The sequence below is a fragment of the Leuciscus leuciscus genome (genome assembly GCF_965113295.1).
Source record: "Leuciscus leuciscus genome assembly, chromosome: 2".
NCBI lineage: Eukaryota > Metazoa > Chordata > Actinopteri > Cypriniformes > Leuciscidae > Leuciscus > Leuciscus leuciscus.
This window is the reverse complement of record NC_138726.1, coordinates 23288782-23360870: the sequence shown is the minus strand read 5'-3', so window position 1 is coordinate 23360870 and position 72089 is coordinate 23288782. Positions and strand designations below refer to the sequence as shown.

Below are 72089 nucleotides of genomic sequence, written 5' to 3'. Positions count from 1 at the left end.
ATGGCACATAAATGAAAAAATAAATAGTAATGATGTGTGTGAATAAATTGTTTATTATAAATACTGCAATATTCCATTAAAGTTCTGTTTTGATTTCATGGCAACTTTAAAAATTATTTAAAAATGAAGAAAAACAAAATGCGTGTATAGCCTATCTGTGGTGACAAATAGTAAACATACAATAAAACAGACATCACAAGATAGCCTGGTTAAAACCAGACCATTCTCAGTAGTAACTGAGTTATGGTCTGGCAAAGCTTCATTAATAACTCATTTCCAAAAGGGCGTCACCAACGGACGTCGCTCAAATGCCTCTGGGCATTATTGGATAGACCTAAAACCAATCAGAGCGATCGTCATCGTGTAAAGCCATATGCTGCGTCCCAATTCGCCTAAGTTACACTACGCCATAAAAGTATGTACTCTTTTTGTGAAGAAAAGGTATTTACTTTTGAATGTGTAGCAAAAAAGTAGGCAAGCTTTGGGACATACTACTTCGTCATCTTTATCGGATGGATCTGTTGCGTGCATCCCGTCACGTAAACTGCCCTGTCAATCATCTTGTCACAGTTAAAATCCTCTATTAAATCTAATTTCATTTCCTACCGTTTCGGAGAGAAATGTAGTAGCACGTACATCTGCCAGTGGGTCTTTCATGGAGACTGTCCTCATGTGTTTGCAATTTTAATATGCATTTAAAAGTTGCTGCGCTTCACCAACGGACGTCGCTCAAATGCCTCTGGGCGCAATTGGATAGACCTAAAACCAATCAGAGCGATCGTCATCATGTAAAGCCTGCACCAACGTTTCTGATTGGTGCCACGATTTTGAGGGATTAGAAATGGGCTTGAATGAGCTCTTTGCCAGACTACTTGCAGAGCAAATCTAAATTTGCCGGAAGTTGTCTGGGTTTTCCCAGGCTAATCACAAGAGCCAAAATGTGTTAACATTCTATAAAGAACGCTATGCAAACAGACTAGTTTTAGCCTATATCATTTGAAACTACCACAGCAGCTACATGCAAAGATGCATGGCCATTTTTATGTTAATTTAACGTTATTTTTAATTAAGTAGCCAACCCCATTCAGACGGTGACATGCAAACACGTCCACATTAAAGCATTTCATACAATGGGCTTTAACAGCTCACAGAAGATTTAGTTCACAAATTACTGAGAGTCAGGACCTAAATATGATTTCCTTTTACAATAATCACTCAAATTCGGCAATGTTAACTTACTTTTCGTGTCATCAATTGCATGCGCACTCAAGCTCCTGGATCTCCAGGATCTTCTTGAACATGAATAATTCAGTGGATTGAACTGGACACTAGATCTAACCTGATCATTGAATCACGTTTGCATGTACACCAGTACGCTGATAACTCACAAAAATCTGCTTATTTAAATAACCAGTTGTGTTTACATGCAAACAAATAAGCCGACAACGCAAGTAAACTGCGTTTACAAGACTTTCTTGATAAATCAGGTTATTTAGCCTACTGGTAGTGAAGTCAAAACCTAATAATTTGCAAATCTGACGTATGAGTATTGAGTATTTAATTTGTTATGGGCGTTGTGATTAAATAAAGCATTAAAAATCGAAGAAGAGTGCAACATGTCGGCAGGCTATATTATCCTCTCATGCAGTTACAGATGCAGCATTTTTGACTGTAGGCCTACCACTTCTTCTGCTGCTGCACGAGATGAGAGCATTTTTATAATTTTTTGGGTCAAGAAAGAGTGAGTTTGCGATATGTTTCCTCTTCCCTTACTGCAAAACTCTTGCTCTGTCTGGATGCACTTAAATCCACAGTAAGGACGCGTTCCTGTCACATATCACACATGCGCACTTAAATAAGCTGACAGAAAGCAGGTTAATGCGTTTATGCTCTGCAAAATCGCCGTATGGGGCAAAAATCTAGCTGTGCTTAAGCCGTTTATGACCTTACTCTGATAAAGGAAAACGGGTTACCAGACACTTGTATACCTTATCTATTTGCACAATTTAAAACACAGTATTGCATTAAACAATCAGTTGTCAAAATAATCTTCAAACCCTGAATTAAACTTTAAAAACACTGTCTTCATTGTATGAATTAAATATACATTGATTCTTATTAAAACTGCTGAAGTTATTCAGTCAAGAGCAGTGAGCGATTTTGCCTTTGTCTTTTGTTTAACATTAATGACACAGACAGGTATTTGCATTAGGCTTTAAGACCAAATGCATGGATTATAATGGAATACAATTAAATGCATCCAATTTCTTTACCAACTGTTTATTCACTTAAAGGATTTGTTCACTTCAGAATTAAAATGTCTTTATTATTTACACACCCCTACGTCATCCAAGATTTTTGTCTTTCTTTCTTCAGTCGAAAAGAAATTGAGGTTTTTGAGGAAAACATTCAAGGATTTTTCTCCATAAAGTGGACTTCAGTGGTTTGGGTACAATGGTTTGAAGGTCCAAATTGCAGTTTCAATTAAGCTTCAAAGGGCTCTACACGATCCCAGCCAAGGGATAAGGGTCTTATCTAGCGTAACGATCTGTCATTTTCAACAACAAAAAAATATTAAATAATAATAATTATATATATATGTATATTTATATTTATATATACACACACACACACACATATTTTAACCACAAATGCTTGTCTTGCACTAGCTCTGCAATGCACGTATTACGTAATCACGTTGAAAGGTCACGTGTGTTCCGGTTCAAACAGATAGGGTATAGGGTGAAAAACTCCATCTACTCCATTTACTCCAACTTCAAAATTGTCCGATATCGTTGTTTTATATATATATATTTGGGGGGAAATGGCGTTTGACTTAGGGTGCTTTCACACTGGCAGTTTAGTTCGGAACAGGTCAGGGTTCGCATGAAAAATCGATAATGTGAACGCTGTCATGCGGACCCGGGTGCGCACTGGGGTACCGAACCCGAGACTGCCTGGAGGAGGTGGTCCCGAACCGTGCCGCAGTTCGCGCGAATGTGAAAGCAACACGGACTCGGGTGCGCACTTGTTCAGGAAGTAAAGTGTCCTGCGCATACGTTTTAGCTGATTATGATGTATTTAGTTAAATAAAACACATGTAAGGGATGATAGTGATGATGATTTACCTTGGATACGAGCGAGAGTGAGCCTGCCATAGATATCATATAATAAAGGCTAGATGTCTTACGGCGGAGTCACTTCCGGCATCACCGGCGGCCATCTTACCACAGGGAAGCTGTGAATTAAGGTGAGTGATCAGCACGCACACAAATCCTCTTATCTCGCTGAAATCTTGACGGATTTACAAACGGTTTGGTTTCTTACAAACGTTATTAACGTGGCTATAATTCTTTCATATGGAAGTCCATTGTTATAATTATTCATATGTATGCAGTGTCATAACTACATCTCTGACGTTTATAACAAACCAAACCGTTTGAAAATCGGTTGAAAATTGAGCAAGTTATGGTTATTTAAAAGTACATGCACCATGTTACGAGTGAGCGAGCACCCTGTGGTAAGATGGCCGCCATGTGCGGACGTCGACCTCCATTGGCCAGCAGCGCGGATGGGGATCTAGCCTTTATTATATGATATTTATGGAGCCTGCAGCGTATTCGCGCATAGCGAGTGGAATCAGGACAAATTAATGGAAATCCTCAAAAGTCTCCTCAAAAGAGTTTGTTTGCGAGCAGCAGAAAACCACCTTATGCGTCACACACACACAGTAAAACTGTGTTGTTCACTCAGCTGTGCATAATAGCACCAAATTAATAAAAAAAAAACACAATATATTGACTCACGTTGTTTTCTAACATGCGTCATGCACGTTTGCGATGACGTAAGATGCATGCAAACGCACCAGGGTTCGATAGAATCAAGTTGAGTGTGAAACCAGACCAACGCTGTGGGAGACACCGGGAGCAAACGCGCTCGGGCTCGGACCGCAGCAAATGAGTCCAGTGTGAAAGCAGCCTTAGTCTTTGCACGTTCACTTTGTAAACACTAGGTCGGTACTTCCGCATATGTCACGTGTTAACTTTCAACATGATTGCGTAATGCGTAGGGCATCGCAGAGCTAGTGCAAGACGGGCATTTGTGGTTAAAAAGTATATAAATGTTTATTTTTTCTAGAAAATGACCGATCATTTCGCTAGATAAGACCCGTATTCCTCAAGCTGCATTGAAACTGCAATCTGCAATTTGGAGTATAAATACCATTGTACCCCAGTGAGTAACTTCCGGTGTTTGAACGCTGTGTGGGAATGCTGTGCACATCTGGCTGCCACTCCATGCTTCGTCGTTTATTGTTTACGTTTGTTGTGTTCGTTACTCGGTCTGCTCTTTCTGCATCCCTCTACAAACTGGACTTAACTTTTTCTGCTTGGCTTGCCGTATTTTTCTGTTGCCGTTGGGAACTCTCTGTTGTCAGCCTGCTGCGAGCCCTCTCACCCTTCTCTCCTCCATCTGTTGGACTGACTGTGAGGTGAGTTAACACTCTTCTTAGCCTACCAGTAGTTTGAATAGCTTACTGTCGGGTCGGGTAGCTTTCCTCTCCATAAGCTTTTTTATAGATGTTGCGATGGTTGTTGTCCTGGCTAACGTGACTTTGCTGACAGCTGACTTTCTCATGGCTATTGCCAACACGTCAAAGGCTTTAGCACTCGTGCTGTCTCTGGTTTCCCTTATTTTTACTGGGTTACCTTCCAACATGGATATTGGATACCTGTCATGCAAACTCAAGGCGCTTAATCGGCACCCACGCCTCGACTCGGGATCATCCGGCACCCGCGCTACGTCGTTCAGTCCGAAAGATTTTTAATTATCAGCAAACAACACAAACTGTTTTCCCATGCATCTGGTCAAATAACAGAGCTCTGGTCAAACCGAAACACCTACTAAGAGACTGCCGTCCACCGCGATCACTTGTCTACATAAAAAAGTCAGACTTCAATGACAATTTAACTGAAAATACAGATGTGCTGCAAAACCAATTTGCTCGGCTGAACTTTCGCTCTATTTCAGACAAGGGCCCCTATCTAAATGAACTTATTACCGACACAAACCTGGATATGACTGTTTTACTGAGACCTGGCAAACACCTAACGATTTCATGCATCTTAATCTCCTAACACCATACGGATACCAGCACCTGTCTAAGCCACATTTATTAAACAGCTTTGAACACAGCTCACTCTTCCTATATCTCTAAAATCATTAATAACACAAACAACAGGCCTAAAACACTATTTAAAATGGTAAACAAGCTAGTCCAGGCACCCGCGCATAATACCTGTAAACAAGAATCGGGTGACTTGTGCTGTTCTTTTTTTGCACCACTTTCAGGGAAAGCTGGATGCTTTACGTGGGACTTTTGGTGATGAACCGACCTGTGAGCAAGATGAACCTGATGAACCTACTTGTGAGCAAGCTCAGTCTATACAAACACTTAATAACTTTACGTTGACCAACCCCATCTTAATTACTGAAATGATACAGAAATCCAATTCTTCTTCATGCCGGTTGGATCCCGCACCAACAATCCTTCTGAAACACTACCTCTGTCATTTCTGCTCCGATCTCACATATTGTAAGTCCCTTCTCTCTGCCTCTGTTCCAGTTTCACTAAAGACGGCTGCGGTTACTCCCATCCTTAAAAAAACGAATCTGGACACAACTGACTTCGCTAATTATCGCCCAATCTCCAATCTACCGTATGTCTCAAAAATCATTGAAAAGGTTGTTGCCACTCAATTGCAGTTGCAGTCATTTCTATCTCTCAATGATAGTTTTGATTTATTTCAGTCTGGTATTCGCCAACATCACAGTCCTGAAACTGCATTAGTAAGGGTTATCAATGACCTCTTACTCTCGGGAAACCTCTCCATACTTTTATTACTCAACCTCAGCTCAGCTTTTGATACTGCCTGTCATAAATTCTTACTCATGCACCTCTCAGATATTGGTATCTCAGGAGCCGCACTCTCCTGGTTTCCCTGGTTTCCTGGTGCATATCACCATGCACAATTATAAATATCCCACTGTCATTCTCAAACAAGGTGTTCCACAGGGATCAGTTCTCGGCCCATTACTATTTATTGTTCACATTTTGCCTCTCGGACAGATTATTTGCCACCATGGTTTTTAACACCACTGTTATGCCGACGATATTCAGATACTGCTTGTCGACCGGACTATATTCACCAGACTACATCACTATCATCATCTATTAATGAATTAAAGACCTGGATAAACTGCAGTTTTCTCAGTTTGGATGTGACTAAAACAGAAATTTGAATTACTGGTCCACCATCTCTAACGAAAAATATAACTAATACTCCCACACTTGACCTTGAAGCTACATCAATTATTCCATCTGCCACTGTCAAAAACTTGGGTATCACTCTTGACCCTTCACGGACCTTCGACACTTATATTAGTCAACTCTGTAAAGCTGAATTTTTTCAACTCCGCCATACTGCCAAACTCCGTCCCTGTGTCAGCCCAAAAGACGCTAAATCGCTGGTACATGCGTTTATCACATCTCGCCTCGACTACTGTAATGTTCTTTTTTCTGGACTACCAGCGTAGTCTATTGCCTATCTCACGTTTGCAATATATTCAAAACTCTGCCGCAAGATTGCTAACTTACACCAAACGATCTGCTCATATCACACCAATTCTGTTCAACCTCCACTGGCTACCCGTGTCTAAGTCACTCAATGGTCTTGCTCCTCCCAATCTCTTTGACTTACTTTCTCCTTATATTCCCCCTCGACCTCTCCGATCTTCTGGCTGTGAACTCCTCTGTGAGCCGAGATTTCGTCTTTCATCTATGGGTGGCAGTTCTTTCTCCGTTTGCTTAAATTTTGCTAAAATAAAGCATGTCCCACAGTAGACTGCATTTTACGACAGTCACATTACATGATTTTACTGATTTGGACGTTAAGTTTAGGCTTTTAAGGAGGGGCGAGAGCATACTGCTTTAAAGGAAAGGAGCAGAATGCAGCACGATGATAATTTTATTTTGATTATCACGTTTTCATAATCGTTGGAAGCCAAAATCTAAACTAAAATTTAATTAATCGATAGCCCTACTGTGCAAGATTGCACTCTAGGAACAGCCAAATTTAAGCAAATTACAAGTCTGCAGTACAGTACATCTTCGTTTAGATAAGAAAAGACAATGCATGTGTCCAGACAGTGTTTCCCCCCTTAGAGACCTGAGCTGCATTAGCTGTGATTTCTCTCCAGCGGAGAGAATATGAGCCACTGTGACACTTGAAAACCACAGCCCTCATCTTTCAGCGGTACTCTCCGCTCACCCAGAAGGAGCGTCAAAAGGTGTGGGTGAAAATCTGCTGTCGGCAAACCACTTATTACATTCCGTAGACATGAAACCATTCAGGAGCTAGTCACCATGACTCTGTCTCTATGATCTAGCACACCCCATGTCCAAAGATGACTACCTCCCAACTATATAGTATGTGAAAATCTATACATCAAATAAATAGTATTTAGTCCATTGTCCGAATACACACCAAGCAAAAAAATACCAGGATGATCTACTACTTCCACAGAGATTGAAGTATGCATATGATGGACTTTTTACTATCCAATGAGGCCCCAGGAAAGAATTTTTCAAATTTGTAAACGTCGAGAAAAAGTTATGCGGCTGACGTTACATAGCATTGTCAACATGATGGGTATGCCTGGATTAAATTCAAACTACACACGCATACTACAGAATGCACTTTATGAACTGTCAAGAATCACATTTTTCAAACGCAGTACTGACAAAACACAATTTACTTCGGTCATTGCAGGTGTGCACAGCTACATTGATGATGATGATGTTCTTGTGGTGACTTCATATGCAATGAACAAACACCATTATTATGCAAAATGTATTTCCCTTTTGAAGCAAAGACAAAAATCAATTAAACCGTAAGCTTGTTTATGTTAGATTTTTTTTTTTTTGTGCGATAGCACCAAGGGTCATTGTGGTTACAAACAACATATGCTGACACACGTACACACAGGAGACGTGTTAAACCTGTGAGCTGGGAGTGGTACTGGGGGCTTTACTTCATTCCACTACATTCCTTCAATGGTACATGACTGCCATCTAGTGCAACATCTGTTTTTGCTGCGAGCAAGATCATTAAGAGGGACTTTGCAGGTTCTCTCTCTCTCTCTCTCTCTCTCTGTGTGTGTGTGTGTGTGTGTGTGTGTGTGTGTGTGTGTGTGTGTGTGTGTGTGTGTGTGTGTGTGTGTGTGTGTGTGTGTGTGTGTGTGTGTGTGTGTGTGTGTGTGTGTGTGTGTGTGTGTGTGTGTGCGTAGACAGAGAATGCCACTGAATGAACAAGAAAGAGAGAAAGATAGCATGTTGGGGGAACATATGAGAGCGAGCAAGGTTGAGTTGTTTTAACATTTCTCCTTCTTGCTCTTGCTCTCTCTCTCTCTCTCTCTGAGCAGACCATTCATCATAAGAATCTTCTCGCCGTATCTCTGTGTGGAATTGATGAACCATCAACACAATTCTCCTCACTTTCTCTTTATATTGATAAAGCAATCATGCATGTTTCTCCTCCAGTCACCAGTGCCCACTTATAAGATAAATGGGGTGTCACACAAACACATTTTTGCTTTTTCTATTGCTCTAATGTATACTTCAACCTCCCTAAAAGACAGAGAGAGAGAAATACTGAGGAAAAAGAGGACAAAAATAGTATTCTCCACCATTTTAATACTGATTCTACTGTCTTAAACATTTTTCCAGAAATGTGAATGCTTAAGGGTGGGGCAGAAATAAGTCCTAACCCCCGGGGGTTAGCATTTTTGAACTTCCGGCCCATCATTCTGAAGTCAATTGGTTTTTAGAAGATGTTTTGGGTTAAATCGCTAAAATAAGGTCTATGGTTAACAAGCTCGAGATATTTTCACGTTTTATTCTACAACATAAAATAAATAATAGATATAATAGGTTATAATAGATAAACGCTATTTACAAGGTTATAGTAAATGCCTTGTGGGCAGACTGAATTACTAAAACATTTAAAAAAATTTGTAGTGAGAGATATTGGCAGAAACTCATACTGCCAATATCTCTCACTACCAAAATTTTAAATGTACTGTAACTCACCCAAAAGTAATTGTTCCATGTACAAAGGTTGTAGTCAGGGCTGTAGGCATGTTTTTTTTTTTTTTATCACAGAGCTTGTAGATGTGAGGGGGGTTCGGGGGCATGCCCCAAAAAACTACACACAGTATGTGCAATTTAAGACTTTTGAAGGCCAAAAAAATGGATAAGAACTAGGTATGAAACCGTGTCTGTGGGCAGTAGATTATTTGTCAATACCTGCTCTCTTCTCATCTCCATCAGTCTTTCTTTTTCTCTCAGTCTCTTTATCTTGCCCTATCTCCTCCCCTAAGCTCTGACTGATATTTTCATTTTTTGTAGATATAATTTTTGTCTGTGGCAGTGTGAAAGCAAACATAGGGTCAAATTATATTGATGTGTTTTATGAATCATTTTCTTAGACAAGTTCGTTTACTGAAGGCTACCAGGAAAGCTAACAAAATGTATTAAATTAATTCACAATATGTACACATTCATAAAAAAAAAAAAGAGTAACTCGTTTGAGTGAGCCCTTCAAGCTCATATCATGGCTCGCGAATGCCCACCCCCTTGTTGCCGGCTCTGCAAGCTGAGCTTCTATGCGAAAATTATCTTGGTGAACAAAATGTGTATGAGAGTCATAGTTTTGTTCATCACAGAGCTTGTTTTCTGCAATAATCCAAAAGCTAATGGAAAAATTGTAGCTTTCCAAGGGAAACAAATGCTAACTTTTGAGTTTCATCTCTTACAAACAGAATAAGTCCATTACAACCCTACTGCACGTTTCAAAGCATATACATTTCAACCAATATAGGTTTCATATACATATGATACAAACTATGAATTCCCTGCTGTACAATCTAGCTGATACACTGATTTTCACATATCTAAAATAGCTGTACATTGGAAATGCAGCATTATACAATATGTAAAAAAATGTCTGACATTAAGTGACTGAAAAAGATAAGGTTCTCCAAATAAAATTGCAAAGAGCTGGATTCAAATCCCACATGATAACTCTTCAGTTTCTAATAAACTCAATTGTGAGGTGCATTTGATTGTCTTTATTTTAGGATTTTACTCACTTGATTAAATTGACCAGTGCTTTTTTTTTTTTTTACATGCACAACGCATGATCGCCTAGTCAGCCCGGATCCGGGCCATATCCAGATCAGATGGTGGACCTGCGCCTAGACACGACCACAACGCAGCCCTGAAGTGTCAGCAGAGGTTGTGTCAGCTAGACTCTCCCCTGTGAAGGACTCAGCGACATGACAGCCATCGGCACTGATCCTCAACAAACCCGTCTCCATACTGGCGTGACTCCGATCTTCAACCAGATGGAACTGGATAATATTCTGATTGTTCCAAACCAATCTGACTTCCGACCTATAATGCTGCCTGAATCATAATCATACACTGTTCGTTCACTGGCTAGAGGAGAACTGGCCCCCGACTGAGCCTGGGTTCCCCCAAGGTTTTTTTCACCATTCTGCCAGCTGATGGAGTTTCGGTTCCTTGCCACTGTCGCATTTTTCCACCTTTGTTGCCATTGGCTTGGCTTGCTTAGTTGGGGACATTAAATGTAACATTTAATTTAATATTCAACAATAATATTGATCAGCCTGCATTGACACTATTATACAAGAACTGAACTGAGCTGACGATGACATCACTGTTTACTCCAGAGCGGCTATATATATATACACACACACACATATATGAAGAGTTCAGATGCAAAAGCCTCTATGTGCCATCTGAAATTTTTATAAAGCTTGTATATTTAGTTAAGTATAAATAGTTAGGTAATTTGCATTTCCATTTAAGTGAAATTATTTAACTTAAATATACAAGCTTGATAAAAATTCTATAAGAAAATTTCAGATGGCACTTAGAGGCTTTTGCATCTGAACTCTTCATATATATATATATATATATATATATGAAGAGTATATATATATATATATATGAAGAGTATATATATATATATATATATATATATATATATATATATATATATATATATGAAGAGTATATATACCTATATATATATATTTATTTATGTATGTATGTATATGTGTGTGTATATATAAATTAACTAAATTAATAACTTTTTTAAAAACTAAAATTAAACATCACTGAACTTACTAGCTTATTAGCTGGACTGTGACGCAATTTTCTTCTGGAAACAAACTTTTTTGCATTATTTTCCTGTTATCAATGTAGAGCTGTGTTGAAACAATCTGTATTGTAAAAAGCGCTATATAAATAAATGTGACTTGACTTGACTTGAAGACATTGACTAGCTTGTTCAGGTGTGTTTGATTAGGATTGGAACTAAACTCTGCAAGTTACTACCCCTCTGGAACCAGATTTGAGGAAGCCTGCATTATGTGAAGACTGTGGCTAAATCCGAAATCACCCCCTATACCCTCAAATAGGGCATTATTTAAGGGGACAGCCATTTGTAGTGGTGTCCGAAACCATAGTGGACGTTATTGAGTGCACTCATTCTATCCCGGTATATCAATACCGAGTGTACAGCTGATGTGCGCTCAACGGCTGTTCGAATTCACTCACTCGTTTTCATTCACTCCTTCAAGTAAACAGTATTAGAGGATTAACGTAGGGAATAGTGATTGAGGGTTTAGGTGGCGATTTCGGAATTAGCCTGTGTCTTAAGTAGCCTAGACTAGAATGAGCAACTAGCGGTTAGTCAAGGGGCAATCAGTCTTACTTTTTTATATCAAACAGATATTAACAGAAAAAAATAATGAAATGTAATGGCCTTTAAGACTATTGGCAGTTATGCAAGTGGCCCCAGTAGGCTACTGCTCTACGGAGTGGGAATTCTCTCATTCCCATATTAGAGAAACCAGAGTGATAATAACTTCCAGATTTGGCCTATAAATATGTCATCATTGCAGCTATGGTCAGGCCATCACCACTTACAAAAATTACAGCTGAAGTAGCATACAGCTTGTTGATTGCGATGCATCACGCCAATCACATTTGGTTAGGACACAGCGACAGAGTTTGGTCTGACTGAAATCGGCTGTGTCAGAGTAATATAATAACTCACAGACAGTTTTTAATTGATTGCACAGATGAGACTTTTGCCTCATTTTTTTTTATTAATTTGTTCTACTGTATACAAATATTCACACACAAAAAAACAGATCAGCTCAATCATCTCAACATTCATGTGTCCATGTCAGTCACTGTATAAATATATATACACACAAACACACGTGTATATGCATAAAACATTTCTTTCCCTTCATCTATGTATCAGCGTATACAATGCTGAGTGAGTGAGTTCTGAGACAAACAAATTTAGGCACCACTGTCACGCTGTCCTCTCTGGCACTTGACAAAGGTCTTGCCATTTAAAAAAACCTAGTTTTTCTTCTTTTTTTTTTTTTTTGCCAAAACATAATCAGTTTAGTGCCCCACTGTGGATGATTTGTATGAGTGAAGAGAGGTAATGATCACAGTGATGGTAACGCCCTTGAAACAGGGCACTCAGTCCAAGAGAGAGGGATTTTGGGTCAAAATCTGCATATACATTTGTCCTCAGAAAAAAAATCTTTCCTCAGCTACCCAAAAGAAATCAAATGTCTACAATTTAATAATTCCTAATAAACATATTTATAATATTTCAGAGAATAAATATGGTAAGAGGCGTCAAATCCATCAAATTGATTTTTTTTTTCTGGCTCTGATATCAATTTGCTGCTTTTTAACGCATCTTTACAAATATTCTCCTTAATCTAACTAACATAACTTACTCTTATGCCGCCAAAAGCGACCCTTTCCCGGTAAGGAAAGCAATAGTGCAACAACCTTTAGCAGGATAATTCAGTAGCGCTTTCCACACAGCAGTTAGTCAAGACGCCTTATAAACGCCACACCTGAAAATGTCTTCAAAACACTTCCAAAGGTCAGCTGTGAATTTTATACTGCTATGAATTTGCTGGCATCAATCTTGTATTGCAAAATTGTGTTTTAAATCAAAACAGAAGTGTGTAATGATCATTAAAATATAGTGCTTAAGTATTTAATACATTTTAAGAACGTAAAGTAATTTTTATTAATTTACTAAACTATTGTGTTCATTATAGGCAGTCTGACATGCTGCTTTATGTTAAGTGTTACCTCTTTTTTTACTTAAGAAAATATTGTCAAGTACAGGAGCTCAGTGGCAGTAAACAGAAATGACAAAGCTGAAAGCCCACCCTGGGCCCTTGAGAGGAGGGGAAAGGATTTTTGACGGTTTTCACATTATAGGAAAACCTCAACCTTACCAATTAACTAAATATTACAAACTTTTTCTTGTGATGTCAAAGGCAGGGATATTTCGAGCAACATCCAGCTGTCGTTAAAAGTATTGTGAATTCAAGGCCTGGTTTCACAGACAGTGTTTAGATTAAGCCATGATTAGGCCTTAGTTCAATTAGGACATTTCAAACATGCATTTTAGTCTGGTACTAGGCTTAAAGGGATAGTTCACCCAAAAATGAAAATGACCCCATGATTTACTCACCCTCAAGCCATCCTAGGTGTATATGACTGTCTTCTTTCAGCCAAACACAATCGGAGTTATATTAAAAAATATCCTGGCTCTTCAAGCTTTATAATGGCAGTGAACGGCGGTCCTGATTTTGAAGTCCAAAAAAGTGCATCCATCCATCATAAAAGTGCTCCACACGGCCACAGGGAGTGCGTGCGCATAAAGGCCTTCTGAAGCGAAGCGATGTGTTTGTGTAAGAAAAATATCAATTTTTAAAACGTTATGTATTCCGACAGACGGCCATACGCATCGATTTACTGCGAAAGAGTAAACCTTGACCTGACACATATGCATTGAAGAACGCGGAAGAGCAGAGGATAGAGCAAAACAGTAGGCACGAATTAGAAGTCTAAAACAAGAAATTTTAAAGAGAAATGTCAGAAGATTTTGATATAAGACAAGAGGAGCTTGAGTTTGTTGCCCAGCTCTATTTGTTTGAGCTTAAAGGGATAGTTCACCCAAAAATGAAAATTCTGTCAGTAATTACCCCCCCTCATGTTGTTCCAACCCCGTAAGACTTTCGTTCATCTTCGGAACACAAATTAAGATATTTTCGATGAAATCTGAGAGCTGTCTCACTCCTCCATAGGCTTCTATGTTTTTGAAACTTGCCGTCCCAGAAAAGTTAGTAAAGACAATGTTTAAAATAGTACAAGTGACTACAGTGGCTCAACCTTAAGTTTATCAAGCGGCGAGAATACTTTTTGTGCGTAAAAAAACACAAAAATAACGACTTTATACAACTATTCATTTTCTTCTATGTGGGCCTCTTGAGTGAGTTCACGTAGTGTAACAGCGCAGCGCTTCTGTGTTGTATGTCACACGTATCACACACATGACCAGCGTCGGCCAATAGTGAGCCTACGTTCTGACGTACAACACAGAGGCGCTGCGCTGTTACACTACTAATTATCAATAACATAGAAGCTTATGGAGCAGTGAGACAGCTCTCAGATTTCATCAAAAATATCTTAATTTGTATTCCAAAGATGAACAAAAGTATTACGGGGTTGGAACAACATGAGGGTGAGTAATTACTGACAGAATTTTCATTTTTGGGTGAACTAACCCTTTAAGCTACTCCTACATCCTACTTATGTAACTGCACATCGCATCAGGGGTTACTCTTTTGCCGTATATATCGACTTGCGTAGGCTGTCTGCCAGAAGCTAGTTATTTTAGTTGATAAAGTTTAAAATATGGATATGTTTCTAACAAAACCCCATCGTTTTGATTCAGAAGGTCTTTATTAACCCCCTGGAGTCGTATGGATAACTTTTATGATGGATGGATGCACCTTTTTTGGACTTCAAAATCAAGACCACCATTTACTACCATTATAAAGCTTGAAAGAGACAGTAATTTTTTTTATATATATAACTCAGATTGAGTTTGTCTGAAAGAAGACAGTCATATACACCTAGAATGGCTTGAGGGTGAGTAAATCATGGGTTAATTTTCCTTTTTGGGTGAACTATTACTTTAAGCCTTGTCTGTGAAACCGGGGGAATATGTTAGATTTTAACATAAAAGAAATAGTTCAACCAAAAGGGAAAATTCTGTCATTGTTTACTCTCCCTCAGTTCGTCCCAAACCTGAAAGCTAATAATTTCTCTGTGGATCACCACATTTAAATTTTTTTTTTTAAAGAATTGTTACATAGGTCTTGCCATACAACCACAGTTCATGATGTCCCACATAAAAATAAAAAATAAAAAAAGCATACAGGTTTGGAAGGGCATGATGGAAAGACAATAAATGACTGAATTTTCACTTGTGGATCACCACACATATAGGACAAATTTCAAGGAGATTTGTACAATGTTGATCGTCCAACATCCCCTCCCCCCCCTTCTTGTTTTTGGTATGCTTCCTGACCCCTTCCTAGTGACATAATTTGGGTGCACTTTATAGAAAACAAAACCTTAACAGAAGACAGTGAAGAGGCCATGTTATGCATAATGCTATGACATTTTCTGGCCTTCAAAGGCATACATGTGAGGCTAAAAAAAGAAATCACCATAAAAAAGGCTTCCAACCCAGGACTGTAACCAGATGGAGCTACATTCCATTTAAATAAAAATAAAAAAGGACAAAGAAACTGAAAAATGTTTTGGCTTCTGGTTGACAGCATCACCCTCATTTATTTTGTTTTAAGGCTTCTTTTTCTCTCCATGTCATCCTCTTCTCTACTGTTCTTCACAGCTTTTTGCTTTTCTTGAACAAGCTCTTGATCTTGGAGCGTTTTTTTTCTCCGTTATCGCAAGAGTCCTGGGAGGAGGTGGTTTGGAGTTGCTTGGGCTCCTTGATAGCTTTGCTTTCTATGTCGAGTGAGCTAATCGAGGGGTAATGTCCCTCTGGAGGCGTCCCACCAGCGGGCAGCTGCCCCATGCTGTATGACTTTTCGAGAATGCCATTATAGGCCACAGCTTTGGTTCTAGGTTGAAAGGTTAAACTTTGAGATTCTGGGAGGACGGAATAGTGGGTAAGGTCAGGAGAGCCCTTGTGACCTGAGGAGGAGTCAAGAGGAGATGAAGGGGAGGATGTGGAAGGAGGTGAGGTCTCCATGGCCGCAGCCTGGGCCTCTTGCGCCAGGAGAAGTTGTTCCTCACGAGAGATTTTACGTGGTGGGGTATCCATGCCCGTAACATATGTACTTTGACCAGAGAACTGCTTCCTACCCAAAGAGGAACTGAGAGAGTCTGAATCTGAGCATGTGTCCTGAGGGTCCCTGTGAAACAAAAACATAAAAAATAATGCATCATAATAATCTAAAAAAAGATACACTATCAGTCAGTAGTTTGGAATAATTAATTTGTTTTATATTTTTTAAAGAAATCTCTTATGCTCACCATTTATTTGATAAAAAATATAGTAAAAATAGTGTTATTTGTGTAGCAAAAACTCAACGTTAATAATAATAAGAACCACTATTAATAATTGAGCACCAACTGAGCATATTAGAATGATTTCTGAAGGATTGTGTGACTGGAAAAATAGCTGCTGAAAATTTAGCTTTCCCATCACAAGAATAAATAACTTTTCTAAAATACTGTAATACTATCTCACAATATTACAGTTTACAGTATTTTTTATTAAATAAATGCTGCGTTGGTGAGCATATGAGACTTTCAAAACATAAAAAGAAATGTGACCGGTAGTGTACATTCAGATATTACTCACATATACAATAAAAGCGATTTTTTTAAAGACATGCAAGTTAACAAATTAACATATAGAATTTTTAAAGCTTTTTATATAAAATATAATTCTAGTAAGATATAAAAAAATAAAAAAAACAGGTGAAAAAAAGAAGCTGTAGATGTCATACCCCTTCCTTTCTACAGTGAAGAAGATGTGATCATCGTCTCCGTCGGGTCTGTAGGCCAGGGGGGCCGAAGCCATGGACAACAGGTCAGGGTCAGCAGAGAGAGACGAAGGCTGAGACAAAAGACTTCTGCGAGAACGACAAACACTGCTGTTGCGGGTCAGAGGAGGTCGAATCAAAGCAGCTGTGAGGACAGATAGATCATTAGCAGTCTTTCATGGTATGCTTATCATAACAAAGAATGTACATTATGAATGAACAAGAACTGTCCAATGAAAAGTCCAATCCAGATATAATAAAAGAACATTTCAAACACACTAGAATCTGACACACTAACACTGTGTCTGTACAAAGCACGCAAATATGTACGCGATTGGTTTTCTGTTGCTAAGCGTCTAGCTTTAACATTCTTACACCACATCGTTTCACACTGTACAAGTTTAGCACTGCAAAAGCTGTACTAACCCCGCTCCAGAGCATAACCCTGGGTAAAAAGCGGTGCTAGCCCCCGCTTCTAAATTACAATTGTGAAACGTTCTTTTAACCAGGGTTAAAAGCAGTGTTTTTTGAACGACCATAACTCGTGGTTAATCGCAGTGTGAAAAGCTCTGTTGATTGTGGATCTTTCAAAACATTGTATTAGGGATGCACCAATACTACAATTCTGGCTGATACGAGATGCTGTTCTTTTTAACTTTCTATTTACCCACAAATCCTGAAAAAAACTGTACCACAGTTTCACAAAATAAATAAATATAAAGTCATGTGAAAAATGAAGAACACCCTTTAGAATTGTATAATTTTATGTATCAGAACATAATAAAAATAATCTGGTCATTAACAGGTCTTAAAAGTAGGTAAATACAACTTCAGATGAACAACAACACATGACATATTACATGGTGTCATTATTTATTTAACAAAAATAAAACCAAAATGGAAAATCCATCAGTGACAAACTAAGTACAGCCTTTAATTCAATTACTTATAGAGCCACTTATAGCAGCAATAAGTTGAAGAAATCGTTTTCTGTATGACAGTGTCAGTCTCTGGCATTAATCTGGAGGAATTTAGGACCGCTCTTCTTTACAACATTGCTTCAGTTCACTGAGGTTTGCGGGCATTTGCTTGTGCACAGCTCTCTAAAGGTCCCGCCACAACATTTCAGTCAGGTTGAGGTCTGGGCTTTGACTGGGCCACCAACACCTTGATTATTTTCTTTTTCAGCCATTTTGTTGTAGATTTGCTAGTTTAGCTCTTCCAGCAGCACAGCCTAGTCCCCAAAGGACAACTGCTTCGGCAGACACTGCCTGTCCCACACAGCTCCTCAGTGATGCAGCCAGTCTGCAACAGACCCAGCTGCCCAGTCCACCATCCGAAGTTCAGCATCCTCCAGCCCAGCGTGGCAATGACTACTGGATTGCAACTCTGCGCCCTTCCCACTGCACGCATCACCAGTGGAAGACGTCTCTACTGCCGGACTGATCACCCGACTGTGTGGAACGTAAATATAAACTTATCAAACCTCTTTCTAGAAACCTTGGCATTAGTTTATACCTGCGGCGTATGTTTTTCTAACTTGCTTAGATAACAATTACCTGGGGTCAGTTTGTTACAAATAATCTGTATATTATTTGTTTAATGATAAATAAGCATTTATCACCATTTTGTTACAGCCATCTAGGTGGTTTCTCATAAGAAGCATTCCCATACAATTCTCTTCCATCGCTACATTCAGTTCAACAACATTGTATTTATCCATTCTGTGTTTACATCATTTGTTTGTTTTATTTAATTCAGTACTTTCCCTTTTGGTTATTAGTTTATTATCCTATAGCTGTGCATATTCATTATTAGCATTATTAATCATTGTGGTATTTACTCTTGCATATACTATTAATACATTTCATTAAATTAATTACAACTGTGTCTTCATTTTGTTGATGATCAAATCCTTCAGATAAATCATCTGACCAGGGAACCGGGAACACTTCCCATAAATCCTGATGTACTCGTTACATCATAAGAAGAATGGCATCTACGCTAATTTTAGTGTCTTTGTTTATCCCGAGGTTTTCCCGCAGCCTGCCGGATCCAGGCCGTATCCAGATCTGATGAAGGACCTTCGCCTGGACCCAATGACAACGCAGTGCTGAAGTGCCAACTTGTCTCTCCCTATGGAGGATCCTTTTCCCACTCTACAGATTAAGCGTTGTCGGGAAATTCAGTTCGCGTACCTACCCCGAAATGATAAAATAAAATAAAATTCTGTAAGTATTTTTCTGTAAGTAAAAGTAAGTAAAAGACCAGTACTTTGTTTAGGCTTGGTTTGTAGGGAATTACAAACCTGCGCACATATATTCAAACGCACATAACTATAGAACCAATTCTTAATGATCATGTGAACGCCATCAGCGTTTATCACAGGTTCGCGTTTAAAGTCTGTGTAGAGAGAACGATGTCGTCTTGGCGGCCCCTAATTTAATAACAAATGATCGTTGCGACGGAAGCGGATCAATCAAAACTAACTTTAGCTGGAAAATAACTTTATTAAAGAACCGCTATAAAGCCAAAACAATCTCTCTAAATGATACGTTTATCTCTGTAAAGCTGCTTTGAAACAATCTACATTGTTGAAACAAAGCGCTATATAAATGAAGATGACTTGACTTGACCAACTCTCTCTAATTTACATTCATTCTAAATTATTGACCAACTCTTTTGGGAATTGGGAGTGTTAACCACACCTTAAGAGACACGTGATAAAAATCATTGGTCATCAAGTCATTGGTAAATTGAGTAGAAATCATTACAGTTGTAACTTTGCAAACCTAAGCCATGCAACCAAGTTCTTTTTAGAGAGAAGAGGCTTTCTCCTGGCAACCCTTCCAAACATGCCATACTTTTTCTTTTTATAATTGTATTGCCATGACCTTTAACATTTAACATGTTAACTTAGGCCTGTAGAGTCTGAGGTGTATTTCTTGGGTGTTTTGCGATTTCTCTGAGCTTTGCACAGTCTGACCTTGGGGTAAATTTGCTGGGACGTCCACTCCTTGGAAGATCTTCCTCACTGTAGAATGATGGACTTTAAAATGGTTTGGAAATGGCCGTATAACCCTCCTCAGATTGATGGCAGCAACAATTGCTTCTCTAAGATCATCGCTGATGTCTTTCCTCCTTGGCATTGTGTTAACACACGCCTAAAGGCTCCAGACCAGCAAACTGCCAAAACTTCAGCTTTTATAGAGGTGATCACACTTGCTGATGATCAGTTAGTCAAAGACATTTGATTAGCAGTGCCTGACTGCTATTTACCCTTTTCATTCCTATGGAAGCTGTAAGGGTGTACATAGTTTGTCACCCATGGCTTTTCCATTTTGGCCTAGTTTTTGTTAAATAAATAATTACATGGTGTAATATGTCATGTGTTGTTGTTCATCTGAGGTTGTATTTACCTAATTTTAAGACCTGCCAAAGACCAGATGTTTTTTTTATATGTCCTGCTATAAAACCATAGAATTCAATAGGGAGTATGTTGGCCATTCTACAGAATTGGTGCAAACTGCTGTCCCACAACCAAAAATGTAAAAAGCATGTAAGTATTCAAATGTTAAATGTTTACTAAGATCCTTCTATTATCTATTGAATACACAATAATATGTAAAATATAAGTAAGGTTTATATTCATAAATGTTCATAAAATTTGTTTGTTTTTTTCATTGTTGTTTTTAAAAATAAAGAAAACATTTATTTTTAAATTTAATTTTTAAATCATGAAACTTCATGTTAAAAAAACGTGTCCCACATTTTTCTGTCCCTACCGAAACAGTGTGTGTTTTAGTCCATTGGCTGAGATTTTAACCACAGCCCTATATTTTTTATCAGGAAATATTCCTGTGTCCCTCTCTCTTATAGCCTCTCTTTCATTGTAGATATTTCGCACATAAATTTGAGGGAAATGTGTTCAAAAGTCAGAAAATCTGTGTAACTTTAAGGAATGTCACTACCAAACACCTTTTTTCTGCAATTAAGCACTTTTTGGGTGTTATTCCATAAAATTGAGTTTGTATGTGCGTACCACTGTTCAGAACTGTGCTAGGTAACCATGTGCTGGTTATCATCTTTGAACTAGGCTCAAAAGTATCTAAAATTGTCACTACTGAAACAGTCACTACCGAAACATGTTATGCAAATCATTAGTATCTTAGTATGTTTTAGTAGTGTTTTAGTATTTGAGTTAAAATTCCGTAATGTGATGTGGTCGCTACCAAAGCATTACTGTCACTACCGAAAATGTGCCGCCACGACCGAAACATGGGATGTTTTGTCTAAAATAAAGTATATTGAATTATCAACTAAGATGTTATTATAGTGTTTGGTTCAATGTATATTCAAACTAATAAATCCTTAACTTTGAAATCACTATGATTAACTTAATGACTTTTACAAAGAAAGATTGTATTGAAAATACAACAAATCTTTTAAATTACACTTGAAATATTGTTAATTGTAATTGTTATTGATTTACCTGTGAAAACCTTTTTTTTTTAAATAGCAAAAAATATATTTACAAGGTAGATGTAAACAAAATATTAATAGGTCAATATAAGCCTTCTTATTAAATTATTTATTATTATTGTGTTTCGGTAGTGACAAATTTGGGGAGAGGAAAAATATTCCAAAACTTTCTGAAAATACAATATGACAATTAACTGCACAATTACTAGAAATGTGTACCATGGATATTATACAATTTGCATAGATACAAAATTTGTGGGAAAAGACCTTTTTTTTTTTTCAAGACGTTTCCAACTCTGACTTTGAACCAATTCTGTTGAATGGCCCATATATGTGTGTGTGTAAAGTCACATTTCCACAACATTTCTCACAGTCTTGATTCTGAAGAGAGAAACTTACAGGTGAACTGTGGAATGATTGGTGGTGTGTCCTCGTCAAGATCATCCACCCCGCCAGCGATTGGGTAGGGTGGCACCGACATCCGCGGCATGACCACCCAGCTGTGGTCAGCGTACAGGGAGGCGGTGAGGCTGGGCAGCCCAGAGTTATTAACTAATGGAAAGCAACATAATTTCTCTATTTGGTGCCAGCGGTGGAGACGTTCCCGCAAACACGCTGTGACCTCTGATAGAGATTTTCTAAAAAGCAAAAAACACTGATAAGCTTTCATGTAATGTGAGAAACCATTAGCTTTTTGTGTGGGTGGTTGGTAAAGTGACTGCATGTCTATTGCTTGTAAGTGTGCTTACTTAGCCTCAAGTATTTTGTGGTCTACTTCATCCAGCGATGAGCTGTGTGCAACATGGAGGGTACCAAACACAGAGTTCCTCTTCTTCTTTATCTTTTCTGCCTGAAATTCACACAACATGAACATAGAAACACAAAAGTGATGAAAATACAAAGATACTGCATGGAAATGCACCAGTCGTTGGTTGTACTGAACTCAAGCTCTTCTCTTCTGCTGCAGTGGCTGCTAATTGCTTTAGTTTAACTGCTGATGACTCATTCCAGAAGCAAATAACAAACGGAAAAACAAACCATGTAGTTAAAAGGTAATTTAACCACATCATTAGAGATCTAAATTAAAGGGGAGAAGTTTCAGCTTCGTTTTTGTTAGTCTCTGAGAGAGAAAGATATTTGTTTAGGTAGTTTAAAACTGAAAAGGAAACTTCACTTGTAATGTATAAGGGTTGAAGTACAACGTAAATCTTTTATAAACTCAAAGAACCTATAATTGTTTGGTTATTTCCTGTCCTAACAGGAAGTGACAACATAAATCACTCACCTCGTCCTTTGCGACCATGAGCTGCTGCTCAGCATTCTGTTTTTTAATGTTGTAGTACTGCACTTCCACCTCATGTGTGAGCTGTAGCCACATCTGCAGGGCTTCAGGCACCGACCAATCTGACTGCATCTCCTTCTCTGCTCTCTTCAGCGCCATTCGCACCTAGAAAAACCCAACAAACACTCAAACATATATTACAAGTGGAATTTGTAATATATTACTTGTATTGTGGAACGATCTAGTGGTGTATTTAAAGAAGAGGGCTGTTGTAAGGCAATAGACAAGGAATGGTAAACTGCAGGAAATTAAATCATTTTGGATGCATAGCAATTCATTACATTTTATTATATTAATCCTCAAGTTCAATTTTATAAGGCAATTTTAATCGCTTGAAAAATATATTTATCATTACTGTATCATGTCCATAGCTCATATGTACTGCATTACTTTTAGACAGACAGTAATTCAGACAGTAAGGGTGGTGGTGGCGCAATGGATAAGACACATGCCTTTGGTGTGAGAGACCCGGGTTCGAATCCACTGTGAGACACCAATGTGTCCCTGAGCAAGACACTTAACCCCTAAGTTGCTCCAGAGGTGTGTGACCTCTGACATATTGTAAGTCGCTTTGTATAAAAGCGTCAGCTAAATGAATAAATGTAAATGTAAATGTAATTCTGACACACATAAAATGGTCTATTATTGGTTAGTTATTGTGTTAGAATTAATTTCAGATTAAGCATTGATTTAATAAAAAATTGCAGTAATGACTTTTAAATTGTTAAAAGATTAGTATTTCTAATAAATGCTTTTCTTTTGAACATTTTATTCATCAAAGAATTCACCTGACACTGAAGACTGGAGTAATGGCGGATGAAAATTTTGCTTTGCCATCACAGGAATAAATTACATTTTAAAATATATTCAAATACAAACTTGTAATAATATTTCACAATTTACTGTATTTTATGGCCGGTTCAGATTACACGTTTTTTTTATCTTATGCGATAGTCACTGTGTCAGATTACACGATTTTGACTCCTAAAATCGTGTCGTGTCGTGGACAAGAACCATGTCAGACTACACGTTTCTTCCAGACCAGTCATCGCGTGTCGTTTTTGAAGACGCGCGTGAAGGCGAAACTAGTAGCGCCTGACTTCCGGAAACGAACGTAAACAAACAATGGATGAAGCGGCGATTTTCCTATTGGCTGTCTTGTGTTCAGAAAAAGATAAAAAAAGAAAGAAAACCCGACAATGGACACGTTCTTGGATTGCACGAAGAGGACAGTATGTACTGTCAATCCTTCAAAGAGAACTTGAGGTAAAATATGTTTCACTCACACTCTCGCTCGCTCGCTCATTCACACACACTCTCTCACTCATTCACACACACTCACGCATTCTCACTCGTAACACACATACATAATCACACTCACACAAACAAGTTTCTCTATAGCGAAGTACAATTTAATGAATGATTAGTTAGCTTAATGCTAATTCCAGTCAGTTACTCACCGGGTTGCTGAAGTACTTCTGCTATTTTTCGCCAGCATTTTTCTTTTTTAATTCTGTCATGGTACTCTCTCGATGAAACATCATACAGGCAGGAGTACTGTTGCCACAGCTCCACGAACCTTTCCTCCATTTCATAATTCCACTTAGCAACACCATCGTCTCTATTTCGTTTCGGCATTTTTGAAAGCTGTGTATGGAAATGCGTCTGTGCTCCTATTGGTCAATGTCACACGTGCTAGAACCCGTCGTGGAGGACCGAAAAAAAATTAAACATGCTAGTCTTTTTGTCGTGGTGTCGTGAAGCATCGCAGACGCAACGTAGGCTGTCGCCCGCTATGACACACTATACGAGATGAAACGATCGAATCTTGCGTCCCGACGCCCGTTGTCGTATACGAATTCCCACGACACTCTAAGTCAAACGGATCGTGGCAAAATCGGGCTAAAAACGTGTAATCTGAACCGGCCATTACATCAACTAAATGTAGTCTCTGTGTTTCAAAAACATTTTAAAAAATGTACCGATCCAAAACATCTGAACGGTAGCATATGTATACTGTATACGGCCATGTATACAAAATCACACCAATCATGCCAATAAAGTCCTTTAAATTAAAATTGTATTGTATATGCATCTTGTAAAAAAATAAAATAACTGTGGTTGTAAAAAAATTTAACTGTGTTTTACATGACAGTCAGTTTTTACTGTGTAGGTGGGAAGTTCTTAGCCAGAATAAACTACAATATGAATAAAGTCTGGCTTATCCCACTAAAGACCAACTCACATATGAAAGACCTTGTGTGATTTATATTGGTTCCTACCTGCACTAGTTCCTCCTCTGCGTACTTGAGTCTGCTGAGTTCACATTCAGCACCCTCTCGCAGCTCTCGCAGTCTGCTAGCTTCTCTCTTTGCTCCGTTGATCTCATCACGCATCTTCTGCTCCAGGTTCTGCTTCTCCACCGCCACTGTCCGGTTCTCCTCCTGAGCCTTTTCCAACCTGATGAAACCACAGAGCAATTTAAGTCACATCTGAAATCTGGTGTGTTAGAATTTAAATATATTATTAATGATAAGTAATGAGTATTATATTCTGTCATCATTTATTCACTCTCATGTTGTTCCAAAACTTTGACTTCTTTCTTCTGTGGGAAATAAAAGAAACCGTATCCTATCCACTCTTTTCCATATAAGTGAATGTGGATATAGGCTGTAAAGATTCATAAAAGTATCATAAATAGAGTTTACATGACTTGTGTACTATATTCCAAGTCATATGATGGCTTTGTGTAAGCTTTGTGTATGTCTTATAACATTATGAATGTAATGCCAACATCATTGACAGTGTGACATCAAACATGACATATTGCGTCTACAGACTCCATAAAGATCGATTACAAAATTACACTGGTATTCAGGGACAGGCATTAAGGTTGTTTAGATCCTACCTGTCTGACCGTTACCATTTTATTTAAACAGGTAATTATCTAAGTTAACACCAGTATATTATGGAGTGCCGCAAGGTCCTGTTTTAGGCCCTCTGCTATTTTAATTATACATGCAGCCCCTTGGTAATATTATTAGAAAACTTGGAGTTTCCATTGCTATATGCTGATGATACTCAGTTATATATTTGATCAAGACCAGATGAAATTTAAAAATGATCTAAGTTGACAGAATGTGTTAAAAATATAAAAAAACTGGATGACCAGATAAGACAGAGATATTACTTATTGGAACAAATATCTGTACACGGAAGCTCTTAGAATACAATTTGAATTACATAAGACAGCAATTTGTCTTTTGAAAACCATATTTCACAAGTTACAAAAACAGTGTTCTTCCCCCTCAGAAACATCGCCAATCTATGGAACGTGTTATCTGTATCTGATGAGGAAAAGCTAGTTCATGCATTCATGACATCTAGACTGGATTACTGTAATGCACTACTAAAGGTGGTTGTCCTGCATCCTCAATAAACAAGATCCAGTTAGTCCAAAATGCAGTTGCTAGAGTTCTCACCAGGTCAAGAAAATATGATCATATAACCCAAATTTCATCATCTCTACACTATTAATTTTCGTATCAATTACAAAATATTGCTACTCACTTATAAGGCACTAAATGGTTCAGCTCCTGTGAATTTAACCAATCTTTTATCATGCTTTTATCAATCATGTTCTTTAAAGAGTCGCAAAACTCTGGACTTTTGGTGATGCCTAGGATAGCAAAGTCCACTAAAGGATGGAGAGAGTTGTCACATTTGGCTCCTAAACTCTTGAATAGCCTTCCTGATAATGTTCGGGGCTCAGACACAATTTCCCAGTTTAAATCTAGATTAAAGACACACCTTTAGCCGAGTACATTGTACATTTCTGCAATATGAACATTACTTTCACACCTCTGATAGTGTATAGTGTGTGTGTGTGCGTGGATACAGACAGCTAAATTCAGTTTGGTCTTCATATACAGCTATAGTATGGCTTCAGAAGATGTATGCGAGTGTTGAATGGACAACTTTTATGGTGCTTTTGCCATATTAAAGCTAGTCTCTCCTTTTGTGTTCTACAGAAGAAACTCATGTGGATCTGGAATGACATGATGGTGAGTAAATTGATGATAGTATTTCCTTTTTAGGACGAACTATTCCCTTGAGGAATAGAGGAATAAAAGAGCTTAATGAGCCTTCTCATAACAAGAAATGAAATATGATGTTATACAGATGAAAGAATAAGGCAGAATATCCCATGGTTTTATTCAGACAGGCACAGTCTCTCTTTCACTGTCTGTTTTTGCTCACCGGCTCTGTAGCTCTGTCAGGCTCAGTTCAGCATTCTGTAGACTCTCCAAATCTTTCATCATCTGGGAGATGTGAACTTTAGACGATTTGTTCTGTATGTATGCAAACCAGCAGCCCCCAACACCAATGATGATTGAAATCATCAAAATAAAGTCCTTCAGCCAGTGATGGTGTGGACCTAGAGGAAGGAGAGAGGAAAAGAAAGTATTTAAACAAATACTTCTATACAATCATTTTGTATAAAACACTAACCAAACTTTATATTACTTGAGTGAGCTGTTAAACCTATAATCCACCCAAAACTGAAAATGATGTCATAATTTACTCTCTCATTTCGTTCCTGTTTAGTTGGTAAGTGGTGTTCAGCAGAAAAAAAGAAATGCATACAGGTTTGGAACGACATGAGAATGACAAAAATGATGACATCATTTTCATTTTTGGGTAGATTATCCCTTTAACTGCTGCAACCGGATGACTGAAACGGCTGTAAAAAGCGATCAGTTGACTTAACTTAAAAAAAGCGAGGAAACCTGTTACCTTAAAATTATTAAGTAATTAAACTACATGCGTAATTAAAAAAATTAAGTTATGTAGAATTGATGAACTGGTCACTTTTTACAGTGAATTTTACATCATTTCCACCTGATTTGAGAACGGGATCAACTGATTCATTAAAAAGATCTGACTCTGAATTGCAATTGTTATTTCTCTCATTAACTCTTGAATGTACCAATTTTGGTCTGTTCATTGCACAAAGCTGTTTGACTACAGAATACTCCAGAAGAATTCAGCACATTCAAAAGTTTGGGGTCGGTTTGATTTTTGTAATGTTTTTGAAAAAAGGCTGCATTTATTTGATAATACATTAAAACAGTGATATAGTGAAATATGATTACAATTCAATATAAATGTTTTAAATTTTAATATATTTTTTAAAGAAATGTATTCTTGTGATGGCAAAAGTGATTTATCAGCAGTCCTTATTCTAGTCTTCAGTGTCATGATCCTTCAGAAATCAATAAAATATGCTGATTTAGTGCTGAAGAAACATTCCTTGTTATCTTTGTGTATTATTGTGCAGCTTCATATTTTTTGGAAACCATGATACATTTTTTAAGGATTTTCTTTCTTTTTTTAATGGATAGAATGTTCAAAAGAACTTTTGAAATAGTATTTAATTGAAATAGTTTTTTACAATATAAAAGTCTGCAACTTTTGATAAATTTAATGCATTCTTGATAAATAAAAGTATTAATTTATCTACTGACCCCAAACCTCACTGTAAAAAAAAAAATATGATCAATAAGTTATAACAACATATATTTTTACATTGTTTCTTACAACTTTCTACGCAAGTTATACAAGATTCAACTACTTTTTAAAAGTCAGTTTAATGTAATTTAAGTTCAAATAACCTAAACATTCAAGTTGATTGTACCTAAAAAAATTATTTTACAGTATAGTGTAGTCATATGAACTACATACATTTTAACTGCATTGAAAAAAAGGACTAGTACATTATTCGTTTTCCAGGGAAGCAATGCTATATAGTTTTGGAACAACATAAATTTTGGGCTGAACTATTATTTTAAATAAACAATTAAACATGTCTCAATGCACTTACGTAGTGGAGGTCCAAAAAGCACTGCGTCCAATGCTTTTAGATTTAATTTCTGTTTATGTCGTTGGTCTAATATCTTTAGCTGCATAGACATAAACGATGGTTCATTGGCCGCTAATCTGTAAGAGAAAGGAAAAACAATGCAGGTCTGGAGTAAGAATGTGAGTCAAGATCACACAAAATCAGCCTGTTTCTACTGACAAGAATCATATTTGTGATCCCTCAAACAACCGTTACTTTGAAATGTTTAGTGCAAATCAACAGAAGTACATCCAATAAATGGTTACACTTTATTTTGATGGTCTCCTTTAGACAACTATAAGTAATGTAGCACCAACATATCAACTAACACTCAGAGTATTAGATGAGTATTAGTAGAATGTTAGGGGAAGGGGTTAGTAGAATAAGGGGTTTGGGTTCCAAAGTTACTTAGTCAGTAGAATGTCTGTTGTGGGACCATCACAATAAAGTGTTACGCAATAAATCTCATAATACAAATAAAGCAAATCCCTGTAAGTGCAAAACTATCCTATAATGTGTGTGTGTGTGTGTGTGTGTGTGTGTGTGTGTGTGTGTGTGTGTGTGTGTGTGTGTGTGTGTGTGTGTGTGTGTGTGTGTGTGTGTGTGTGTGTGTGTGTGTGTGTGTGTGTGTGTGTGTGTGTGTGTGTGTGTGTGTGTGTGTGTGTGTATCACATAGGCATACAGCCTATGTGACTGTATGTGCGTATATGAATGGCAAGTTCAAGCTCAAAGGACAAATTTTAAGTGAGTACTGAATGACTGAAAGATCACATGTGCTGCCACACTAATACTGGGCATAACTGCAGGTGAAAGGTGATCTAATGCTGTGACATCATTTCATGAGTCATGGAGAAGTGGTCGTGAGGGGAAACTCAACACCATAAACCTTTCTTTGCCCCCCACACTTATGCAGGTCTTCACTGTCTGTGCACTGACACGTCATCACCACTAGAGGGAAGCGCTGCTGTTAATCTCACATTTGTTTTTTGTTTTGTTTTATATTATTATTGGTGTATCAGCATTAAATAACTAATAAAAATTCATATAAAAAATACACAAAATAAATTCTTAATAGGCTCTTTTTTTACTTTTAGCAGTAACACTTTACAATAAGGTCTATTTTTTTTTTTTGCATAATGCATTAACTAGCATGAACAATGAGCAATATATTTTGACAACATTTAGTATTACCCTTTAATGTTAGTTAATAAAAATGTTCATGATAGTGCATTATCTAATGTTAACAGGTTAACCTTTGTTTTAGTAAATGTATTTTTAAATGTATTTTTAAAAGTATTTTTCTGTATTAGTTCATGTTAACCAATGTAGTTAACTAATGCGAAGAAAGTTAAGATACTTCTACTAGTTTCAACTCTCTATAAGGTTCTGTCACAATAAGTGTGGCTTAAAAATCATGCTAAATAATGCATGAATAAAAAAAATAAAAAAAATTGTATGAGGCTGTGTCCAGTGAGTCACTGAAGAGTCTATGAATGAAACACAAAAGTGCATGCGTGTTTACCGAGGTAACGTGTTGCCATCTACTTTAAAATCTCTGAAGTTTGTTTCATACTGAGGAAGCTCCACCGACTCCTTCAGCCATTGAACGGCATCCTCCAGTGTCCAGTTGTGCACTGAGAGCAAAGACAGAGGTGAGAAGACACAATTAAAAAATGCATATTTTAACACATTTCAAAAACAAATTTGTAATCCTTTAACATGTTTTGAACAGAAAACTTCAACAAATACAACAAATTCTTCAAGAACAACAACAAATAGGGTGTGTGGGTTAGCTGCTAAGGTGGTAAATGATGTGTAGGCAAATTATGTTATGTGTTATGTATATTGTGTTGCATCTGTTATCTCGAATGCCCAAGATGAATTTCTCCGTCAGGAGACAATAAAGGCTAATCAATCAATCAAATAGGAAAAAAAAAATATTTATGAGCTCAATATTTAGTACTCGTTTCATCTGTGGCCTTTGGTCTAAATACTGTAGTAGCGAAAAGAGATGTCAGGCATTGTATTTGTACGCGTTACAATTATGTTCTGTCTAGTCTGCACCTGTTCGTGTTAGTCCCTGATTAGTTTACCTTTCTCCACCTGTGTCTAGTTAGTTTCCTCATTTCCTCCTGTGTATTTATACTCCCTGTTCTGTTCAGTCCCTTGTTGGTTCTTGTTTATGTTGAATGTGGTTGTGTCTGTCCTGCCAAAGTTAGTTTCAATAAAAACCAACGAATATGCTACAGTATTTGTATGTTTTTTCCCTGTGAGCTATTTGTTTTTCAATGTATTTTAAATAAAACCCGAGCTTGCCTTTTTTGCCAAATAACTTTGTCAAATAAATACCTTAACCAAGTTTAGTGTTTTGTTCTTCCATCATATTTAATACACATATTTGTTTTTGATGGTTTAAATCAAACTTGTAGGGTCATTAAAAACAAATATCTCCGCCAGACATCGCTTTTAGCCACTACTGTATGAACATCAGTGAATAACATCATATAGCTGGGTTCAAATGCGTCCACGGCGACTTTAAACTTAAACTTTAAAAAGTCATGAGGAATAAAGAAAAAATATATTTTTTAGATTCTGTACTATTTCTATAGGTCACAAATAATTAAATTGTGGCTCTTTGTACAGATGGTCAGATGTTCTTCCGTTGAGGCATTGGAATATCACAAATCATGCTGGAGAACAGCAGCCTGAACATCAACTAGTGTGAGTTCATGCAGCTCAAGTGTTGTTGTCATTAAAGGTTGTATCAGCGATTTCAGGCCCAAAAAAGGCCCAAACATAAATGATCACATTCATCTAATCTTTCCTAACGATCCGCTAGCTGCCCGCCCCATAAGCAGGCCGTCAAAAAGCCGCGTCTCTGTAGGCAGCCTAGGCTCTGAGATCTGCACACAAAAACAATTGGTTTCACCAAACGCTCAAAACCAAAATAAATAGTGTTCCAACCAATCACCGACAACCAGTGCAACGCGTGCAGTCAGGAACCAACAACCAACGCGTGCAGCCGTGCACGAGCGCAAAACCTCACAACACCCACCCCCCGTCGGTGATTGGTTGGAACACTATTTATTTTGGTTTTGAGTGGTTGGTGAAACCAATTGTTTTTGTGTGCAGATCTCAGAGCCTAGGCTGCCTACAGAGACGCGTTTTTTTGACGGCCTGCTTATGGGGCGGGCAGCTAGCGGATCGTTAGGAAAGATTAGATGAATGTGATCATTTATGTTTGGGCCTTTTTTGAGCCTGAATTCGCTGATACAACCTTTAAAGGTGTGATGAACAGTAACAGAGGTGCCAATTGTGGTGATGGACAAGTGTTAACTCCAACAGGTGCTTTTACTGTGGTAAGTGCGAGGGCAGGGGGTGTTATATAAATTGGTCAGCAAACTGTGCAAAAGACATAGGGCAATATATATATTTACGAAACACCATGTAGTTCAGTTCTTTTGGTTCTTTTGGTCAGAACCAGAAAAGAAAATTAAACATTTATTGTCATGGTTCACTTAACATAAACGCTATCATTTTTAACAAAAAAAAAAACCAAAAAAAATAAGCTTTTATGAGGTTAGGGTGAAATCAGAGTGAGTGGGGCACTTTTTGCATTGAGATGACTTGGAAAAAGTGCCCCAATCAACCTGAATTCAACCTATATTTTACGACGGACCTTTCCGAACATCCAAAGCAATGCTGTGTGCTGGGTGTAAATGTGCCTATTGTACATGTTGGTATTTTTACCAGCAGAGAACTCGCAAAGAGCTTATGAAATGTGCAGACGAGTCAAAAGTTCATTTGGAAGTTGACCGAGAAACGTCACCTGAAAACGTGGCTCTCTGTCTGCTTGTTTGGTGCGCAACAGGGGCCGGATTCACAAACATTCTTTTTGCCAATTTCTTCTTACTTTCTTAAGAATAAAGATGAGAATATTTTGTATTCTCAAACTTTTCTTTAGAATGTTCTTATCTTTTGTTCTTAAGACAAAGATTCTTTTAAGTTCAAATTTAAGAAGTATTCATATTCCCAAAAATAATGTTTTTTTTTATTAAATCATCATAAATAACTTCATAAATTTAGGATAACCTCCAACCTGTTTTAAATCCCAAAAGGTCAGATGTTCAATGAATTTATTGGGTTGTTTCAAATATTAAGCATTATAACATAACACTAGCTACACATAATACAAATTATGGATGAGTGACACTGATTGCTCATGAAAATCACTACTCTAGCTAGAACTAGTGAGGCAGCGCGCACAGATACAGGACGAATTCACTCTAAAGAGAGAACACAAAAAAGATGAATGGGAAAGACTGCTGAATCTTGAGACATGGGCTCTTTAAAAATAACAGTTTAAACTTGACAGCGCATTAAAAACGGCGTGATTAACTCCCATCAAGCTAGTTGTGACGACTACACGCTTATTATATCTAAGCAATCTACAGGCAGCGCAAAAAGACACACTTTGAGGTTTTAATTCACAGACTCTCCAGCAAATACCTTTCAATCAAGCAACACAAAAGACTGTGGTTTTCTTCTTAAGAAAAACATTAAAATGCTCTTCAGAAAATATTTGAACTTCTTAGGAATTTGCATTCTTCAGAACTGCTAAGAGGTTATCTTAAGAATTTTCTTAAGGGGATTTTCGTGAATTCGGCCCCAGGGTTCAGTTGGCAACCGCACCAGAGTTGATTATTTCAATCAAACCAAACATGCAAAGTTTGAACACAATCTACATGCGCTCCGCTCCCTGTCCCCACATGAGAACCTGAGTCAAATACTTATCATTGTTTCAATTTCCATCTGACTAGACATACTCACTCAAATTATGTTGACAGTATAATAGGCTATGTAATGAAAACAATTGTCTTAAATGCAAAAGATTTTAGGACCCAACTGTACAGTATGATTTCTCAACTTGTAATTGACATCAAGAGAACAGGGTGAACCTGCACAGGTGTTGTACAGGGAGATGGACACTCATGACAGTTAATTACTTAGTTGTGAACAAAATCCATTGCCAATTAATATAATGTCTCAACTATCATATTTCATACTCAAACTGAAAACCAGACTACACAACAGGGCAATGTCTCAAATTACATCTCCGAGCCTCAACAGAGCCTGATGCTGTAAGATGCCATCACTCTATTAGAGGCTCAATGGGTAAACACACAATCTTTGTTTAGAGCTGCATGTGCAAGATTAGTCAATTCAGTGACATCACTCCATTCAGACTCTCATGACATCACCACTAGGAAACCCTGAGACCAAAAACGTAACTGTCCAATTAAATTCATGTTATACTAGTTGCTACATATGAGCGTGTGACCAAATTTGTATAATTTTATATCACAATAACAGTACACACTACCGTTCAAAAGTTGAAAAGAAAATTGTATTTCTGTTCAAAAGAAATGAATACTTTTATTTAGCAAGGACACACTCAAAAGTGACAGTAAAGACATGTATAATGTTACAAAAGATGTCTATTTCAAATAAATGCTGTTATTTCTAATAGTCAAAGAATCTCTATGAATTCTGAATACAAATTCAACTTTGCCATCACAGGAATTAATATATTGTTCAAATTAAGATACAATAAAATATAAAACATTTATAATAATATTTCACACTAATACTGTATTATCAAATAAATGCAGCCCTGATGAGCATAAGGGACTTCTTTTAAAAACAAAAGTTTGAACAGTAGTGTATTTAGTTATTTTGGTAACACTTTACAATAAGGTTTCATTTGTTAACATTACTTAACTACATTAGTTAACCTGAACTAACAATGACAACTATATTCTTACAGCATTTATTAACCTTTGTTAATGTTCGTTAATAAAAATGCTCATGTTCTTGTTAGTTCACAGTGCATTAACTACTGTTAACTAATTGTCACACATTGTGTGATAGAAGAAGTCTTTGTTAAACTTTACAAACTCAGCACAAACACTAGAAAAAAATTCAGGGAACAATGACATCATACATTAACGAGAACCGACCAAGGCTGCGTTTAAGTCCATTCTTTTATGCCCTTCCCTCGGTAACTTCCCACCAACTCGTTCACTTGGATGTACGTCATTGCTTACGTTGTATGAGTGCACACTACTGGCGGAACCCTTGCAATGTGTTTAAATGGTAAAACACAGGGTTTAAATACACAGGGCAAGCAAAGAGAGCTAAATGAAACGCAGGTGAAACTGGGAAAAATAATACTATGGAAACAAACTAGTGCATGATCAGTAACTAAGTTCACACTGTCAGTCCAAATCTGATTATTTGTGTATGGGTCAATGACGTATGGATTTTTGACAGGATTATTTTTTTAAATAAATTACATTTAAAAATGTAATTTAAGTGATTTTAGAGTTTCTTCATCTAGATGAATTGTCCGTAGCCTTAAAAAATGTCATGTGGTGCGACCGTGATTTATCTTAAAATTAATTAATTTCCTTAACATGCTTAAACATTTTTTTGTACAAGTTCTTAGTAATTAAAGTGTTTAGAAACCAAGTATTTGCATTTCTTTTGAGTTTTTGTAAATAATGTTTTCCAAAAAAAACAACCATTTTTTGTTCTATAATTTCTGAGTTGCCTTCTTAAATCTAGTTAACAGACTTATTTTTCCTGTAAATCACATAAAACTGATAAAAAATGTTTTAAAAATATAATTTACTAAAGCATATCAGATTCTGATCTAAAATTATTGACTGTCCACATTGTGTATCGCAACTGTTCAGATCTGATTTGTGTGTCCATGCCGCTCTTGCGTTTTATATCTGCATTGGTTTATACGATCGAAATACGATCAGAGCGTTTCAGACTGAAACAGATTTCCAGAAATGCGATTTGAATAGGATTTCAAACCACATAGGAATATACTGTAGCTCGAAACGGATTTATGTGACAGGATTTTTTGTGTTGAATGTGATATTTGGCCAATCACACTTGCTAAATCTGATCAGATTTCAATTGGATATGCACAAAAATCTAATTTGGACTGACCGTCTGAACGTAGCCTAAAGGTCCCTGCACACAGAGTCTGAAATTCTCCTCCGAAATGTTTGCACATTAACATTGTGTCAATCACATTTACACACTGCCACCGAAATTTACATCCATCATAAAAAAAAAATTGGATCGGGTTAGATTTTCTGCGTTTTTCGTATAAGTAGCAAGCATTTTGAGAGGTGTTTTGACAATTCAGAGCCACCGAATGACAAATATGAAGAAAACGCATACGAAGGACCTTAAGAATGGAAACAGGCAAACAAGAACAGAACAAAACCAAACTAAAACACAAACAGAACATAAACCTGACACTAATACAACTTTTGATCCTAAAAATGTATTAGTAAATGTTGAGATTAACATTCAAGGTGCAGTAGGACATCTGGGAAGATGCTAACTTTAGCCTGATAGCACTAAAAGTGTACGTCCCACCCTCCCTGCAAATCGCCGTCCAAAGCCACGCCTCATGAAAGTATGAACACGCACAGCCCAGAAGAACCGAGACAAAGTTACTGCAATACATCATGTGTCATTCACCGGTGAGAAAACTTTAAAGTACAGTTAGTAACACTACAATACCAAACGCAAACAAATTCTTAAAAACAGAATTAGATGCAGCAAGTTTTCGGTTTGTTTAGCTAGCTTGTCAGTGTTCCATGCCAGGGGTTCCACGATGAGAGTCTGGTTGTTGTTACTGCTTGCCTGCCATTCTCACTCTATCTGCACAGCGTATGTGAACGCGCTGATGACTTATTGTGCTTATTGTGTCTGCGTGAGCAGCCTGCGCAGTGGTGGGCAAGCACACATTGACCGACAGGGAGCACATGCTATAGGACCGTTCGGACCGAACGCAACGATTGAACGAACATTATATGGTCCTACGCCTTCCACAGATGACATAAAAAAATCATTTAGTACAAAATACATTTAGACCACTTAACAGAGTGATTGCTATGAGGATATGAGGAGACTTTTAACCAGCATAACAAAAAAATGTTTCAGCAGAAAATCACCTACTGGTGATCTCACCTACTTTAACTAAGATTAAATGCCGTAAAAGTATTTTTCACTTTTCAATATATTTCAAACCTTTCTGTAAAGTGTTACCGTTGTTTTTGCTATAAATTCAATATGAAAAAAATATTTTATTACATGAATTTGACATGAAACTGATTTCTGGATAATCCATTTCGTTATTATAAATGTTAAAGTTTTATCAACTTTAACATCAACTGAATTCTATTTTGATGTGGCAAAGTTGGGACATTATTACATTAAAACAAGTCCTTTCTCATCTTCATTAGTTTGGGACACAACTTGCTCTGTATTTTCCAATTATTCCATGTTTTTGTTATCACACGCCCTGCCCAATGATATTATGGAATAAACAGTAAATTAAAATCTCTACCAGTGGACACTCAAAGCTGTATCCGCCACCCAGCCCATGTTTTCTCTGTCCATCTCTTTTTACCTTCTGATAGTTTCCAGCTCTTCCACAGCTCCTCCACTGTGATGTGCTGGTCCTCTCGGTGAAGATTACTGTGTTTATTGGTCTGGTGCTGCTTCATGTCCTCTATTATAAACTGCAGAAGAACAAGAAGATAACGTGCTCAGACCATAGGAAAATGACTTCTTATGAATTAGTGCATGCCATATCATGTTTTATTTGGCTTCAGGGTGCAAGCGACTCTATCGGAGGCTTTAAAGGTTCCAAAAAATATCTTTTAATAACATGCAAATATTTTCAATGCAAAAAAAAGACAGAAGAGAAACATCACATGAATCTCATATCCATTGAGTTACATGACAATAATTCACTTTTCAGATGCTTTTAACCAAAGCTACTTACAAATAAGGAAAAACCCAAGTGATTAATCATAATGAGCCAATAACATTGGCAGTGCTAACATAACTGGAGCAGAGTTTTATTGCACAATAAAGCTATTAGAATAAAGCAAACTAGATAAGTGTGAAGCTCTCTGTGGTCAGATCTGTGTAAACTGTGTATCTCTCTGTGGTTCTGCTTATTTGTGTGCTGCACATACATGATGGAAAATGTCCTTATCCCTTACACTGTAACATCTTTGGTGTACCAGGTCAAAAATTACCAGCCTACAAAAAAATAGCTTATGAATATAAGTTATGCTGTTGTTATGCTGTATTATCACCCAATATTGGATTCAATCTTTACATCAACTTGTTTTCTTTTAATTGGGACAGGTTTTGTATTTATTTTTTAAACTTATTGATCTGAGCCTCATTGATATGAGAATAAAGTTAATCTCTGTGTGAAATAAAACATGTTGACAAAAAGATTGAATCCAATATTTGGTGATATTATAGCATAACAAGAGACTTATACCCCTGGTTTCACAGACAAGGCTTAAACCTAGTCCCAGACTAAAATGTATGTTTGAGCTGTCGAAACTGAAAGCAACTTGCACTGACATATATTAAAATATGTCAGTCCCATTGTTTTGTCTCAAAATGCACACCAGTAATGTCTTTTTCTAAGGCATGTTTATAAAAGCTACTTAAATGTTCTAATTGAACTAAGGCCTAATCCTGGCTTAAGCTAGGAAGCTCCTGTTTGTGAAACCAGGCCTTTTTTTTTTTTTTTTTTTTTTGTATTAAGTGTAACAAGGTGGACATTTTGGGAAGTAGTCCTACCCTGTGTGAGCAAAGTCAGAAAGTTTTAGTATCATGCAATAACATTAACTAACATTTTGGGGAAAAAGAAAATCTTCTCCGGGTCAAAATGACCTGAACACAACATAAGGGTTATGCAAATCAGCGGTTTGATTGTCCTTTCTGTTTATGAATTATGTTGCTATCTTCAAATACTCATAACCAACAAACGAGAGGCAAGACATCTTTAAAGTCGTGTAGGCTTATTTAGCTCTCTCTCTCTCTCTCTCTCTCTCTCTCTCTCTCTCTCTCTCTCACACTCTCACTCTCTCTCTCTCTCTCTCTCTCACACTCTCACTCTCTCACACACACACAGACACACAGGAATCTGCTGTGTCCTGAAAGAGGACACCAACTTTCAGTCGCTGTAAGGATAAATTCTTGGGCCTCTTCTTGAAACAGTTCTTGAGCCCAGAAGCACCTGCCATGACCAGAAACAATACTCAAAAACACATGTCACGTCCTCACTTACCTCACGCATATATACAAAAATTATCACTTAAAATCAAAGACAGCTGAACAGACAAAAAAAAAAACAGTAAAGTAAATAAAGAAAAAAAAATATATATTTTCACTTTTAATGTTGTGGTTGTGAGCAAACCTGAAGGCAATGGTGAGGGTCACTGGTTAAGTCTGTACATTTTAGTGTGGAAAAACTAGAAGACACTAGTTTACTACCTCTTGTGAAGCATTAGGATGTTACTATTATTTTAAAAGACAAATAGCAATTTATAACCTGTCATGTTTACTTCCAGTTGCAATAAAATGTAACAAAAAAAAATATATGAAAAAAAAAGAACTGAAGATCCATGTAGTGCAAGGGCAAGGGCAATGAGACAAATCAAACTGAGAGGTGCATTGTGGGATTTACACTTTTGAGTAGAGTCTGTTATTCCTGTTATTATGATTTTTATACTGTACAAACTGTACATTCTATCCCCTAAACCTTCCCATCACAGAAAACTTTCTGCATTTTTACATTTTAAACAAATATCACTTTATAAGCTGTTCTCGTGGGGACCAAAAATGTCCCCATAAGGACAAGGATTTCAGATATTGCCATCTTTATGGGGTAACGTAAGGTATGCCTGAAGCACACACACACACACACACACACACACACACCTCATAACTTCTAACAATGGCTGGGGATATTTGAACTATTCAAAAAGGTGTAATATGCAATTAAATAACATTAGTTAATATAATAGCTAACATTAATAACCAGTACTTAATCAGCATTTATTATTCTATGTTGAAGTAAAATTTTAAACTTACTAATACATTATTAACATTTACAGTTCATTTATTTAACGTATTATGAACAAACATGCATTAACAATGAGTAATAGTATACATAAATTAACATTACCTTAGATTAATAAATGCTGTGAAATGTTCATTGTTAGCTCATGATAACATGGTAAATTAAAACGTCCATGAAGTCTTATAATTCCACATAAATATTCGTGATTGTGGATTCCTTTTATTGGAAAAGATTTGTATCCATCTAAACAAACTGTTTCTGTGAAACAAAATGGCAATTAGCATGTATGGTCACATAAATCATGTCAAAGTCAAGATTATATTTAACTGGTACAGAATGTGTTGCATGTTTCGATCACGTTTAGGAAGACATGCATATGTATGTGACACATGCATGTGACAAAGCTTTAACATCTCATGAAGCAAATTATGCAAGGATTTTTCATCATGAAAACCAACACACACACACACACAGTAATATAGTAGCCCTATGGGAGAAGTACTCATATGTCAATGGTCTCTTCTTGCAGGCAAGAATCAATGTCAACTTTGCCCTTTGAGGTCCCTGGTAGGTTTAAGCTTTAGTAACCTCTTTTTAAGCCCACTCGACCCCCTCACAAAATGCATGCACACATATAGAAACATGCCCCCTCCCCACTCCAACAAATGAATTATTGTATTAAATGACAGGCACAACACAATTGCCCAGGTCTAAATGACATATGCTCACCTCCACACTCTCATTCACTTCAATTCCTCCATCGTTGTCGTCGTCTAGCTGCTTGTGAATGTGCCGAAGCGCCTCTAAACTGAAGCGGTCGGCTTCGTTCATACACGGAGGGATGACTGTCAAACACGGGTCTGCAGGAAAAGATACACAATTAACCTTTGTACATAATTAAACTCAGCATTAAACTTCTGCTTTTCTACACAGTTCAAAGATTATTGCACACCCAGACAGACGTGGCAATTTCCATACCTATGTAAACAAGATTTTCTACTATTGATAGCTAAATAATAATATTACTCATCAAGTTTTTATCGAACTGTCTGTACGTGTGAGCATGTGCATGTCTGGGCATCTGTAGGGTTCTGTTTACAGTGGTGTGCTTTCACCGGTCTTGACACGCTTATTAGGTTGCAGACTGTTGATATGGCAAATGGTGCTGGTATTCGGTTGGATCACATCATGGCTCTTATTTAAGAGAAGATGTGTGAAGGAAGACGAATCAATCCTGTTTTAACAAACTATTACTGGGAAAGAGCCCTGATTGGATGAAACAGCACACATCACTGAGAAGCCCAAGTATATTTCCCAGAGACAGACAGATTAAACAGAATTTTGTTTTTTAAATATATGATAATCTTCCTAAAATATAAAGGCAGCTATATATTTGCTTGTATAAAGACCCATGTATACAATATGAGAAAAGTATCATATTATGAAAAAAATTAATGTTTTATATTGTTACTATAATTAAAATATCACCTGAAAAACTGACTTATTATTAAAAATCTTTATTCTACAAACTATTCCATCAAGGTTATGTGTACTGTATGGGCCTATATTCAATTTAAATGTATTAGAAAATTTGTTGTAAAAATTTGACTTTATTCTATTCACTATTACAGCAAAGTTATATTTAATGGCCTAAATTCTATTTAAATTCATTTGTAAATTTGTTGAAATTTTGTAGTTTGTAAATTGTTAATTATTTGTTTACAGTTTTCACAATAACATTAAAAAAAATATTGAAAACAAACATTTTGTCCTCAAATTTGTTTTTCTCGAACACTAGGGAGCCATTCATTCCCTTCTGAAAAAGTAGTACACTTTTATTTTTTTTAAAAGAGAACTTACTACTGAAATAATATTCTTAAAGGAAATTACTAAAGTGCAAACTGAATTTAATGTTTTCTTAAAGGGGTAGTTCACCCAAAAATGAAGAGTTTATTTCTTCTGCTGAGCACAAAGAAGATATAGAAAACATTAGACAAAAATATATTTTTGAAGAATGTCAGTAACCAAACATCTGATAGAACCCATTGACTACCATAGTATTGGGAAAAAAAATACTATGGAAGTCAATGGGGTTCATCAGCTTTTTGGTTCTTCAAAATATTTTATTTTGTGTTCAACAGAAAGAAATTCATACAGGTGTGGAACAACTTGAGGGTGAGTAAATGATGACAGAATTTTCATTTTTGGGTGAACTATCCCTTTAATTGCATGTTATTTACAAATACATGAAATGTATTATAGTCAACATTAAATGCAATTTTAAGACTTAAGTGTTAAGTGTTTTTAACCCACTTAAGTAGGACTTGACTACATCTTTATATGTAAGGTGACGAAGCAAATTTAACCATCCTCAATAAAATACAAAATGCAAAATGCTTCTAAACAAAATTAAACAAAAGGTCTTCTCTTAGTATTTGCATTATGCCTTGCATGTGTTCCCCCATCGGATTGCATAATCATATTTGTGTGCCAGATGTCCCTGTCCACCCTCATTTCCATGTGTGGTTTTTTTGCATAGAACTCACTTGTGCTGATGGGTGACATCACAGGAACACTGTGACAACAAGTAATGTCTAACAATTACAAATACTGTTTGTCAAACAGTAGGGTCCAAACTTTGAAAATGTGGGGTTTTGTTTGATTAAAACATGAAAAAGATTGTGGAAAAATGAAAACTGTTATGTTATACTGACATAGATCAGGTGAGTATTTGTACAGACATATTCTTTCTTCCATTCCAAGCACAATATGCTCTTTGGAGGAGTTGTTTTATAATGCTAGAGAACATGGTCATCAGGTTTGGCACAAAAGTTCATGCAGTTCGAGTGCCGCTGTCATTGGTCATGTGTAATGACAAATTGTATTAAATTAAAAAAGGATTCAAAATAGGAGCATTTCAAATAGTAGTGTCCTACTTTTGGAGTCCACCGTACGTATCATTAAAAGTTTTTAACAACATGTTTAGATTAGCAAAGAAAACAAAAAAAGACTGCTGATGATGTGCAGGTCACTTTTCATTCAAGTGACATCGCTGAACTTACTAACAAACCTCACTTAATACGTACAGGATGTGGCAGGAAGTGACACGGTGAGGGGGAGAATAAATAAAACCATGTAGCAAAAATAGTTCTGAAGAACAAAATGAGTGGAATTAGGACACGCAAAGCTATAAATAGATTTTTGTTTCCAGTTGTCAGGAAGTGGTTTATCTAAATGACAAAGAACAGTACGGGCCTCCATGAGAAATACACACACACATACACAAACCTTTGAAATGACAGAGGCAGGAGGCACAAGTTACAGATAAAAGATAAACCGCCACTTGCTAAAACTTTCTTTCCATGATATAAAGGCAAGAGAAACTAGAGTCCTCAAAAAATCTTCAAAAGCCAATTTTTGCTTAAGCTACGAATGACATGCCACAGATCCCCGTCTGATCAATTATTCTTCAGTCTATTTTTAATGGTGAAGGAAATCATTTTTCAACTGAAAAATTACACAAAAAGTTAGTATATAAATACCCAATCAAGAGCGACAAATGTCTATACATAAATATATCATAATATATATACATATATATATACATACATACATATACACATATACATATACACACATTTCTAATGCAGTGTACAGATTTCAAATTCTGGGTCCCTTGGGTAGGTTGCAAGACTTTAAAAATAGGTCACTAGAATGAAAATAATTAATAAGTACATTTCATTTCACTTTATTTTAAAATATTTTAAAATAATACATTCTAAAATATTGTATTAAATAAATAAATAAATAAATAATATTCATGCTGCTTATACACTAAAATTGACAGAAATTGTACCTTTAGGGGTACAACTAAAACTGGCTATAGTTTAAAAAAATCGATACGATATCTTGACTTCGATACAGTTTCTGTTCTGTTTTCTGAGTCAGTGTTGGCAGTCTCAGTCGAATTGGTTCATTTAAAAATAAGACATTTCAAGCTCTCTATATGCCTATTTCTCATGTCTGTGAGGCAAGTAGCCTATGCGCTGAGTTTTGGTTTGTTTGTGACAAGCTCCAGTTCTCCTTGCAGTTGAAGATGGAGCAACTTTTTCGAGGCAATTCGGTCGGTGCCTCAACAGTATCGAACTCGAAACCCAACCCTAGGTACAACAGCTTGTCACTACTGCAGTACTCTTAAAGAATACTGTTGTAAAGTTTATCCGGGCCTTCATAGTAGTACCTTTAACATAGTAGTACACATTATTACTACTCTAAGGTACTAATATGCACCCTTAGAGGAAGATAAGGGACAAATGTGTCCCTCTAAGTGTACTGGCGCCGTGACAATCTGTACCCTAAAGCAGGGCAGGACCACTCTGGCCCTCAATATCCATTTTCCTGCAGAGTTTTGCTGCGACCCTAATCAAACACACCTGAACAAGCTAATCAAGTTCTTCAGGATTACTAAAAACCGACAGGTAGATGAGTTTGATCAGGGTTGGAACTAAATGGTTCTCGAGGGCCAGAGTTGCCCAGCCCTGCCCTAAAGGTAAAATGTTTGCATATTTTTTTCAGACAGTGTATGCATCTCTCTAGATAATGATAGGGCTAAATGTAAAATAAATTTGCGTTCAGTTCAGAACGTAATCACACAACATTTTCCAAAAACCAAGTTATGCTGCCCTTTTAATCTAACTGGTAATTACAGAATTGCAAGAGAGAAAGCAACGTGTAAAGTAAATGCATACTGTGAGAGATCTGATATGTGCTTGGGACACTCGGATTACTGTTGGATGTCTCGCTTGAACAGAAGCAGGCACACTGCTGAAACACATAGCTTCTCACTTCCATCGGCTTTCAGAGGAAGTATGTCTGGGATAGAAACAATGTGAGTAGAATTAAATGTGGTATGAGCACTCAAAGAGTTTCTGAATGTGGAACCCAAAAGGAAGCTGACAGGCTGACAGAAAGTGAGACAATCTCTTTCTGTCCAACACACACACTGGGCCTCTCTAGAGACCGTAAGCTGAGAGGGTGAGAAGTCCAGTCAAACAAGAAATGCAATGAAATGCGTCTTTCAGTATATCACCTTGCTGCTAACATTACCTCAAAGAAAGAGAGAAAAACTCTGAGAGAAACAGGAATGTCTCATGTGTCTTTCCCAGCAAACTCTGCTCCGAGATGCTGTCATGGAACGGGAATAGTAGCCTAACCAGTTCTGGATCAGGGATATCTGTTAGTTTTGGATCTCCATTGTTTTCTCATGCTTCTAATATCACAACATGTCGACATACTAGGTCAAACAATCGTGTTGCTTTTGCAGTTTCATTACTTTATATTTACTGTAAAAGTTACATAACCAAATTCAGCAATCCACATTGACTGCACAAGATAACATATTCAAAAAAATTATAATTAAACTTATATATCAAAAATGAAAATGAATACAGTGCAATGTATTATTGCAATATAAATATACATTGCAATATTAAAGTTCTGATTACAGAAAAAAGATACTGATATTTTTTTCCATATTGTAATGTGATATTGTAAAAAAAAATGTAGGGCATGGAATTGGTTCTATCCATCGTTGATGATTAGATGGAGGCAGATCTGAATGTGAGCTTGAGGTTGACTGTAAGAAAGGGGTGGACTTTAGGCACACTAAATGATTCAGAAAATTGAGTAAAAAAAAAAAAAGTTGAGGTTAAAAAAAATTATGAAAATGAGGTTTCCCTTTTGGGAGCTTTATTTTTAAGAGTTTGGTGTAGTTCATGCATACATCAAACGCACATTATGCATGTTACTCAATCCAAATCTTAAACTGCACAACAAAAAAAGACAAAATTCCCTGTTATACACACAGATCTTGACCTCATTTTATTTTTCTGCATTTCCAAGCTTCCGTTTTAAAATAGCAAGATCACCAAATCGCAATACCAGTATAAAAACAGAAAGACACTTTCCTATACATGGGTGTGAAAATCACATTCACCAAATCTATTAAATCCCCTTTGCTCCTGTCTTTCTGAACCTCCATAAAAAGGCATATTATTCCTCCACGGACGGGGCATCTATAATCCTCTGCTTATGACATTGCATAAGTGTGTTAAAGTATGTTTTTCCCCCTCAAAATCTGACAAGGCTCACAATCCAGGAGTTCAGACTTCCAGAAAAGGAGACAGAGCTTGTGCGCCATTACAGTGGGAATGTGCGGATTGACCTGAGTGACTAACCACCAAAGCAGAGAGACTGTTTTAATTAGAGCAGATACTTATCTGTGATTGTATAAGCAACACTGAAGAGTGAAGATCAGTGTTTGCACTAAGAGGAAAGAGAGAAGTGCACATTCATGAGAGGAAGAAGAACCACACATCATCTGTTTGTGTTTGCAGATGATGTGTAGAGATATTAGTCACATAGGACTTAAACATAAAGACAGGACATCCAGTGATGAACTGCCTGAGGGAACTTCTCTTTTAAGATCAGTCAGTCAGAGGGGAGGAGGTCCACCCACGTACCTTCATGACCAAATGGCAAATGCAGAAGTCTGAACTGACAGTCAAAAAGTCAAAGGGGTCATAGCAAGTCGACTTAGACCTGGTAGATCATTGCTAGATTTTTAAAGGTTTTTGTTTGCCCTGCCATCAGTTTCACTGGCCCCACCATTAAATATTATAGGCTACATTTTACCTTTAATTTTAAGTAATTAATTTTGTATGCACCAGAAATGCTTTCTTTACATGAATAAAGTAATAAGTATTTAATGTACAGTAACAACTGGAAATTAATGAACAATTATGCAAAACATTGCTGGTTGTTTATAAATTTTCAACCCACTCTAACTGATGATTTCAAGATTATCTCAAGTTTTTCATCTACAGTATGTTGGCTAGCAACATAATACTGATGTAGTGACATTTAAATACAATCTGCAACAATAATATTCAGTCTCTAAAAAAAGACATAAAAACGTATTGTAAGATTTACCCCATTCTTACTGTTGAGTTCTGTATGAGTTTAAAATACTGCATTGAGATGGACAAAATGAAGTCACATGACCTGATGAGTGTTTGGTATGTTACAGATGTGTGAACCGCTGGTTTAGGTGTAAGAGGTAACCTGTAAAGTCAGGACAGTAATGTCCGGTTTTACAGACAAGGCTTAAACCTAGTCCCAGACTAAAATGCTTGTTTGAGCTGTCGAAACTGAAAGCAACTTGCACAGACATATATTGTCAGCCCCATTGTTTTGTCTCAAAATGCACATGTTTTTTTTTTTTTTTTTTTTTTTTTAAGGCACGTTTGTAAAAGCTACTTAAATGTCCTAATTAAACTAAGGCCTACTCCAGGCTTAATCTAAGCCCTGTCTGTGAAACCAGGCCTAAATATACTGTCCGGTGGTCTAATACTAAAAAAGGGGGGCAAAAAAGCAATACTGTAGACACAAAACGTACTTTGAATAGTTGTCTAAATATAAAAACACATGCCTGGTTAGCATTTGTATACACTAAAAGCATTTGGTTATGGTGATATTTGCATTTGTGTTGACATAAGAAACAGCTCTAGTCAAACAGTTCTTTATTAGTCTGACTTTTCTCGAAATAGCATAATCATTGTTGATTTCAGTAAACATCATGAAAATTGTGAGTAGGCTACCCTCTCGAGTTCCTGTTAGAGAACTGTGACTTCCTGTTTGTTTGGAACCACTTCCTGCAAACTCTCCTACAGATTCTCTAAAATGCCACCAACACAAATATGACTTCAGCAGTTATACAGGGAAATACGTCACCTATGATACAATATGAGCTATAAACACAATCAGACCTTACAAAATCTGCCTACAGTTTCACTCCTTTTTGATTTCCATTTTAGCTTTACAAAAGGCTTAAGTCCAGGAATTTCTTGTCAATTTTCCCACAAGAGCATCTGGGCTTAATTTGTCCAATTGTTGAAGAAATTCTGCCACTTATTCAATGACTTCAATAGCGGTCTGATGGCAAGTCGACATAAAATTTCATGAGATTGAGAAGGTACAGATGGTGCAATAGCATTACAAGTAGCTGAAACATTATATTTCAATGTGAATGTGGCAGACTGCAGATTAAGGGTGTGTTCACACCTGTAGTTCGGTTCGCTTGGTACGTTTGGTCCGGAGAAAAAAAATGCTTTGCGTTCACACTGGCATTTCAACACTGAACCTAAAGGCATAGGGATACGTCCACAACCTGATTGGTCGGCTTTTTATTATGAATATTTTGCGACGGAACATCCAAAACAATGCTGTGTGCTGGGATAAATGCGCTCGTTGTATGTGCGTAGCCTACATATGATGGTATTTTGACCAGCTGAGAACTCATGAAGAGCTTATTAAGGAGTCAAAACAGCAGCAGGAATCCCTCTGTCACACACACATATGAAGATGTGCTGCAAGGAGACGTGGTTCTGATGCCTGTACCAAACTGTGATGGGCAACATCGTGACTATAATGAGAAAAAACAGGTATGCTTCAACATTATGTCCCATTTTTGGTTCGCTTACATGTCTTTGGTCAGTGTTGTGTTCATATTTCATTTGAACCGCACCAGAGTTAATTTGGAAGCGGACCGATACCCATATTTTCAGCGCATGGATGGCAGCATTCCCGCTTATTCAAATGAACTGCACTAACAGAGCAATCGCACCAGAGTTCGTTTTAATCGAACCAAACATGCCACGTGTGAATTTGTGAACTAAATCCCCTTTCACACAGAGCGTTGATCCCAGAAAATTACCATAGATATGCTAGAGCGTCTTCTGTGAGAACGTAAATCCCGGGATGGGGACCTAGTAACATTGCTGGGATCAGTCCCAGAATGTGCCCCGTGTGAACAAAAGGAAGGACCAATGCCGTAAGGGGTGTGCCGTAGTGATGACGCATGTATCGTCACAATGACGTAGTTATCGTGCGACTCTTTTACAGGGGGTTTTAAATGCAGGTCAGCGTTCACGTTGCACATTTAAAACGAAGAAAGTTTGTGTACTTCAAGGAACAAAGGAATTAAGGATGAAAGTTTGCACATCAACATCTAATGCCGGATCAGCTGCCATGTTGTTCAAAGCAATGCAAACTCTTCCGCTGTTTTACCTCAACACTAACGTATGCGACACGTGCATTACAAGTCACATCCTGATGTCACGTGTCTTTACGGGATCTTTGCGGGATGTGTGTGAACGCACGCACAGATTCCAGAAAATCACCGGTAGCGTGAATGAACCAAAATTAAACGATCCCAGGACAAATCCCTGGACATGTTATTAGTGCGTTTTTTGGAATCTCTGTGTGACCTGCAGTATAGTGTCTATATCTTATATGGATGTAATATGCAGCATCCAGCATGATAGTGCATTTGAGCATAATGGTAGTTTAATTTGATGATGAAACTCCACTATAACACAGTATTTCAGCATTATGACAGCACACACCTCGCTCACTGTCCAAAGAGATGACATCAGAGCATGATGGATTTAACCTTTGACCACATCTTAGGCACCAGTGGAATAATTAAGCCTTCAGTCTATCCACAATCAATTAGCCGAACAGAGTTATAGCGGAAGTGCAGCACATGGCAACACAGATACAGAATGTGTAACTCTAGCGGTTTGTGAAGCCGGATAAGCGGCCCTTGAGAACGCACCTGTTTTTTTTGGGGGGGAGCTGGATTACCACTAACCTCAAAGCATACGCTGACTCATCTAGCACTTCAGCCCACTTTACCCACAGTGGAGAGTAAAATCTCAATAAAAGGTGGCTTGATTTAGCGTTTCTCATTGACCACTGCTTTAAAAATATATAGTTGAATATATGCATGTGTGTCTATACACTACCGTTTAAAAGATTGGAGTCTATAAAATGCCTTGAAACATTAAACATTGAAACATTTTAGAGTCTCTTATGTTCACCAACGCTGTACAGTACAGTAAAAACAGTAATATTGTGAAATAATTGTTTTCTATTTGAATATATTATTTTAAAATGTGATGGCAAAGCTGAATTTTCAGCGATCATTACATTACAGTCTTCAGTGTCACATGATCCTTCAGAAATCGTTCTGATAAGATGATTTGGTGCTCAAGAAACATTTATTAATATCAACGTTTACAGTTTTGATGCTTATCATTTTTGTGGAAACGGTGATCCATGTTTTCAAGATGCTCTGATGAATAGAAGGTTCAAAAGAGCAGCATTTATTTAAAATAGAAATCTAAAAAAAAACTGTATGGTGGTGATACTTGCTGTAAAGCTGTGAGAGAAGAAAATATTGTGTATTATCAGCTGATATTATACTAGTGCCACTCCTGAAATACTCACGGTAAAAGCATAAGAAAACATTTTGAGGAATACTGGGGTCTGATAAAAAAGAAAGTGATGTCTCTGTCACATACTGTAGAAGTGTTGAGAGCCAGTCATTGAAGTTAGAGATAAAGGAACTGAGAGCGTGCCAATGTGACATACATTTTTCTCGATGGCTTTCTATGGTTAATGAGCAGGTTGTTTGTTTAGTGACAGGTTTTTTTTTTTTTGTTTTTTTTTTATAGAACACACCCTTTGTAAGCATTCTGTATATTTCTGTGTTGGTCTTGTTTACAGAGACGAGATGTACAGTAAGACCCAGAGAGCAACAGTCTCTCTCTCTCTCTCTGACCCTGAAGAAAAAGGAAAGTCCCTGAAATGAGAGACTGCCCCTCTTTCTTTCATCCGAAACATCCCTTCATCTCAAATGTTAACAGCACCACTTCAAGCTTTCATAATACATAAATGAAAATAGGTTTCTAAAAAAACAAATAAATAAGTAGGCAGTTTTGGACATAAAAGCATAGGCATGCACTGTAAAAAACAAACATTTATTTTTGTTTATTTGTAAATAAGTAAATAAAACAGATTATTGGACTAAGTTTTACAAGAAAATAGTAATTCAGTCTTTCTAATTCAAAATTGTATTTAATTCAATGCTCTATTTGCCATTTTTTTGTATCCGTTTATAAAATCTACTAGCAAAATAGTGAAAATTGTACCAACACCATTTTTTTATTCTTTTTTTTTCCAGTGTGACTGTGTAAAATGTCTCTCATGCACCTTGAAAGTTTAACACCATGGCAATCTGTTGTGATAGACGTGAGCAGTGGCCAGTTTTCCATCCAGTCTTCCGATGAATACACACAACTATACTTTGGCTTTTTGTGATGCCTGACACTTATATTATTAATAAAGCAACCGATGTAAATAAACCTGATATAGATGTTTGTTTGAACAGTTTTATTTCACTCGCAAAATGACAGTGACGGTGGACACTTGAGACATTCTAATGCAGGCAGCTATAAATACAGAAAAGAATGAACAGAGACTAATGTAACATGAGCTTTACAAAAGGAGAAATTACACCAAGCAGCTCACTGAAACTATATAAGAAAATATCTGCTTTTATGGACAGCATGCATTCTGTGTGAATGTGAGTGTGTGTGTGTGTGTGTGTGTGAATATGTGTGTGTGTGTGTGTGTGTGTGTGTGTGTGTGTGTGTGTGTGTGTGTGTGTGTGTGTGTGTGTGTGTGTGTGTGTGTGTGTGTGTGTGTGTGTGTGTGTGTGTGTGTGTGTGTGTGTGTGTGTGTGTGTGTGTGTGTGTGTGTGTGTGTGTGTGTGTGTGTGTGTGTAGAGATCATGGGCATGTAATCTAGGGACCACAGGTGGACTATAAAGTGTCCTCATCATCCTCTGTAGTGGGTCTTAGCACCTTCATGTCATTCCCTTTTTAGCATCATGCCATCGGATGTCACAGCTGAGTGCTTGGCATGTTTTCAGGCTCCACGATGTGATACCTGTGTTATATTGTTCTAAATATATCACAACCCCAAATCATCAGGGTTACAAGCCATTCGGAAATGAACTGAGAATTCTAGTGAAACTGCAAATCCATTCATGAATTTGAATTGAGTTGGCAAATTTGAACTTGAATTTTAAAGTGGAATTAAAATAAAAGGATATTCAAAGAAGTGTAGTTTTTAATAATGCATTTAATTTTTCATTATGAATTGCGATATAGGCTATATAACATTCAGGTATTACTACACACAAGTTAAATGTGCTGTATGTAATTGTTTTGACTGTACTAAAGCACAAAAATACCATAATTATTTTTTAAAATACCATAAGATTTACATCTTGTTCACATCTCTTTCCTCAAGTACTTGTTTCTCCAAAAAAACAATGATTCGTGTGTGGAATCTCAACCGACAAATTCAGAGTTTTGCTCAAACCTGTAAGTCATTCATTTGTTCAGTTTGCATTATACTGTAGAAACTCTGACTGAGACATGGTAGAATCAATGAGAAGTGCAAACAAAATCCATAAAGAGATGGCTAGGCAGTGAGCCAAATAAACATACTTCAGACAGGAGGAAGTATGCATTTGTGTTTATTTTGCTTACCACCTGTACATGTCTTCTTTTTTTTTTTTTACTTTCAGCAATTTTCTTGTGTCTTCCACTACAAAATGGGTCATTTCACTAGAGTGTATTTACACCAGTATCCTGAAATGCACCCTTCACATTGTGAAAGCAGCTAGTCAGACCAGACTAGAAATGACAAGAAAACCTCACAGCCACATGCAGCGTATCACAAAGAACTCCTTCAGTTCCTCTGAGAATGGCACAAAACAAGCTGCACAGTCCAGCTCAATACAGTGACCTACATTCCCATTGGGGACAATTTTCTGCATGATCTGAGATACCAGTTGGACGATGCAAGGCTTCAGAGAATAGTTTCAGTTAAATTAAAACATTACTCTTGCCATTGTATTCGTAAAAGAGGCCACTCTGGCCTTAGATAAGCACAACAGTGTCTGGGGTCCCATCAGAGACACATGAGAATATGTGCAATTACAGTATGTGGATATTAACTGATTTATTCACAAGGATCCTAACAGACTGAAGATCTGGAGATTTTATTATTCAGTTTGCAAAAAGGAAAATATGACCATTGCTCATTTGGTTTAGTGTATTAAACTTAGACAACTTATCATGCAGCTTAAATTACACCTCTAGTGCAGTTTGTTTAGTAGGAATGTTACTATGTTTCTTGATCAGGCTTACGAATCTCGTACGATTACGATATTGCCTGATAGACAATATTACACAACAAATTAAATAGACTTAAATTGTTATACTTATGCACAAGAATATTATAGAGTATCCGCATAAAAAAAAACGTATTTTCAATTGAATCAGTGTTAGCCTGGAGCACATGCTTCATAGAAGTATGTGTTTGTGACTGTGAGTACTAATGTAAACCTTCAGGAATTTAATGAATTACCCCAAGAGAAATAGTGTCTGTCATACTGTTGTGATGATGGTAGATATCAGACCTGCAGGATATTCTCAAACTGTTACTGAGTGACCAAAGGAATTGATGGCATCTAGTGTTCCATCTGAGCAGACGTGTGTGAATGTGTTCCACTAGATTTAATCGGAAAGCATGATCAGACCCTTAAAAAAACTGTCAGGGCAGTCTAGGTTATGACGTCTAGTTCTAGCATCAAAGTTTGGACAGCGATCAGTTGTCATTTGATAATATTAAACTTGAAAAATGTGAATATATAATAGCAGCCTCATGTTGTTTCAAACCTGTATGGATTTCTTTCTTCTATGGAACCCAAAAAAAGAAGGCCGACCGCTAAACCCGTACGCAACTAGAAATCGGAAATCAGAAATCTCCCGAGCGGAGAGTGCCTTTCTGATAGATTCACCTCTGCTTGCTCAGTCCATTCAACGCCGCTCGCTAATCCCAGAATGCTCTTTGTGATTGGCTGGTTCAAGAATTTGTGAAAAAAGCATTAGGTCTAAGGTTAGGGTTTTAAATCAAGTTTGATCAACCTTATACATAGCCTAAATTACGGTGGCCAAGAGTTTAACATGCTGCAACTGAAGAAAACACCAGCAAATTAAGAAAACATCTTCATCAGTTTGACAACATGCTCTGCAAATACTCACAATGCAACCAAATGAAGAGTTCAGATGCAAAAGCCTCTAAGTGCCATCTGAAATTTTCTTCTGAATGATCATTTTTGTAAAGCTTGTATATTTAAGTTAAGTAATTTCACTTAAATGACAATTAAAAGGTCATTTGCATTGCCATTTAAGTGAAATTATTGAACTTAAATATACGAGCTTGATTCTAGAAGACAATTTCAGATGGCACTTAAAGGCTTTTGCATCTGAACTCTTCAAATACAGAAACAAATTTTGCGCAAATCCTCACAATGCTTATTAGAATGGTTTAATTGGATAATAGAGATTGGTTAATAACGTGAGATTAAATGCACAAAGTATATTCGTGTAATTTAACATTTAATTATTGCTGGTTTGTGTTTTCTGAGATAACATTTCACTGTTTTTATTCATGTTGAGGAATACTGCATCTGTTTTTGGGCAAGTGAGATGAGTAAACGCATGCTTACATTTAGTCTAAGACTACAATAACCATCATGTTTACACAGCGCACACGACCTCTGTACCTTACTCCCAATTTCTCTCAACATTGGGAGAGAAGAGGTGTCAGTCAATAAATGGGAAAACCAAGTAACTTGTGTTACTTATTTAAAAGTAACCCAGATATTTTGTTGTAAATTTAAAAGTAATGTTACTTTTACGTGTGATTACGTAACTCACGTTACTTGTAATGTGTTAGTTACCCCACGACACTATAGGTTTAGGTTGTAGGTTAGTGTAAGGGGTTAGGTATTTGTTTCAGCATTGTGTGTAGGCAATCGGGGTTTGGGGGGGCATAAAATGTTGCATAAAAACAGAACTATAACATACCAGCTCTGATCCACCTCAGCCCTGCATATTAAAGGTGCTCTGATGCTGCTTCCAGAGCCTTAATAGCTCTGTTTGTTTTGAGACAATGTCTATGGAAAACAACTGCTCGGGCACAGAGTTCCCTTTAATAAGACCAGATAAAGAGATTAACAGACAAATTAATGGAAATGTAAAGGGTCAACAGTGTTGCAACACAACGGCGGTACTGCTGCTATTACTGAGAGACTGCTACTTTGCGATGGACACAAAGAGGAGTAACAAGTGACAGCTAAACTCAAGCATCTAAAACATTTAAGTCAGCATGAAACAAGGGTGAACCGGCTTATTGAAGGTGAAATTGGAAATATCCATAGGAAATTTATTGGATTGTGCATATTATTTATATTAAACGCTGCAACATTCCATAAAAAAAAATAAAAAAAAAAAATTAAAAAAAACTGTTCTAGTCCGAACAACAAGAACAGAAAATTAGCTACATTTTGTCACATGTAAATCAAGTGTATGATATGTAGCAAACACTGAATAATTAATATTTTCTTATTAATTTCTTCATTTTTTACAGTAAATTTAATTTATATTTTGAACAATTTAAATGTATGATTTTAAAGGCAATTAATTTTATAAACGCTTTTTGTTATACTGGTTGAAACGCTCTTCCCATCCTGATAGCAATCAATAATAAGTGGTCTAAATGTTAAAACATATGCTGTACCTACATCTTCTGTGGAAGAATCAGGATCATTGCATTTGGTCTGAACCAAAACAACAAGCTTATGCTGCGTTCACGCCATGTTGTAACCGTAATTACAAGATGGCAACCTGTGACGTTCTACCCGGAGAAGTTCACGTCCTCAGACTCACATTTATGCGTTTCTATGTCAACACTATCAACACTGAAATGAAACTGCAGCAGTCAGGTGATACCACTAGAGCACTGAGAGTTATTATTGTAATGTTATGTGCTTTGAGACATGAGGTAATTTATCGTTGTCTCTCGTCTCGTGACGCTTTGCAGATACTGCTGTGTGTGTTCATGTGTTTTGAAGGAGGCATGGCTTTGGAGATGCTCTAAAGCAGGGAACGACAACTGGCGGCCCGCGGGCCAAAACTGGCCCGCCAGCAATATTTTCTGGCCCGCCGGATTATTTTGGAAGTCCTAAATGCTGCACAAAACTCTTCCACTACTTGAGAAAAGCCGTAGTCGCGCGGCGATTTCACCGCCGCATACTGTGTGAAACACCCATAGGGAATCATGCGGCGCGGGATTACATTTTAAAGTATAACTGTGCGTTCACACCGGACGCGAATAGCGCGTCAAATTCGCGCCTGCCGCGTCTAGTTATAAGCTTGACCACTTTGTGTCCATTCGCGCGCCAAAAGACGGTAGCGGTCAGAACTGTGGTGTAGGCTACTTTGGACGGAGCGGGCGGTCTGACTGACAATAGCCCACTCCCGACATCTTTTGACAGCGTATCCGCACTTAAAGGGATAGTTCACTTTGAAATAAAATTTTGGTATGTTTTAGCTTACCTCAAGGGCATCCAAGATGTAGGTGTCTTTTTTTCCGCAGTAGTTTCAATTTTGATATTTTTAGGTCAAACCGTTCTTGTCTGTCAGTCATATAATGCAGGTCGATGGTCACTGTCTCAAAGAGCATGCACAGAGTCCAAATTAAAACAATTCCCCATCGTCCAAATTAAACAATTCCCCATCGTAAGTACACATTGATGGCCCAAGACACGAAACGAGCGGTTTGTGTGAGAAAACGAACAGTATTTATATCGTTTTTACCTCTTGAACACAGCCACGTCCAAGTGATCTGAGAGCGAGGGCGGGTATAGATATATACACTAGATGTCGCATTGGCTACGGTTTCGCAGAAAATACTGTTCGTTTTCTCACACAAACCGCTCGTTTCGTGTCTTGGGCCATCAATGTGTACTTACGATGGGGAATTGTTTAATTTGGACGATGGGGAATTGTTTTAATTTGGACTCTGTGCATGCTCTTTGAGACAGTGACCATCGACCTGCATTATATGACTGACAGACAAGAACGGTTTGACCTAAAAATATCAAAATTGAAACTACTGCGGAAAAAAAGACACCTACATCTTGGATGCCCTTGAGGTAAGCTAAAACATACCAAAATTTTATTTCAAAGTGAACTATCCGTTTAATTCTGACCACCTGTACACCTAGCTCTGAGGAGCTGTTTGGTACTGAAACCATTGTCAGTCAACAACATTCTTTTTTTGCAAGGATGTTTGAAATAGTTCGGCAGAAAATAGCCTACTTCATTTGTCAGTAGGGCAATATGATTTTCGTTTATGTTGCTTAGAAATTTGAGTGATAGGCTTTGTCCTATTTAATTTATGTTAGGCTATTTATATTTCATAATTTTTTTCTGTGGCATTTTTTTTCTCTGCTGACAGTACAATGTTAAAATAGCCTAATATTTATATTGACACGAACACAATTTTTGTATAGCATTTATTATAGGCTACTTAATCTCATTCTTGCCGTTAGAGACATTTGAATGTGAGATTATGGAAACGAGATCTAAATTTTGCGGAACCGTCAGGTCGGGAAATAAAGCGAGTGAACACTGAGTGTATTTTAAGCGGTTGCTGAATAGAACCTTGTGGGAGCGGGACAGAAAAAAAAGAGTCCCGCGCAGAACTCCTTAAACCTTAGGTGTGTATGTGTGTGTCCCGAATAAATAATAATACAAAAAAAAGGAATAAAGTTCAAAAGTCGGACTGTAAGCGAATGAGTATGATTGCTATTCACACCTTTATTAAAATGGCTGTAATCTGTTACCACAATAGTACTTGATCTGTTTAAAATGATTTCCTTGATATATGCCTAAGGTGTTAAATAAAAAATAAAAAATAAAATTTGTCTAATCCAGTAATTCATTTTTTCTATTTTTGATCTGAGCACAATCAGAAAATCAGAAAACCCATTGTTATTCGTTTTTTCATTTTAGTTCAGGAAATAAATAATGGAAAAACAAGTCGTTTTTCACCTTTTTATTTTTGGTTTTAATTTGAAAAAACGATTGAGCGAATGATCCACGGACGGTGACGGACCCATCATATTCCGCGATTATAGGCCTATATAAAAGTATTTAATTTGTATCCATAGGCCTACTCTGTGTAGCTGGCCCGCCATCTACTGGCTAAAAAAAATATTGGCCCGCGGCCAAAGTTACTTGCCGACCCCTGCTCTAAAGGGACGGTTGGATATGCTTTCAAAGCTAGCTTGCTATTACTAGACTGTGTTTGAAATTGCCTACCCTACCTTTAATAATAACGGGTGTAAATTGGTTCAGTCCTGGCTCACTTGCTGCCCTAAACAAGATAAGACACGACCAAAGGGGAAAAAAAGGAAACTACTAGATTTAAGCAGTCTTCTGATTATTGTGAAAGATTACCCTTCTTAAATACTGAACAATCACATCTGAATGAGCATGATCCCGTTGTGTCATCACATTATTTCAGCATTTGTGTAAATGCAAATGCTTATGATGCCCTTTAGATGCAGTTTTTGTGCAGATAACACTATTTAGAGAATGATAAACATTATATAACATGTAGTAAACACAGACTGACACCATCTAAGCATTCATTCTGTTACTGTTCTCCAGGCAAGAGACAAGAGTACACTTGTAAGCCTTTAACTTTTGGTATTACATTGATGTCAATCCCACTAAAAGACAAAAGACAAGAATGTTGCATTACAAGTCTGTGTCAACAATTGAATGGCTGACGGGACACAACCAGCATGTGAAAGGCTGCTTTCACATCATTGCTTACTTCCTACTTCAGACTTATGTTATGATAATACCTCTTGTCTAGAGAGAAAAAGACACAAAACAAAGATCATCTGACACATTTTTAAGGCTACATTAAATTACAATTCCCAGACTCATGCTTCCAGGACAGAGTGTCCCTCAGAGAGGCAGTTTGTTTGTTGAGAAGCTAAACAGTCTAAATACACAAAGGCATTTAATGTGAGAATGGCCACGTTCACAGGAATATCACTAAGGGGATTTCATCTGCCAACTCAACAAACATTCAACAGGCGATTTCCAAGGACCTCCTGAGAGATTCATGTTAGTTGTATGATAATGTCAGCCTCAGACGCCATGCTTTTACAGACCGTTGGCCGAACGCCCGATGCATATGGAACACAAAATTGGAAACACTTCAGAAGTTACGAAGTCTTCATCTAATTGGCTAAATTCTACAGGATTTCCGGGAGATGTGCGAGTTGCATTCTTTAATGGGCCGCTTGGAAACAAAGCCGCCATAACGCCAAATCCCCTCATGGAAGAAGAAAGCCGTCGCGTTTACTGTGACAATGAGCACTTACAAGGATCAACTAAACCCTGCAGTTCAAAAGTATGTGAAGTTTGCAACTCCATTTGCAAAACGTTCTTGAATAAATAATTTATTAGATCCACGCAGGTCTGTTATTACATTTTCACCCTCCCAAGCATGACGCAGAACAAAACGAACTAGGATTGGTTGCATCACATGTCAGTCAAATGTCCTCTTGGGTGGTTGTATGAGGAACTGCGTCTGCTAAATGTGGTAAATGTGAGAACTGTTTTCAGTCTCTTAAAGGGGTGATATAATGCCCTTTTCACAAGATGTAAAATAAGTCTCTGATGTCCCCAGAGTGTGCATGTGAAGTTTTAGCTCAAAATACCCCACAGATATGTTTATATAGCATGTTAAAATGGTCACTTTTTGAGGGTGAGCAAAAATGCACCGGTTTTGTGTCTGTCCTTTTAAATGCAAATGAGCTGCTGCTCCCGGCACAGGGGGTGGAGCTAAAACAGCTCGTTCTTAGCAGCTTAGATTACTTGATCATGTAATCATCTCTGATCATGTCTTGATCATCTATGAATTGTGCTCCGGGGGCGGGGTTTATGTAAATTGTAGGATTGGTGATGTCACTAACCCGGGAGGAATGTCCCTACCAGCCGTTTGTTGTAGTCCTTACAGTCCCAAAAATATTTCTTTAAAAGCAAATATATCCTTTGCTTTGAACTTTGAGCGTTGTAACTTTGCAGACTTTGTTTATGCTCAAACAGCAACATTACACACTAACTTTAGAAGAGTTAGAAAAGTGAAATCATAATCAATCACCCCTTTTAAAATAATAAGTTATGAAAAAAAATCCTTATCTGATTTAGCATTTTTATTTATTTATTTTTCTTGTTCGTGGCGAGGGCCAAGTTTAGTTATTCAAAAATAAAAATAAATGAAATGTTAAAGATAATTTTTTTTCTAAAAACCTTAAGACTGGATTTACTTGGTTAAAAACCTTTTCAAAGGTATCAACAGAATATTACAGAAGTATTAAAGTAAAAATATGTTGAATGGACAGTGTATTCTGACAAGATCAACACTTTGGTGAATTTTCTCCTGATAATAAAAAAGTATTTGTGAGTCTCGAGTTTACTATCCGACAGCATGTGTAAATTACTTGATCCCATGGGAATTTTGTGTAAAACACAAAATTTTGAGTTGAAACAAAGAATATATTTAAGTTGAGTTAACTCATGTTTTTAAGGCAGCAGGTGAACTTTCGTTTCTAAGTTTAACAGACTTGAAATGTTTTACAGTGCAGCTATTATTAAAATGGATTTTTTTTTTTTTTTTTTTTTAAATCAAGATTTAATGTAGTTTCACGAGTTCACACTTACATATAATTTGAAGGGTAAAGTTTAATGCGTATTTGGCGTGCTGTCCGGAGGGAGGGCTCCGAGCTCGGAGTTCGGCCCGAACCCAGAGTATTCCCCCTGTATGTAAGTGTTTAGGACTAGAAGGGTGGAGAAGGGGTGGTGGAGGGATGCTGCAAAACTGTCAATGGAATGAGGTGAGACTGCAGAGTATATATGCACCTCTTACCATTGATTGCTGAGTGCTCTCCACCTGTGTTAATTATCTGAACGTGCTCCTCCCGAACCTTGTTAATAAAACATCATTTGTTGTTTAAGCACTGATCCCATTCCAATTGCCATTTATTTTTTGGTGTATGCATTCAATGTTGGTCTCAGATCTGTGAAAGGTATAGTGCATTTTACTGGTTCTGTAGATAATGCTTATTTGGCAGCACGGTCTGCTTGCTCATTTCCAGAGATTCCCGAGTGGCCAGGAAAAAGTAATAAAAAAACTTTGATTCAAGAGATGACAAATTGATTAAAATCTTCACAGCTGTTTGGTGATCAGTTTTTATCGATTGCAATGCTTCAAAATATGATTTTTAATAAATTATTATTAAAAAAAATAATTTTGCAAAGAAATCTCAATGCACTTCAATGGCAATAATAGAGCATTTGCCTCTGCAGTGAAAACTGAACTTTGGTCAGGGATGCGTATTTGTAGTTGATTTGTTGCAAAAGCTGTTGCCACTAGATATCCAGATTTAGATCCATCTGTGTATATTGTGGAATGTTGTGGGAAAATGTATCTTATGTCCAAAAATTGCTGGTGACAAGTTTTTGATCCAGACAGTTTTTTTTTAATTTAGCATTTTTAAGAGGTAAAGTAAAGTGAGGGAAATGATTTTTGACTGTTACCCTCATATATAGTGTCTCAGAGAGAAGGTATGTGAATCTATTGTCTCAGAGAGAAAGTATGTGAATATATTGTCTGTCTGAAAGGAATCTGAAAGGGCAAGGTGTAGAAATGTAAATACGGAATAAATGAAGGATGAACTGCATTCATTGGGAGTACCCTTAAAGGGATAGCTCTCACACAAAAAGTTAAATTATATAATTTACTCACCCTCATGCCATTCCAAACCTGTATGGAACACAACAGTAGAAACTTTAAGAAATGTCTGTGTTTTTATGTGCGTAGAATGAAAGTCAATGGTCACCAAAACGGTTTGGTTACCAATTTTCCTCCTGGGACAAACAGTTCAGTTGTCCCACCTTATCAGTGGTCCTAAGGGGGAGTAAATGATGTCAGAATCTTCATTTTATGGTGAACTATCACTTTAATGACACTGGTTTATGGACTGATTAGTACCCTGATTAAACAACAGATAAAAAGCACATCAACAACAGTCATTACAAGTTTGCCAGGGATGACCTGGATAATCAAGACAGCCAGTGACTGCATTATTAAATGACAAGATCAAAATGACCTTGTTTGGAAAAAAACAAATTGCTGTTCCAACAGACAAACTTTATCCCAACTAGGATGGTGAAAGTTGTACAGTTTAAGGTTACAACGAATTACCTGCAGTCACTAAAGGAACTGTGAGTAATGGATTGTACAACGCATTTTAGAATGGTCAGTTTCAACTGAAATATCCTAGCATGGCCTAAAGTAACCAGTTCCTCCTCTCATCATGAAGGACAATCATAATATGGGACAGCCACCAAAAAGACACTGATAAACAAAGTCATCTCAGCCTCTACGACAAAGCGTATTCAAATGATCTGAAAGATACACAAAAACAATCGACCTTTCACTCAGAGCTCATTTCATGATAGTCATCTGTGGTACAGGAAATTCCTTCATTACTGTGCTTACAATTGGGAGACCTTCACTGAACAAGTAGCTTAACACATGCCACTCACACAGACACAAGCAGAGTCTACTCATAATCACTTATGTGCTCTTTCTTTAATTCTGTGGTGAAATACGTAACAGTATAGCCTATCTTTTTCTCACTTATTCTAGCTTGTAAAGCAGCAGATGACCACAGTCCGGATGGGAAGTGGGTCGTTGGGTCAACACCAGAGGGACCGTTTGACACACAAAGAGGCCAAAGACAAACTCCCAGCACACACGCACATAAGCACATAAGCACAACGCCGCCAGAGGAATCGTCACACGTCTACACATGTGCATGCATACCAACAGCTCAAATTCTCATTCAGCATTTTAAAATGAAATCATATACACTGACATTCTAAAATAGTTTTACATACAATGTTAGACATTAGTAATAAAAATTGAAAACAGTCCTCCATGAATTCAACATAAAAACATGTTTATAGATTCACTGTAAGTTACCATATCATATACAGTACAAATTATATATTTTAAAAGCCAATAGATGTAATTTTACAGAAATATTGTAAACAATATATGGAATGTATGAATCGCAACAATACAGATAAATATTATATGTTTAATGTGTATGTAAAATACATTAATCACCTTATAATGTGGGCATTTCCACCCAGAATTGCCTGGACAGACCATCACATTTTTTTATATTTTATTTAGTTATATTTCTTCTTATTTTTGTTATCAGATTATGTTATGCTAATACTGTGCATTCTAGTATCATATGTGTTACCATGGTGGTGTTGCTTGACATATACTGTTAAAGGGTCACTGTCATCACGTGGCCATTCATGGTCCACCTGCATCATTATCAGCACATGTTACAGTATCAAACAGATTTTAATAGCTCTAATAGGATGGTATATTGACATTATAGTTTACATACACCGTTAGGAACAGTAAAACACAGTAATCAAAATGCCTAATATAAAGCTTGTAGCATCATAATTGTATTTTTACAGTGAAGTTCTGGCAACCACAGCTGCCAGTTTTTTACTTTAGATGTTTTATTTTATTTGTAAGGGTATCTGACAGCTCATCTGTGTTCTACTAAATAACAGAACTCCAAGAAGTCGTAATATTCCTCATGGTTTTATCTCATGACGACTGCACCCTTATTGATATAGTGGAGACTACACAAAAAAGCAGCTTGTGTAAATATGTATCAAGACAAGCACTTATTTTGTCACTCACTAATTGTATCTGCCGGACTAGCAGGACTTGCATGTATCCCTGTATGTGTCACGTACTGCTCAGGTTTGACAGCGTTCATTTAATTTAATATCCACTGACTGTTGTTTGTGCATATTCAGTAAATTAATGAGTAAAGCACAATTCACAAGTATGCATGCCAACACAGCCACTATATACACATTCAATGATATTTAACCTTCAGTTAAAGTCCCCCTGTGGTGAAAATCAAGTTTTTAATGTTGTTTATATGTTTAATGTGGTTTAAGACAAACCAATTTAAAACAAATTCATTAGTTAACACCGTCGCTGGTGTTTCTGACGTCATAAACTACCTTGTAACCAATCCCGTCAACGTGCTGGCGGGCTTTAGCATATCATTAACAGCAAACAGGGGGGTCTCGAGAGATGCCAGGTTATCCCGGTATATTTTTTTGCTGATATGAAAAATCGGGTAGATTTAGCAATATAGCGGGTGTATGATGTATATTACTATGTTATGATGAACTATATGCCTTTCTCCACTGACGTTCTGAGTTGTTCAAAGTGTTTCTGATGATTGTTAGAAGGCAGACTGAAATGGCGAACAGGAACATGGTTTGTTTGACATTAGCAACACGTTATTAGCTGTATGATAACATAGTCAAGCAAAAGGCTTATCATATTAAGTACCGTTAGCCTATGTGTCCGACATTGCAAAGAGCGATACCATTGTGCAGTGTTTACGGCCCTGTGAGCTGGCCTAATTGAGTGGGGGCGGGGCTAATTAGCATATTCATGGATTCACGTTACAATTATTGATTACAGGGGGACTTTAAACTCATCAGTGGCTGGAGTGGCATACTGAAAACAATGCCCTCATTTCTCATGTCCTTATAATAAACGTGTGTGTGTGTGTGTGTGTGTGTGTGTGTGTGTGTGTGTGTGTGTGTGTGTGTGTGTGTGTGTGTGTGTGTGTGTGTGTGTGTGTGTGTGTGTGTGTGTGTGTGTGTGTGTGTGTAGTGACTCATTTGGAGGTTGACAAAATCAGCTAAGCTGTAAAAAGGTTGTGGTTAATTATATTTTTGCTCCAAAAACCTATAGTATACATATACATGCAATTCACTGCAGTTTTAACTTTTATTCCTTTCAACACAAATTATGATTACAGGGGCAGATTATTGATTAATAACGTATTCTCGGATGGTTCCTTGCACAATGCCATGTCATGACCTCAAACACTTTGCAGCGTGATTTGCAAACTAATCCATTTGTTTGCATCACATAACCAGCTCCATGTTTGGCTTTTCTGATGTATGTATAGAAACTTGCTTGGTAGCTCACCTGGTACAGCACTACACTTGTGATGTGGAGAGTATTCGGTATGAGTCCAATAAAACACGTCACAATATAAGAGCTCAAAGACTTGTAGAAGCAAGCAAAAAAAGGTATGGTTGCTGCAGCAAATGCATTTATCTCACATTTGTTTTAGTTAACACTTTCAGTTAATAATAACTATAGGGTTTAATGTAGACAATATGCTATTTTCAAACACAACAGAGCATATTCACCTTTTAACGCCACTCGCCACGGCAGCTGTCACAACCAACTTAATGAAATATTGCAAGATTCACATTCATCTGTTTCGGATAAAACTGAACGTGATTTTAGTTTTTCACTTTGAAAGTGTTGCGAAAAGTGCAAGAAGCAAAATAATCATTTTGCAGAAATGTCACTCCAGGCATGTTTTTCCAATGAGCTTGTTGGGTTTTTAATGTTATATGACTTTCAGTTAATACTGCAATAATACATGCTTTATGTTGAAATGTGACTTCTTGGCAACAAACCCAGGGGTAAAGTCCACCATTGACAGAATGTTAATGCTCAAAATATTGTAAATGCGCCATCAATCCCCTACCTGAGTCAAGAAAACCCCAAGTGCCATTGCACTTACAATTATAACTAAGGGTTTCCTGAATTCAAGGAGTTTGTTGCAGCTGGGAACAGTAGAGCACTTGTTGTACTTAATCAATAAATTACAAGTGTACATTAGAGTGCACTAAACTATGGCACCAGCTGAAATAATTTGTCCAAGGGATTTAATTTCTGATGACTCAATTACCATTCGCATGCAGGTTATTTACCCATCTAATTAAGTCTACATTCCTGTATGACCACAGATCTGGATTGCATTCATCATATGAGCAGTTCATGGCTCTGTACAGACAGCAATCTGTCATCTCACCCTGTGTCCTCAGCAAGTGCTCTGACCAGACTTCTGCTCGTCAGAAACGATTCACTGTCATTAAAGGCATGACTAATATTGGGAAAACAGCTGTGGGGTTATGAACCAGAATAGGCTGATTGACTGACTGAAACAGTCATGTTTGTTTATGCTAAATATCAGTATGGTAAAAAAAAAACTTTAAAAAAAACGTAGTTTAGCTTTTTTTCTTCTTCTTCTTTATTTGTCTGACCTAAAATATGGATACATGAGTGACCTATAATATCTCTTTCTGCAGATCAAATGTCACAGAGCCCAAAGCTATGTTTTTGTTTTTTTTGTTTTCTAGTGGGGCCCCGTCTCCTAAAAACTAGGCTATACCATAGAAGACCTTATTGGGTCACCCTCATTACAGGGCCCAGGACAACATTCACATGTCCCACCCATGGTGACAACCTTGTATACAATTGTGATAAACATCCAGTATATCAGGGGCATCAGTTAATCTGCCAATATTTGGACGTTTCAGAATGTGTCATTAGACAATGAATGCATTGCCCCATCAGTTTTGACAAAAACCTTTTTAAACCTACAATAATCAACTAGAAATATTATAATAGTCCAATACAAATATCAGAAGTTGATTTAAAAATTACAGTTTTATTGGCCATGATATTTCTGAGTCTTGGGCTAGTTACTAATAACTAAATAATGTATACTAGAACCTATTTAAGTAACTTAAAAAAAGATGGAATTAGCCATAATGGAATAGTTTTCTGTCACTATTGGGATAGTGAGAGAGACAATAAAGACTAAGTACTAGTGACTGGCCGGATAGACACTAGTCACTATGAGAATAAGTGCTGGGTTTAATGGAAGTTACTATTGAAAAAGATACTAGTCACTATTGGATTATTTATTAGTTATAAAAAAATAAAATAAAATACTAGTAACATAAAAAATAGATAGCCTACTAATAAAGCAATAAATGTTAAAATGGCTTGCCATTGAATACTGTTTCAATTGCTTACTGAATATTGTGTAAAATAAATGTCCATTTTGAAAATGCCTTATATCAGCCAGTGGCCATGGAAAACCCCATCTGGAGGTTTCTCTTCATGAAGGTGCTGCCTGGTGACTGTGGGATTCCCTCCTGCTCTCTCATGCCAAGCTTTTATTGGTGGAACAGCAGAAATTCCATGTGGATGTTGTCCTGACCTTCATCATTTTCATAAACAGTAACACATACAGGAAGGATACGATTCTCTAGAATCATCCAGAAGCGATGCGAGGATAAGAGAAACCATGCCCACATCAGGACCCATGGTGCCGTGACAATGTCAACATTCCCTTAACACTCATCAAAACAGCAATGACAATCGAGCATATGCGTTTATCTATGCGTATCTGGTGTATAGAATAGCGCAGGTTGATCAGATTTGTGGTTTGTTAGGATGCAGAGGTCTTACCTGTAGGAGCAACCGCTGCTGGATCAGGAGTGACTCGGTTCGACAGTTGACTCGTGTATGAACTCTCTAAGCCCAATACCGCAGAGATGACGAGTCCACGCAGCAACAGAACCGCTGCCCCGGACAAGAAAGTCATGGTGTGCAAAAAAAGCTTTCAACGAACAATAAATGAATTAAACAAGAGATCACACAGTATTTTCACCCAGTGGATCGTCAAAACGAATCACAAGAATGAAACGTGTGATTTCAACAGTAGTTACACAGAAAGCAGCGAGTTTAAATACCCGAAATAAACGAGATCCAACCTGTAAAAATGTAGGCAAAAAACAAGTAATCCAACCTAAAAACGATCTAAAAATGCATCCACACTGTCCAAGACGTCAAAAGAAGATCGTGAGGTTAAACTCCATCCAAAAGAGATGGTCAACTCTTCTAATATGACACATTGAAATAGACATCAGAGCATTCCGACATCAGATACACCGGACTGGGTTGGAGGATCTGGCTGTATCCCACTTTAGGATCCAAACAGATGAGTGCAAAACTGACGTGGAATCCCCCGTTTTAAATCATCGCCCCAAGGAGCTTTTCCCTGCTACAAAATACCCAACTGAGTCCAATGCGAGATCCCAATTCTACACGGGAAGTAACCGCAAACAGTCACGGTACATCCACAAGAGCCGGCAGATATCCAGCATAGTAAACGCTTCTCAGAATGCAAGTGTCAGATCCCAGTGTTCCGTTTAATCCAAATCCATCGGGACCATCCAAAATACACGCGTGTGCCGTTCATGTCCAATATTAAACCGAGTTTAAATGTCAAGTCCGCAAGACTGCGCCTGAAATGAGGGCTCAGGTCTGCCCACTCTAGTTGATGCAGAAACTAAATTCAGGGGGCGGAAGTCCGTATGCAAATCATTTGACAACAGGACGCCGGCTGTTTGATTCTCCCTCTTCGGCGATCTCGCCTAAAACTCTCATTTGACACAAAGCCTGCAGCTGGTGTGAACTGAACGGGCTGTGTGCGGCAACAATGAGCTGTGTGCTTGGCAGACTATCGGTATGCAAAGAGCACGAAAGTTGTTCGGGAATTCTGGCGCCTCCCGGAAACAGCCCGCTCTATTGTTCATCACTTCCCACTTTTATTTCTCCCATCGCGACACGCAACAATTTACACCCTGAGAATCATCCGAGACAAGTTTTCCTCCTCGCTACGGGCTGCTATTGGTTCATCGGTCCCAACATGGCACAATCCGATTGGCTGACAGCGAGAGTGAGACTTGAGCTTTGAAGGCAGACCGCGGTTGAAAGCAGGCAGACAGATAATAGACTGTGTTTTCTTGTTTTGAGGGTTAATGCTCATCTGGAATATGATTCAGATACAAAAAGCTTTTCCTGTCATATTCTACTTAAAATTATGTGCATACGATTCAGTATTAAAGGTGGCGCTTTGCTTTATGATTTAAATGAATTATCTTGCCCCAGACAATGTTTTCATGTTTTCTACATGAAGCAGGCCACCCCTGAGCACCTCCATGATGACATCACATGACCAGCATGTAGTTGTTAATAATTCTCTTTATAGGCTAGCACTTTTACACACTTTACATAAAAGTACATGTAAATAAGCAAATCAAACATTATAGCTATACACTACCTCTCCCAGAAGTTACGGGAGTCTCCCACACATATTGATAGCTGCTCCCTGATGCGAGACAGCGAACGAGAGAAAAGCCCTGAGATGTGTTTTCGGTGATCCGATCACAAGCGGTCAGCCAAGATGCATTACAGTTGAGCCGCATAATGAGCAATTATGCCTGGGCCAAAGTGAGCGGGCACTTTCATGTAGGGTCCTTCACCTTCCTACGTATTCATTATAGCCAAAAGCAAACTAACAGATTTAATATTCAGGTCATTTCAATAATTTGTTTCTTTTTATTGAAATAATCCGTAGTAGAACACATACAGTACAGTAAAACTACCACGTCTTCGTCACAAACACATTCGTAAGTGCGTAGGGAAAAAGCATGCAATGTCAAATAACAAAAATGTATTTATGACTGGCCCAAGCAATAAATACTGTTGCAGATTACATACTCTTAACTAAAGTTAGAACAAAGCTGTGTAGAAAGAATCTCTCACGTCTGTTCAATTATAAATACAAAACACAGACGTGAACTTAATCAAGTCATACAACATCGACAAACAACAGCACCTAGAATAGCTACAACCAGGGCCTAAAATTAACACTCGCCAAGAGCCAAATGCGAGTAAATATTGGTGTTGGTGAGCATATGAAACCGTGTCAATCGGCAGTTGGCCGGCATCAGCATTTTATTCAACCACTATCTGGTAAAAAACCACGTTCCTGTTAAAAAAGTTCCTGGGACAAATTGTTCCGGGTAATTTCGGTGGATACGCGCTTAAGCCTTGAAAAAAAGGGGAAAGGGTACTCAATTCATTACTCGTTACCGAAGCGTGCGCCCAGAAAGCCACATCTCAAACAGCACACGAATACTAAAGTGAGCTCTCTTTCACATATTCTTGCACTTTAAAGGAGAACTCTGTAACTCTAGCGAACTCTAGTCACTTCTTCGCTGATTGTCCCTTTTGTTGTCGAGTGTTTTCCCCACGAGCTCCCCCTACAGCTGTGGGGGGGCGTATATTTCACAACACAGTCGTAAAAAACTCACTTGCGGCGGCCTCCTCCCCCTCTCTACCGCTGCTCATGTGCGTTTGTTTTGATCGGAGCAAGCCAACTGTATCGTGTGGAGCTATGTCTACCGAGGTGAGTAATCTGGTAATACATCATACATGCGTGTGTGTTTATGTCGAATTGCCGTAAAGCAGTTTGTGTTTCGCGCTCGTTCTCGTTCTAGTTCTCGCTTCTCACGAGACTTCCAATTTCACTTTGCCGGGACGGCAGTGCGCAAGTTGCAAGGTTGGTTTTCCGCCTGGGAACGCTGGGGGGAGCGGGGAAAGTCACCAATATCACCAGAACAGGTTGTTTAACCATCCAAATGATTTCTAGACAGTTTTATTAAGTTAAAAAACTTACCAAGTTCTCCTTTAACAGACATAAACACAATTATGTCAAAAGGCCCATTTTGGCAAGTATCCTCGTAAATATGGTCTGTTATAGCATAAGTGAACATAAACAGTTGAGAAATGTGTATTAGTATATTGAATCCGTGCATGTCTTAAAGTGACAGCAGCCTAATATTCCTGATGCTGTCTGTATTTTTAATGTTAATCAAATAACAAAATACATAATAATCACTCACTTCTCTGAATAACTTTGTAACTTTAATAAGGATTAATCTATTTTTCATGGCTGGTAAAAAATATTTAGAAAACATTTTCTTAAATCATCGGCCAAAAAGTTAGTTATAAGCCCTGGCTACAACCCATCCACATAAAAAAAAAAAAAAAAGATCTGATTTTCAAAACAAAACGGCTTCCCTGTTACACAATGAGTCGAAGACTCCTGGGATTGGAATTGAAAAGTGTTGCTGTTATCTGCGGGCTGAAGGACGGATTCTCTTCCACGTCAATGCAAAGTTTTAAAAGTATATTTTTTTTATAGAATTTTGCTTAAACATCACTGCTGTTTTTCTAACATTTTCTTACACACAACTGCAAATTATAACTGAATTATAACACACAAACAGGCGCAAAATGCCTGAGACGTACAGCCTGGATAACACCTAATTGCCTAACAAAGATGTCAATCAAACTCAAGCATTATACAAAAACACATTTTATTTATTTTATTCTTTAATAAATATAATATTTGCACAATAACTAAGGGGTCATATCATCATAGTTGGCGGACCTGCCTGTCAGGCCCATCTGTTGGCTAAACCCCTGTCCTTTACACCTGGTATTATCATGCATTTCAAATGTGTCTCCTGTGATCACTTGCATTCGGATTTCATTGAGGCCCTTCCCTTTTGTTTCGTCACATGAATTAGGGCATTGCTACCTCCTTGAATAAAATGTTTGCAGGGTGAGATGTCTGCACTACTGTTCAACAGTTTGGAGTTAACTGGAGTTACCTGAAGTAGGCCATGCACAGGAGATTGCCTCACAATTGAACAGATCTGGAAAGTTTTTTTGCAATAAAAAAAAAAAAAAAAAGAATGGCATAATAAAATCAAAATAAAATGATGTTTCAAGTATTAGTTCTGGGGTGCTACAATGGCATTGAATCATGCAGATAGTTATTCCAATTTATATATTTTTTTGTTATTTTTTTTGTTATTGTTATTCAGAGAACAGCATTTATTTGAAATAGAAATCTTTAACATAAACATTGTCAGTGTAAATAAATGTAATGCCTCCTTGCTGAATAAAAGTATTAATTTAAAAATCGTATTGACACTATGTTAGTGTAACTACATATTATAGACACAACATCAGAGTGTACAGCGTAGTCCATAATGATGGCATGCATACTGGTACATGTCTGCCATCCATCAATCTAAAGCTATAGCCTACTGTACGTCTACATTAATCTGTATAGATTTAGCTTTCGTTTCAAAACGCTCTCCGACCACAGTAACGTTTTCCAAAAGTTTCTCATCCACACTGAAACGTCGGAAAATGCTAAATTCATCTTACAGCACATGCGTAAACCCCTCATAAAATTTTTCATTTTCATTTGACAGTCATTTTATTTAGCAAAATATCTCACCATTAACTGATGTGTCCAAGTCGCTCTCAGTCACCATTATATGTTTGGTCTAAAAGAAAACGCAACTGCTCTCATGTTTTGACACAGGACAGCAAATGCGAGTACATTTTCTGGCATCTTTGCAGGACTGTGATATGAAGAGTGTGCAAAGTAACATATTTTAGCAACTGTGTGAAAGTGAATAGCACATAACAGGCACAATACCAGTGTAAAAAATAATATCTATGGGTTAAATATGACTAAACTTACATCATCGTTTTAAATACCCCCGTTTTCACAGTCCACACAATGCGAAAATAGCGTT

General features: G+C 37.4%; 1 protein-coding gene across 2 annotated transcripts; it reads right to left on the bottom strand.

Annotated features, from left to right (window-relative positions):
* Positions 1-12219: 12219 nt before the first annotated feature.
* On the bottom strand, positions 12220-68300 carry stim2b (stromal interaction molecule 2b). 2 transcript variants are annotated; one of them, XM_082151948.1, is made up of 12 exons: positions 67090-68300; positions 40504-40634; positions 37291-37402; positions 30313-30424; positions 28773-28888; positions 27149-27326; positions 25171-25348; positions 22832-22993; positions 22296-22396; positions 21946-22184; positions 17029-17209; positions 12220-16428 (listed from the first exon to the last, which is right to left on the bottom strand). In XM_082151948.1, exons 1-12 carry the CDS (start codon positions 67223-67225, stop codon positions 15897-15899), a joined length of 2178 nt encoding a protein of 725 aa, XP_082008074.1. In that variant the 5' UTR covers positions 67226-68300; the 3' UTR covers positions 12220-15896. The 2 variants fall into 2 exon arrangements, with proteins under 2 accessions (XP_082008074.1, XP_082008075.1); XM_082151949.1 differs by lacking the exons at positions 40504-40634; positions 67090-68300 and adding an exon at positions 39880-40018.
* Between the last annotated feature and the right edge of the window lie 3789 nt (positions 68301-72089).

Bases quoted from the DNA above. Each gene is read 5' to 3' on its own strand.
- stim2b (XM_082151948.1), bottom strand. From the start codon at position 67,225: ATGACTTTCTTGTCCGGGGCAGCGGTTCTGTTGCTGCGTGGACTCGTC. The intron at 25,349-27,148 runs GTGAGCAAAAAC...TGGTTTCATCAG, and splicing joins CTGACAGAGCTACAGAGCCG to GTTGGAAAAGGCTCAGGAGG. The intron at 22,994-25,170 runs GTAGGAACCAAT...GGGTTTTTCTAG, and splicing joins CAGAGGAGGAACTAGTGCAG to GTGCGAATGGCGCTGAAGAG.